Here is a 72,089-nt window from a genome sequence, read left to right on the forward strand (position 1 = left end):
TCATAGCCTCACTGAAATAAAAGTGCAAAAATAAATACATCTGAAAGGAGTTTTGTCAAACGGGGTTGCCAAGAATAAAACCTAACAGACCGGGCAAACCACGTAGGCAAGCCCATTATTGACGAAATGTTATTTCTGACTGACATATTTGCTATCGGCTCGGGTCATGTCAACCCATCAAGAGCCATCAATCCAGGACTTGTCTATGACCTTAAACCTAATGATTACATACCTTACTTGTGTGGCTTGAACTACACCGACCAAGACATCTATTTCATAACATAACATACAATGAAGTGTTCAAAAGTATCCAAAATACCAGAAGCACAGCTAAATTATCCTTCATTTTCTATCACTCTTGGTTCTGGTCATCAGACTTATACGAGGACTGTGACAAACGTTGGAGAGGCTAATTCAACTTATGACTCTATCATTGTTGCACCACTAGGTGTTAATGTGACTCTCAATGCTACTAGGCTTGAGTTCTCGGAGGTGAACCAGAAAATAACATATCAAGTAACGTTTAGTCGAGTAGCCACAGGCGGAGATGCCTCTTTCGTCCATGGAATTCTATCCTGGACATCTAGTAACAGCATACAATTTGTTAGAAGTCCGGTATCTGTTAAGTTGGTGCGAGGAAAATGAGGCAAAAGCTCAAGCAACTGAGTTGGAAAATCTTGGGACTTCAATTGCACAACAGAAATTTACTTCTATATCATATTCTTATCAAACACTGCATCATAAAAAAATCATGTAAAAAATATAAGAGGTGATGTCACTCAAAATATGTTAAAAGCTAACTTTTGACTTTTTTTGCTCTTTTCAAACAGCTCCGATTCAGACCACTAAACCCAGCTCTAATTATGTGGCATCAAATAAGGAAGGAAAAATCAGACTTTCATATTACAGTGCGTGTGTTTCACGTACTGTGAAAAAAAAAAAAAAAATTCCTGCCTAAAAATCTGATAACAGAGGGAGAACAAATCGTGTCTATTCTGAAACTTTATTCTAGGGAAAAGAAATCGTGTCTCCGTCCCCATTTTCGTCTCGCTCAAGCGTCTTCCCTCTCTCGTCTGAATCGGGGCTGTTCTAGGGAGAAGAAATTGTGTCTGCATCCCCGTTTTCATCTCACTCAAGAGTCTTCCCCCTCTTCCTCAAACGTCCTCCGCCGTCCCTCTCCTCCACCGTCCGACGTATTCAAGTTAGTGCACCATCTCCGGCGTCTTCGTCTGGCGTCTCCCTATCCGATTGTTGTCCCTCGTCCAGGTAAGTTTATCTGTGGCTTTTGTCCATCTCTCCCTCTATACTTACACATATACATACATACATACATACATACATACATACATATATATATATATATATATATAAAATAGGATTTTGAGAATGCCAAATATGTAATGAAATATACATTGAAGCTTATAATTTCCATAGCAGATTAGTAGAAATTGTATAGCTTAACAGATTGAGAATGCCAAATATGCTAATTAACAGATTAAAACTCAAGTTGTAATGGCAATTAACATGGTAAAACTCAAATTAACAGATTAGCATATTTAACAAGACCTTCTCAACATATTAACAGATTAGAAATTGTTTAGGAATGCTAATTAACATATTAAAACTCAAATTAATAGAAGTTGTATAGCTGTCAAATTGTAAGAGCTTGCATTGTTAGAAATTGTTAATATCTGTTAATTTGTTAATTGTTACAATTTGAAGCTCTGTTAATTTTTTAAAGGGTAATATGTTATAGTCTGTTGAAAGGGTAATATGTTATGATTTGTTCAAGAGCTTGCATTGTTAGAAACAGATTATTTATTTGTTAGGAAAATATAAATAAAGAAATTGACAGATTAATAACAGAAATGGAGATTGGTTCATCTATTAATCTGTTAATGGAGATTTGAATAATTTGTTCATCTGTTAATCTGTGTGTATATGTGTAAGTATAACAGATTAATAATAGAATAGCTTGGTTCTATTATTCTATTAAATCATTTGATTTCATATGGTATTTTTGAATTAGCAAAAATAGAGATTGGTTCGAATAGTGGTGAGAATACTTTATTAAATGAGAGTGAAGCAGTTGAGGAACCGAAGAGGGGTATATGTTTTAGCTCAAAGCAAGAAGTGTGTTCATTTTATGCCAAATATGCTAAACATGTTGGATTTTCCATAGCTTATAAAACTCAAGTTTGTGGCGATCATGGGGAATTAAGATATTTTGGGATTGAATGTTCTTGATCGGGAAAGAGAATCGAAAAATCAGAAGTAAACCCTCTAAAGCCATCTTTGTCTACAAAAATTGATTGCGAAGCAAGTGTACGGGCAACCTTATAAAAGGATAGGAGATTTATGTTAACCACAGTTAACCTTGACCATAACCATGACTTAATTCCCACCGACTTACGTCATTTTGCAATGAATAAGAAAATTCTTACTCCTGTGAAGAGAAGATTAGAAATTAATGATCAAGCAGGGATTGGGGTGTCTACAAATTATCACTCAATGGTTGTTGAAGCTAGGGGTTATGAGTCATTAACATTTGATGAGCGAGATACACGAAATTACATTGATAGAGCTAGAAAATTGAGGCTTGGAGAAGGAGATTCCGATGCACTTCAAAAATATTTTTTGAGGATGCATGCACAAAATTCGAGTTTCTATTATATGATTGATGTTGATACTGACTTTCGCATATGAAACTTGTTTTGGGCGGACACAATGAGTCAGGCGGCATACAAAGAATTTGGAGATGTTGTTTCATTTGACACAACTTACCTTACTAATAAATATGATATGCCATTTGCTTCATTTGTAGGAGTTAACCACCATGGACAGTCGATTTTGCTTGGTTGTGGGCTATTATCTAGTGAAGACACTGATACATTTGTTTGGCTATTCAAATCATGGTTAAATTGCATGTCAGATCATCCCTCAAAAGCTATAATAACTGATCAGTGCAAAGCTATACAAAATGTGATAGAAATTGTCTTCCCCAATACTCGACATCGATGGTGTTTATGGCATATCATGAAGAAAATTCCCGAGAAATTGAAAGGGTATTCCCAATATGAATCCATGAAGATGGATTTGCAAAATGCAGTGTATGACACATTCACAAAAGATGAATTCGAGATGAAATGGAAAGAGATGTTTGCAAAATTCAATCTTTATGAGAATCAATGGTTGGGGGTGTTATATGATGAGCGACATCGATGGGTTCCTGTCTATGTCAAAGATATTTTTTGGGCTGGCATGTCAACGACACAACGAAGTGAGACTATGAATGCCTTTTTTGATGGATATGTCAACCCAAAGACTACATTAAAACAATTTGTTGAACAATATGACAATGCCTTGAGAAGTAAGGTAGAGAAAGAGAAGAAAGCTGACTTCAAGTCTCAGCACAAAGTCTTTGATTGCCTAACTGTGTATGGTTTTGAGAAGCAATTTCAAGATGCCTACACCAATGCAAAATTCAAAGAAGTTCAAGCAGAGATGAAGAGACTAGTTTATTGTCAGCCATTTCTTGTCAAATAAGAGGGTTCAATTTGTACATATTTTGTAAAGGAAGCTGTGGTAGTTTTTTGGGAAGATGAAGTATGTGGACTTTGTTGTCTATTATAATTCGACCGAATTTGATGTGCAATGTGTGTGCCGGTTGTTTGAATTTAGGGGCATCATGTGTGCTCACTCACTCGTTGTGCTCATTGCAAGATGCATAAATGAGGTTCCAAATAAATACATTCTACCACGATGGCGAAAAGATTTGGATAGAGGGTACACATGCATAAAAACCACATACACTGGTTTTGGGGATGATTTCAATGCAAAGGTGTATGAGAAGATGAACAGAAAATTGGTTGGCATTGTACAATTTGCTGGGAACTGTGAAGGGAAAATAAAACTTATCGACCGTGGGTTGGATGAAATCAAGGCAAAAGTGATGAAAGATGATGAAGGTGGTGGGAGTAATGTAGCACCTTTGACTAGTAATGTACCACCTATTACTAGTAATGTACCATCTTCCCCAATTGGCAGCATTAATAGAAAGGCAATCAGTCATACCAAGTTGCTTAGTCCTTTGGTTGCTCGGCGAAAAGGTCGTCCAGTTACTAAAAGAAAGGTCACCAAAGTAGATCAAATAGTGAATCAGTTGAAGGCAAGCAAAAGAAAACATAACAAATCAAAGGTAAATTGGTATTCATTACTCTCTATTCAACTCATATTTTATTGTAATCATGTCATACATTTGAGGCATTCATTAACTTTTATGAATATAGGGTACTAAGGTGCTTGGAGGTGAAGGTGAAGGTCATTGTCAATCTCAACCTGAACATAGTGTACGTAGAGAGCTTTATCCTTATGTGGTTGGCATGGAAAATAGTTTGTGTGTGCCGGTACGTGTACATCATATGAATTTACATTGAGCAATTTATGTTATTTTTCAATTTATTTTAACATTTCATTTTAATTGAATAGGGACACATGGTCAATGCTATTGGAGGCACATCTCTCACCCCGGCAAGTGTGGACATTATGAGAAGACAAAGTTTCATAAATGCCCCAACTCAGATATATGGAGTTGGCACATCGCTTACCCCGTCGGACTGTATTGGAGGCACACCAGGATTTATGAGAACTCAACAATCCATGACTGCTACGCATCAAATTTATGGAGTCGTACCATTTTCATTTGTTGACTTCAATGTACAAATGAACCACAATGACCGTAGCGATAGTTTTCGTTAGTTGGAAACTTGTAATTGTAATGCCTTTTATGTGACTAAACTTGGATTTTATTTTGTTTTGGATAATTTATTTAATATATTTTTGGATTGTTCAGTTTCTTCATTTTTTGGTTGAGAACAAATTGATGTTGTTCCCTACTTTGTTGTTATAGTTAATGTTCCCAATTGATGTTGTTATATTTGTGCTCTGTCTGCTACAAATCTGTTACAGATTTAATGTGTTCCAAAATATGTGTTCCAAAAAATCTGTGTCCAAAATGTGTTCCAAATCTATTACAAATCTGTGTGAAAAATCGGTTACAAATCTGTTCAAAAATTATGTCTGCAAATTTGTCTGCACCCAAATGTGTGGAAAAATCTGTCTTCAAAACTGTGTGAGAAAAACCTGTCTTCGAATCTGTCTTAAAAACCAGTGTGAAAAAAATATGTTTTCAAAACTGTGTGAAAAACCAGTGTTCAAAAAATCTGTCTTCAAAGACCTATGTACAAAAATCTGTCTTCGAATCTGTCTTGGAAAACCTGTGTGAAAAAAAATTCTTCAAAACTGTGTGAAAAACTAGTGTTGAAAAAATCTGTCTTCAAAAACCTGTGTGGAAAAATCTGTCTTCAAAACTATGTGAAACAAAACCTGTATTTGAATCTGTCTTGAAAAACTTGTGTGAAAAAATATGTCTTCAAAGCTGTTTGAAAAACCAATGTTCAAACAATCTGTCTTCAAAACTGTGTTAAAAAATCTGTGTGCAAAAATGTCTTAAAATCTGTCTTTAACAACCTGTCAATCTGTCAATCTGTCCAAATCTGTGTTGAAAATGTGTTGAATCTGTGCCCAAATGTGTTCAAATCTGTCAATTATCTGTGTTAACAATGAAGACAAATCTGTGTAGCACCTGTGTTCAAATACATAAGAATGTATGTTCAAATACACAAGAATGTATGCAACAATCTGTGAAGCACCTGTGTTCAAATACACAAATCTATGAAGCACCAGACAAACAGAATCTATGTTCCAAATCAGTCCAAAATCAGCCCAAAACCAGTCCAAAATCAATCTAAAATCTATTCATAATATGTGTTCAAACAGACCAACAAATAACTTTCAAAGTTCCAATCAGATAACAAACAATCCACATGATTACATATTCATACTTCTCAATCCATAATTGTAATATATCATAAATTTTCATACATATCATCTTCATAATTAATACAACACCAATTACATGTTCTAACTTGTATAAAAATTATTACATCTTCATAATTAATATAACACCAATTACAAACAAGATGAAGATCCCATTAATATAACACGAATTTCTATTTATGTCTCTCTGCAATTTTTGCATCTGCACGTTCTGAAATTGAAGTTGTTCGCTTTGAAATCGAAGATGTTCGCCCATACTTTGAAGTTGTTCGATGACAGTTGGTGTATTGTCCATTCGCACTTGCCCTTCCTCCCTACGTTCTGAATTTGTAGGCAAGCACCATCCAATAAACCCACTGCAATCAGGACAACAATAAAATAGCTTATTCTTGTTTCGTTCCGTCTCCGAAATTCGAATGATTGCCTTTTTCTGACATTGAGGACAATATCTGTTGCAATATGTCAATTGATTTGATGTACTGCCATTAACACTTGAAGTTGACATCTGTAAAAATATGAAGCGAAATCTAAAGTTTTACCTACCGAAATGGTAATTAAATTAAATATGAAAACAAAATGACTTGGAGGAGGATTAAGATTATTGCCCAAAATCAGTTAACCCAAAAAGTCAAATTCCTATGTGCTGGCATTTGGTACTAGGTTAGGATTATAGTTGGATAATGATGGATTACAAAGGCTAGAGAATCATATTCCACATCAATGCAGGTACTTATTGTGGCTGTGCTCTGAAATTATTCATCAAATTTACTAATTAGTTAGTAAAGTAAAGATTTCAATAAACTTGGTAAATGCATTGGATTTCGTTGGTTTGCATCCAGCAACAGGAATGTCTTGATTGTTGATGAGTCTTTAGGCATTTACTTCTGATAAATGTTGTGAACAATGATTCTTCAGGAAATTTTCTGTGCAACTTATTGACAGAATAGTGACCCTAAGTTCTATTAAATCCATCAAATTTAATTGAAAAAAATAAATAAATCACAACACATTTCAATTGAAGTCACTTTGTTTGGAGGAAATAGAACAGTCTAAAGTTTGTTTGTAATGGGTTACCTCAGTTTTTTGGATTGATGATGTATTTGATATACTTATGCAAAAATAGTCATTTGAAATCATGCAAACAATTCTTCTTTTACCAACAAAGATGCTACTAGAATAACAAACTCTAATATTTTCATAAAATCCAACCACAAATTGATTTGAAATGCATATCTATCCAGGTGGAGCCTAAGGCCATCCTGCCAAATTGATCTTTGAAATATATTGATTTCGTTTTTTGATTAATAAGATACATTGATTTCAAATCTTATATAACATACCATAGAAGGCTATATCATTAAACTTGAAAACCTTGAATCACCATGCATCATTAAAAATGTACATTTCAAAACCAAAACCCAACCTAGTACCTAATATAGGCAGCATAGCCCAAGTTCCCCTAAAGCAATCCTACATTGATGTAACACCAAGCTTGAACTTGCAAAAAAATATAGCAAGTCGAACTTGGATATGGTTAGGTTAAACCAAACATGCTTGGTTTGAAGCTAAGCCTAAACAATATTCCACCTTTGACAAGCAAGTGAAGCCTTAACGGCCAAGTAAATGGGTTGGCTCGATTCAGTTGCATCTCTACCTGCTAGAACTTTCTAAATTTGGCCTTGTTTATAATCAACTAGTATTGTCAATTATAGTTTTTTATTTGTATCTATATAATAAATAGCGAGGAACTGCTCACTTTATTAAAATAAGTATATGATATATACTCCAAAATATGGAAAAGAATGGTTCTCCAGGAAAGCATATCCCTTTGCCCCAGGGCATTAAAACAAAGCTTTAAACACTTTTTTGTTCCTTGGGCTTTGTATCAAACATTTTTGAAGTAGTACCACTTTGGGTTGCTTCAAAGGAAATTAAAATCAACAAAGACAACAGAAACTATTACCGTGATTGTGAACTAAAATTCAATAGTGAGGAACCTTAATTCAATAGTGAGGAATTAAAATCAATAGTGAGGAACTAAAATTCTACTCATTACTTGATACAAATCTACATTTCAAAATTATTGAAGATAGATTGTATGCAAATATATATATATATATATATGCCCTGCTTGTGAACACAATTTGTCATTGTCGCAAATTTGGAGAAACTACTCATTAATTTCAAAGAGATATGTCTGTGAAATAATTTCAAAGTGTTGAAACTAAAAACAGATATTGTTCCCAAATTTGTGGTTGAAATAATTTCAAAGAGATATGTCTCTTTGAAATAATTTTGTCATTGTCGCAAATTTTATATCAATTTGTGGTTAATCTATGTCTATGTTAATGTGTATGCAAATAATATGGTTACAATCTGTCTTCAACAAATCAGGGTATATATATATATATATATACACATGAAATCAAAGTGAAATCAAAGTCAAAGTCACAATCTGTCTTCAACAAATCAGGGCATATATATATATAGATGAAATCAAAGTGAAATCAAAGTCAAAGTCACAATCTGTCTTCAACAAATTAGGGCATATATATATATATATATAGAGAGAGAGAGAGAGAGAAATTATTTCACTGACTTGTGCACACAGATCTGTCGAGAAAACACGAAGAGTCGAGAGAAGCGAGTCTGGTGGGAAGATGGAGAAAGACTCGGTCGTCGTTGGTCGTCAGAAGCTGCGCTCGTCGGGTCACCAGGGTTGTAGAAGTTGCGTTCAACCTCGATCGTGGTCGAGGTTGGAGAGCCGCACTCGTCTAGTCGGGTCGCCGGTGTTGTAAAGCTACGCTCGTCGAGGAGGTCGCCAAGGAGAGGCACAACAGAGAAGAGAAGGAAGAATAGAGAGAGTCTTCAAATGTATTGTGTGTTGAAAATGAATTTGAAATTTGAAATGAATAAGAAAGAGGGAGAAATGGGCGAGTTTGCATCCGTTTTCCATATAGGCAGCCACGTCATTAGTGCTAATTTAGTGGTGAACGTTTAGAGGTCGGGAGCATTTTTCCTTTTCAAAATACCCCTAAAGAAGATATGAGAGATAGATTTGTTTTAAATATTTTAATATATTACCACATCATTGAATTTAAAAAATAGCCTTAAATAGCGATCACTTTACTTGGTTTGGGTTTTCTAAAAATACTTTTCAAAAAATTCTACTTTCTTATTTTTCATATATTTTTTGTTTTTATTGAATTTTTAATATTTTAGGCAATTTTTTAAAATTTTTAGACACACCTAACATAAATACACTTAAAAAGTATAATTTTTGTGAAAAAAAATCTTTAAAAAATTCACTAAATACCAAAAATACAAAAAAATAAAAATAAAAATTCAATATATTTTTCGTATTTTTTTGTATTTATTAATTTTTACAAATATTTTACTTTTTAGATATATCTAAGTAAAATACATCTAAAAAAGTAAAAAAAAAATGCTGAAAATTTTAAAAATATTTACTAAAAACAAAAAAACACGAAAAACCAAAAACTTAATTTTCAAAAAATTTAATTCAGAAAACTCAAACCAAACACACTGAATACTCTTTTCAATTTATTTATTTTCTTTCAACAATTGTAAATAGGTTCATTGTAGTAAGCAAAAATAACAGAGATGATCAATGTACCGATTCGATCATGTCCACTGTGAATCTCGGGGCTCTGAATCTCATTAAATTTCTTTCCATTCAATCTTTGTTCTCTAATTAATCTATGAACTGGCTTATATATATATATATATATATATATAGTTCTTTTACAATCATCGATAACATTAAGTGTTGTGAATTACTTATGACAAGCATGGCTTTCATGTTGATTCTGAGTCTCATATGCATTTTCAATTCACACCCCACCATGGCTCAAACATCAGAAACTCCATTGATAGACCCAACCATTTTAGAGACCTACATTGTCCACGTTGATAAAGGAACTGTTGCTGCACCTACTGATAAGGCTACTGCTACACCTGCTATGGTTGATGCAAGTCAAGAAAGCAAAGATAGAGTAGCTACACTTACAGCTACACTCACAGCTACACTCACAGCTATCAACAAATCAGTTAGAGCCAAGTCTGCAAAGCTTGCAAGTATAGGAAATTGTAAGCAAAGCATTAGAGCTAAGGGTTCATCACAAGGTCGTATGACCACTGAATGCAATTAATTCTCTTTGTAACAAATTAACAAATTCAGTTTTGGTTAGTTAGATTGTTAGACACTTCACTCTATATATATTCGAACACTTGTAAAGGAATAGATAGATTTGAAGATTCAGTTTTACTTTTGAATAATATCAGTAGATATTTTCTCTCTCTAAAGTTCATCATGATATCAGAACTTCTCTAAGCTCTGACGAGCAACAATGGTGATCCTATCTGAAAAATCAACAATGGAGACTCAATCTAAAAAGTCTTCTTTGCCTTCTAATGTGCTATTGCTTGTCTCAAATCTCAACTCTCTGATTACAGTGAAACTTGAAACTACAAATTACTCCATTTGGAAAAATCTGATTCAGAATTTCTTTGAGGCTACCAAATTGTTTGGATTTCTTGATGGTTCTACATCATGTCCATCTCCAACAATTTCTAATGAGAATGATCAGTCTATGTCTAATCCAGAATTTCTGAAATGGAAGCTAATTGACTCTTGTCTTCTCAATTGTATTATTGCAACTCTTACGCCTTTCATCTTTGCTTCAACACTTCAAATCAACGTTGCAAGGATTTGTGGTCTGCATTGGAGAAAAGATTCACCTCCTTGTCTCGATCTCATATACATCAACTCAAGAACAAGTTGAGCACAGTTTCAAAGAAAACAAAATCTATGGAGGTCTATCTTTAAGAAATCAGAGATTTGGTTGAACAACTTGCTCTAGCCTCCTCACCAGTCTGTGATGAAGATTTAATTCTTCTTGTTCTTAATGGCCTACCCGATGAGTACAATGCTTTTAAAACAACAATAAGAGCAAAAACAGAGTCTATCTCCATGGATGACTTGTGTGCCTTACTTTGTTCAGAAGCCATTCATGTTGAACACAATCATAAGCAAGGATCTTCTTCTGAGCTTAATGTGGCTCTTTTTGCTGCTGCTGGTTCCTATTCTTCTTCTAGCGGATCTACTTTGCCTCCAAACTCGTCTGGCACTTCTTCTAATCGAGGATATTCTTTCAATAACAGAGGAGGAAGATCTCAGGTAGAAGAGGAGGAAGACCTCAGAGTTATGGTTTGATATGTCAGACATGTGGGAAAAATAATCATTCTGCTTTGGAATGTAGACGTCGCATGAATGCTTCCTTCCAACTTGCTTTTCCATCTTATACCTTAAGTCCTTCTGTAAATTCTGCAAGTTCTTCTGCCAATCCATAGGCTTTCTCTGCTCATACTTCATTTCCTTCTCCCATGCATTCATCATCTACATCTGTTATTGCACTTTGGTATGTGGATTCGACTACTACTTCTCATTTTACTCCTAATTTGGCCAATTTGCAGTACTATCAGCCTTATCACGATCAAGATTAGGTTATGATTGGAGATGGAAATACGCTTCCAATTCATAACACTAGCACTGGTATACTAGCTATTCCATCTTTTCAATTTAAACTCAACAATACATATCATGTTCCTCAAATTTCTTCTAAATTGTTGCATGTTCATCAACTTACTTCTGGCAATAATTGTTCAATAACTTTTGATGATGCATCATTTGTTGTTCAGGACAAACATACTCACAAGGTTCTCTGTAGAGGTCATCATGTCAATGGTCTCTATTAATTTCCTTCCTCTTTTTTGCCATTCCTAAAGCTTTTTCCGGTACTAGTTCTCTTGCCACACTTTGGCATAGAAGACTAAGGCATCCTTCTTCTGCTAGCATGAATAAAATGATTTCACAGCGTAATGTTTCTTTGTCTCACAAAGATTGTACTTCACTTTGTCATTAATGTTGTGTATCCAAGAGCCATAAGCTCCCATTTGTGCTATCTGCTAATAAATCTACTGCACCTATTTCTTTAATTCACTCAGATGTATGGGGTCCTTTTACTCAATCTGTTTCAGTTATAAGTATTATGTTATCTGTTAGGTTTTTATTCTTGGCAATCCCGTTTGACAAAACTCCTTTCAGTTGTACTTGTTTTCGTACATTTATTTCAGTGAGGCTATGAGTTTCTTAGATGCGAATCCAACCTGAATTGTGCCTTTGCAGAGAAGTTGTAATGTTAATTCTTTTAAGTTTGCCACTTCACTGACTAGGACGAGGATCGAGCTGCCTGGTCAGCTCGCGAGGGTTCAAGGGGAAGTGCCCCTTGGCAGGGTCAAGGGGCAGCGCCCCTGAAGCAAAATGTAAAAATGCATTCAAAGTTACCTGTCCGCTCGAGCAGAGAATGCTGAGTTTCAGAAGTTTGGTGAGTCTGCAAATATACTGTGATCCGTGTTTTCACGCTCAAGCGTCCATTTCCCCGCTCAAGCGTACATCCTGGTTTGGAACACGTCATATAGTGTCCCCGCTCGAGCGTCCATTCCCACGCTCAAGCGGACCACGCAATTTCAGATTCTATAAATTCGTATGTTGCTCCAAATCTAGGGTTACGCCTCCAGATCTTCTTCTTGGGTTCTAGGGTTTATATCTGGGGTTATTTTGCTAGTTTTCTTTGATGTTTCATTGAGTATTCAACTCATGGTTTAAGGAGGATACATCAAAGGATTGTTTGTTCATTTTATACAAAAGAGAGAGTTGTTCTTCGGTGGATTCTGAAGAATTCGAGCCTGAAGCTTTGGTGGATTCTGGAATGGCTCATCGTCAAGACAATTCCGAGGTGAAGACGGGCTGGAAGAGGCACATAAGGGTTGGTTCACTTCGAGCGTGGATTCGCTAGGTAATTTAGAGTATACCTGTGTAATTTCTTTATATCTTCTTAGTGGATTGTTTTGTGGCTGTTGCCCGTGATTTGTTTATCACAATTGGAGGTGCTCCAATTGTGATTTTTCCACGTTAAAATCGTTGTGTCGATTTGTCTTGATTGTTTGATTGGGATTGTTTTATTGCTTAAAATTGATACATAATCACATATCAATATCTAGCGGATTTCTAGATTTTTCAATTCTTTGTTGATGATTTTAGCAATTTTACTTGGTTGTATCCTTTGTCGTACAAGAGTGAGGTTTACTCTAAGTTTCTAAAGTTTAAAGTCTATGCTGAGCTTCAATTCTCTACCTCTCTTAAGATTTTGAGAACTGATGGTGGTGGACAGTATACTAGTGGTCAATTTCAGAAATTTTTCACCACTTCAGGTGTTGTTCATCAAATGAGTTGTCCTCATACTCCATCTTAGAATGGAGTGGCCGAAAGAAAACATTGCCACTTGATTAAGACAGCTATAACACCTCTTGATCAATCTTCCATACCTCTTGAGTTTTGGTTTGAAGCTCTTGCCACTGCTACCTATTTGATTAATAGAATGCCTAGTCCTAAGCTAGGTAATCTTAGTCCTTTTGAACTCTTGTTTCATAAGTCTCCTGACTATGCATTTCTTAGAGTCTTTGGCTATAAGTGCTATCCTTGGCTTTTCCCTTATACTACCTACAAGTTACAACCTCGGTCTCATGAGTGTGTTTTCATTGGTTATCGTTCAAGCTATAAAGGATACAGGTGTCTCAATTTAGCTATTGGTGTTGTTCATATTTCAAGGCATGTTGCTTTTGATGAAACCTCATTTCCTTTTGCTACATCTAGTTCCTTCTTACCTCTCATTATTTCTACTAAACAAGCTGTAAAATTTTTCTTTTGGGGCTCTTCATTTGTGTCTCTTTCTTCTCATGTCAACAGCACTTCTTCTTTGTCTTCTCCTCATTCTTTATCTTCTCCTGCTGCACCTGTTTCAGTCTCTTCGCCAGTTGTCTCTGGTTCAGTTTTTTCACCAGCTGCTCCAACAGCTACTTCACCAGCTGCTCCTACAGCTACTCCACCAGCTGCTCCTACTATAACTATTTCCTTTGTCCCAGCTGTTGCTGCTTCTGCAACTCGTATTTCAGTGTCTTCACCTCCAGCTATAAGTCTTTCCATTTCTATTCTTCCTCCTCCTTTGTCTCTTAACTCTTATCATATGATCACTAGAGCTAAAGCTACTCACACTGGATTTTCTGCTTCTCTCCTCACTTCTGAACCAAAGTCTTACAAAGAAGCTCTTCAAAGTTCTCATTGGTTTAAGTCCATGATTGAAGAATTTTAGGCCCTTCAAGCACTTGTTCCTTCTCCTCATCAAAATGTTGTGGGTTGTAAATGGATTTTTCGTATCAAAAAGAATTCTGATGGATCTATTGCTAGATACAAATCTCGCCTTGTTGCCAAAGGCTATCTTCAGGAGGCAGATGTGGATTTTCTTAATACTTTTAGTCCTGTTGCTAAGCAGCCAACCATATGGGTGTTTCAGTGTATTGCTCTTCATTACAATTGGAAAATTCAACAATTGGATGTCTCCAATGCCTTTTTGCATGGCACACTTGAAGAAGATGTTTATATGTCTCAACCTCCTGGCTTTGAGAGTTTTGCATTTCCTGCTTATGTTTGCAAATTAAACAAAGCTCTCTAAGGGTTGAAACAAGCTCCCCGAGCATGGTTTTCTATCTTCTCTAATTTCTTGTTGAAGCTTGGTTTTGTCAATTGTCATTGTGATAACTCTTTGTATGTTCAAGCCACTTCTTTCTCTCTTACCTATCTTTTGGTCTATGTCGATGATATTCTTGTGACTGGAAATTCTTCTTCTCATATTCAAACTCTGATTTCCCATATGCATTCAATTTTTTCCCTTAAAGAGCTTGGTAATCTTTCCTATTTTTTGGGTACCTCCGTTTCTTCTACCGCCTCTGGTTATTTCTTGTCTCAATCTCGCTATGCTTCCTGTTTGCTTCACAAAGCTGGGATGAGTGATTGCAAGCCTGCTTCTTCTCCTATGTCAGTTAAACCCTTTTCTCCTTCTTCTTCCTTTGAGGTTTTTGCTAATCCTTCTCTTTATCGCAGTTTGGTTGGAGGTCTTTAGTATTTGACCATTACTAGGCTAGATCTGGCCTTTGCTATCAATCATATGTGTCAGCATATGCAGTGCCCTTCTTAGAATGATTTTGCTTTGGTTAAACGCCTGCTTCGGTTTGTCAAAGGCACCTTGCATCATGGTCTGTCTTTTTCATCTAGCACTTTTGATGTTCATGCTTTTTCAGATACTAATTGGGCTGGTGATCCTTGTGATAGAAAGTCTACTTCTGATTTTTGCCTTTTTCTGGGTTCTAATTTGGTTTCTTAGATAGCCAAGAAGCAACCCACTGTGGCTCGATCCTCCACTGAAGCTGAGTACAGGTCTATGGCTCAAGCTAGTGCTGATGTTGTTTGGCTTCAGATGCTTCTTTCTGACTTGTACATTTCCTCTTCCTCTATTCCCCGTCTTATGGACTAATAACTTGTCTGCTTTATCTCTAGCCTGTAATCTTATCTTCCATGCTAGAACCAAGTATATTGAAATTGATTATCACTTTGTTCGAGAGAAAGTTTCTGCCAAACAACTGTTTCTTCGTCATGTTTCTTCTTCCGATCAAGTGGCTGATATCTTCACCAAGTCTTTACCAGTTTCTCGGTTTCTTTTTCTTCAATCCAAGCTTCTCGCTGGTCTCCCTCCTTTCAGCTTGCGGGGGCTGATAAAGGAACTGTTATTGCACCTACTGATAAGGCTACTACTACACCTGCTATGGTTGATACAAATCAAGAAAGCAAAGATAGAGCAGCTACACTCACAGCTATCAATAGAGCAGTTGGAGCCAAGTCTGCAAAGCTTGCAAGTATAGGAAATTGTAAGCAGAGCATTAGAGCTAAGGGTTCATCACAAGGTCGTATGACCCTGTATACAATTAAGTCTCTTTGTAACAAATTAACAAATTCAGTTTTGGTTAGTTAGATTGTTAGACACTTCACTCTGTATATATTCGAACACTTGTAAAGGAATAGATAGATTTGAAGATTCAGTTTTACTTTTGAATAATATCAGTAGATATTTTCTCTCTCTCTAAAGTTCATCACACGTAAACTCACCCAAGACCCGAGTTTTCTCCTCCGACCCTTAAAATATCGAAAACTGGCACTAGTCATTTTTACCATCGTTGTCTCGCCCAATTTATTCTTATCGAAACGTTTTTAGTGGTTTTGCGGTGAGACTGTCAGCAGAGGAAGCTAAATCTATAGAAAAGATTGATGGGTTTATGTCAACTCGGCGCCAAAGAGTGTTATCTTTGCACACAACTCACTGTCCACGTTTCATGGGGTTGAACTTGCACCAGAATTCAGGGGCTTGGGTGGGCTCAAACTACGGCAAGGGCATGATCATTGGAGTTCTCGACAGCAGATTTAATCCATATCATCCCTCGTTTAACCATGAGGGAGTCCCGCCTCCGTTGGTGAAATGGAAAGGGAAGTGCAAGTTTAAGGAGACAATAGCGGCGTGCAATAACAAACTTATCAGAGCAAGGAATTTCCCACTCAACGATGTAGGCTATGGAACCCACACGGCGAGCACAGTTACCTGGAATTTTGTGAGCAATGCAAGTGTGTTTGGGGAAGCCAATGGCACGGCAGCTGGGATGGCCCCACATGCTCACTTGGTAATTTACAAAGTTTGTACGCTGTTTGGATGTTTTGAATCTGATGTTTTGGCAGGAATGGATACTGCCGTGGAGAACGGTGTCAATATCCTGTCCATATCACTCGGCGGAGACTCGCTCCCTTTCTCTGAGGATATTATTGCAAAGGGCACATTTGGAGCAATGCAAAAAGGCGTTTTTGTAAGCTGTTCGATGAGTAATTCTGGTCCTAAAAACACTTCATTAACAAACGAGGCTCCATGGATTCTAACCGTCGACACGAGCACCGTAGATAGAAGCATAAGAGCCACGACAATGCTCGGAAACAAAGAGGAGTATGACGGCGAGTCGCTTTTCCAGCCTAGTGATTTCTCCTATACTTTGTTGCCTCACTACTAGAAAAATGACCTTTTGCTATTATATAATTTGCGACCACCTGATTAGCCGTCGCAAATAACTAATTTATCCCTCATTTTCTTTTATTTATTTTTCCATTTTCTTTATATTTGCCCTAGCCCCTAATCGTTCTCTCTCTCTCTCTCTCTCTTGGTCCCTGAATCTCGCTCTCTCTCTATCTCTGAATCTCGTGCTCTTTCTCCTTAATGATCTTCTCTGATCAACACCTCTACTACACATGTATATGTGCCTCTATATATTATATATATGTTGTGAATATCAATGTTTGAAATTGAATTTATTCTGTTGAGGTCCGAGAAAGAATCGAAGTAGTCGTCCTTAACTTCCTAAAGATCTTGAACTCTTCGACTCTGACAATCTCATATTTCTCTAGTTTGCAATTTTGCTTCAAATCTCTACTCTCAAAATGTGTATATATATATATGTGTGTGTGTATGTGTTTGTTTTAAGTATTGAGTCAGTGTTGATTTTAATTTGATAAATTTGGGGATTTGTGAGTGTTACAGATTAATAGAAGATGGAATAATAGTAGAGGGTTTGTTGACTGATGTTTCGTGGATTTTTCTCTCTCGCTCGTTTTGCACGAGGTCTTTGATGAGACTACTAAATCTTTCATTAGAGGTAATAATAGGATCATCATCTTTTCTTTCTCATTTGCTTTCTTAATCAATCTCTTGAAAAGTACACATTGCCTCAGCATATGTATCCTTCAATTTAGGCTATTAGTGTATCAATTTAGGTTTTTGGAAATTCCATTAATGTTTATTTTCTTCAATTTAGGATAAATTAGGCTTGTGTGTGGTTGGTTATGATGAATGGTTTATTGTTTTTGTTGAATTAGTGCTTTGCTCTGTGAAAAATCTAATAATCCCCTAGATATTGATTTGTGATTATGTATCAATTTTAACTGGTAAATAGCAATCACAATCAAAGACAAATCAACACAATGATTTTACGTGAAAAAACCACAATTTGAGCGCCTCCACTTGTGATAAAAACCCACGGGCAAAAGTCACAAAGCAATCCACTAAGAAGATATAAATGAATTACATAAGTGTACTCTCAATTACCTAGTGAATCCATGCTCGAATTGAACCGACCCCTATGTGCCTCTTCCAGCCCCATCTTCACCTCGGAATTGTCTTGCCCAACGTTGAATCCACAACGCCGATGTCGAATCAACGATGATGAGCCACTCCAGAATCCACCAAAGCTTCAGGCCCAAATTCCATAGAATCCACCGAAGAACAACTCTCTCTTTTGTAAATAAAACAAAACAAACAAACCCTTTGATATAATCCACTCAATTCATGATGAAACTCTCACAAATATCAAAGGAAACAAGTAAAGAAGCTCTAGATGAAAATCCTAATACCCAAGAAGAAGATCTGGAAGCCGTAACGCTAAAATCTGATAGAACCACATATTTATAAAAAAAAACAAATCTATGATCTTCGCTCGAGCGTAAGAATGGCCGCTCGAGCGGACTGACGCTCGCGTGCAGGAAAGGCCGCTCGAGCGAAAAAACAGCTCGATCCCTGACATAGTCAGCGAAATGGCAAACTTGAAAGAATTAACATCACAAACTTCTCTGTAAGGCACAATTCAGGTTCAATTCGCTTCTAAAAATTCATAACCTTACTGAAATAAAAGATAGAATAAAATTACAACTGAAAGGAATTTTGTCAAATGGGATTGCCAAAAATAAAAACCTAACAATCTCCCAGTTTGGCAATGCCGTGACAAAACACACCTAACAAATAAAATTCTAATCACACCAACCCATTACAGCCAACAAAAACAAACTTCTTTCTCAAGGTCATGATCTGCAAAACAGCTATAAGTGCCACAAGAGTATATGAAAAAGCAATAGACATATGACAAGATTATCTTGATGCATGAGATGGAAAACATATGGGAAACACATATGACAAGATTATCTTGAAGCACGAGATGAAAAACATATGGGAAACATGCAAAATACTCAAATTTGAGATTTTAAGAACCATGCAAAAACACACAATTCTCCCCCTCAAAATTCTCCCCCTTTTGTCATGAATTGTCAAAGGAAGCTCAAACAATGAAAACAAGAGCATAAACCACACAAGCAGGGACAAAATGATGTAAAAATTAATAACCTGTGAGAAGTAAGCAATAAATAAGCAGTGGATAGCAACATACAAACCAACTAATGCTAATCTCCCTTACCAAACCAAACAATATAAGTTCATGCAAAAAAAACCCTTGCAATGATAGACTAAACTCCCACTTACTAAAAGCAACCACAAACACTACACTTAAAACAATGAACAAGCGGAAAAAAATAATATGGTGGAGCAAGTAAGAAATTTCATATTTGTACCTTAAAAACACACAGGATTATCCAAGAAACACAATTACTTGAAAACACAATGTGCACAGTGTAGACTCGACTTTCTTCGCGCGCCCCCTTTCGAAGAGGCGCGAATTGGTCCTACAGTTCGGACTCCCATCACGGTTCTGAATATAATCTCACAAAGTGCAATGTGAGACTGATAAACACCAAAGAGTCCAATCCGGCAAGTCATTTTGGAAAATCAAATTTTAAATCAAATAATGCCAAAACTGGACTGCTTTGCAAGATTACAGAGTCGCCACCTAAATATTTTATTTTGGGAATTTTAGGAAACATTGACTCGTGCCAAATGTCACGTGTTCGTCATCACCAAAGTTGCCTCAGCTTAGGAACTTGGGTACGAGAGGGGAAGGTCCTGAAATGAGCACCTCCGCTCGCCCGATCAAAGATCGGCCTTTACTAAGCATGATATGTTGTTTTATAAACACATGTGTTCTTATTCCGGTTATTAGTTAACTTTACTATGTGACTCACACATACAAGTATAGACTAAATCGTAAGACTTGGAACGAATTCAACTCATGTTTGTTTTCGAAAATGGTTTGAAAATGCCACCCTCAAGTGGGCTAAAGCACGGATTTGCCACCCTCAAGTGGGCTTAAAACATGATGATTTGCCACTTCGCAAAGTGGGCTTAAAACTCACATTTATCGAATTGTTCCAATTCAAGCAACAAAGCCTTCAACCACAGGCATTCATATAGTTTATCAAATAAGCACATAGCCTTATGGCAAGCATGCTATCATAGCAACACTCACACTCATGCAAGTATGCTAAAGCTTAAAACTTACAGTATACTCCAAGCCAAAACAAAAACTAGTTAGAAATATACATGATCATAACTATGCTATATGCCTAATGCAACACATGCAATAATGCAACTAATAGGCTCGGCTATCTAAGATGGCATATGAATGCAACAATTTGATACACGTATTCAAATAGGTATTGAATGATGCACCGAGCCCGGTGCATGCAAGACAAATGAATGAATGCAAACATGCAAGCATAAGGTATGCTAATCAAAACGTGTCCTAATCTAACCATTGAAAGCAGTTAAATAAAAGGGAGAAAGACATGGGGTTAGAAGACATGCACGCACGCACACACACACACACTTATTACAACATTGCGCACTCGTGAAGGGGGGTCCGAATAAATAAGCTAAGCTACACTAAGCTAAGCTAATTATTACAAAACGAAACTAATTAACTAACTTAGCTAATTAATTATTACGAATAACTGGCTATGCTAAGCTAATTAAGATATTACAAAACAAATTAAACTAATTAATAAAGCAATTAAGATGGCCATGCGGGCGAGGGAGACATTCATGCTTGGTTACGTCCTCCTGAAAATCCATCGCCTTGCCACCGGTTGCCTCTGTTTGCACCTTTTTTGTTTTCTGAATATCGAACCAACTTCCAGACTACTTCTGCCCCAAAACAGGAACATTTTTGCACCAAAAATGGACTGATGACCGGTCGGCCACAAACACTGGCCGATCGGCTAGCTTAATGGCCGGTCGGCTACCTCAAGTGGCCGGTCGGCCACCCATTTTTCCAAAATTCTATTTTTACTACAACAGGAGCAACAAAGGCAAAACAATGTATTTGCAAGGAAATGTGTATACTGCCACCCTCCTCATCATTTCTCAAGCTCAAAGGAGTGTAGCACTTGGCTCTCAAGCCATCAACCAAGCATTTTCATGCATGATGGCCAAAGAACCAAGCTTGTACAAGCTTAATGAATGCACACATAAGACTCAAATGGCCACCACCCTATCATGCATGATCAAGGATGACGGCAACCAAGAAACGTGACACGTTTCACCACTTTGAGTATAAAACGTCCCACATTTCTTATGTTTGGATTAACGTCCGATCCAAACACATGCAATGCAACACAAATGCTTATCTTGTTCATGTTTTACTTGGTTCATTTTGTTTACACATTTTAACATTACCAAGCCATTCTTTAGTCAATTTGTCCAAAGTGAGAGTCCTCTAACGAGAGAGGTGTCAACCAAAGGATGGTTTAAGACATGAGAGAGATCATGCCTTTGGCTAGGAGGAATCCTCAAAAGAGAGTTAAAGCCATTGAGTATAAGCTCTCTCTCAAGCTTAAACACAATCATAAGGTTAACCACCCCTCAAAACAAATGGAAAAATGAAGAAGTAAGGGAGGTTGCAGACTTTTTAGTGCTGAAATGGCATACTAAAGACACTAAATCATGCGAGATCATGCAAGCAACACATACACAACATGTTGAAAGCCAAAAGCATCAAAACTAGTGGGGAGCATTACACTAGAAGCATGCAATATCAAGCTTAAAGGACCAAACCAGCTCTGAACAGAGCTTAAACATGCCAAAATAGCGGCTAAAATATGTTGAGATAGAAGCATAAAAGGCAAGAAAATCATGTGCACATGTTGGCTCGCAAGCAAGGCTCAAAACACAACTCTCAAAAGTAATGAAAGAGTGAAATAAGTGAGAGTGTGACAGAGGTATATGCACTAAAATCACATGCTAAATGATGCTATATCATGCAATCATCTTAAGCAAAGCATGTTAAAGGCCTTAAAACACTAAGCTAGTGAAGGCAGTTGCACTATAACTATACAAAACATGGCTCATATGACCAAGACCACTCAAAACAAAGTTAAAGCATGTTAAAACACTAGCAAAAATATGCTGGAGTTAAGCTAACACAAGCTAGAATGATAGGCTAACTCATTAGGCATGCTAAGTTAGTAAGCATAATTACACTACAAGTGCAAGAAGCAAGCAACAAGTGCTCCAACCAACCAAAAATAGAGTTGAAATATGTCAAAATAGAGCCTAAAACATGCTTGAATTAAGCTACAAAAATGTAGAAATACATGCTCACATGTTAGGTTATCTACACTTGCAAACAAGACACAAGGAGGGGAGGCCACCCCCTCCTATTTTGGACCTCAAAACCAAGTTTTTACCACTGAAATTCTCCTGGTTCAGTGGTTAAAAGGCCAAAAAAGAGTTGTTTTAAAAGCTTTAAAAGATGGCACAACACATAGCAAACAAGCTACAAAAGAGGGTGGACCACCCCTAACTTCAAAAAGGCCTTAAACCACCATTTTTAAACCTTAAAAATAGAGGTTTTTGTAGTTGAAAACCAGGCCAAAAACAATTTGTAGAGGTGGCAAAACAAGTGTACAAAATAAGCTTAAATGGGGTAAGTTCTATACCTTTGAAACAAAGCACACAACAGGCACAAATCTGAGCTTAAACCACCATTTTAGAACTCAAAGGAGGCCCTAAGAGAGCTTCAAGTAACCTCAGCCCAAGGATGAACCACTTTGGTTAAGGGTAGATAGGTTAAAGTTGGAAGTATACAAGCTTGTAAACACAAAAGCTCAAAAGAGAGAGAAATTCTAGAGAGAGAGAGATTTTAGAGAGAGAGGCTCCCACACTTTATAACCTTGCAATATGAGAGATATGGCTTCCATATATAGCAAAAATACAAGCCTTGGTCAAAAATATCAAGATAGAAATATCTAGAGTAGTGTAGGACAACTGGAGGAGAAATATCTACAAATTCTGAGCTTTCTGGACATTTGTGGCCGACCGGCCACATTGTTGGCCGACCGGCTACTAATGGTGGCCGAAAAGGGTCACTTTTGGGCGACCTATGGCCGGCAAACTCCATTTGTGGCCGGCACACTCCCCCAGTGGCCGACAGCAAAAACTGGTGCATGTCCCCAACTTCAAACAAGCATAACTCCTTCATCTGGACTCCTTTTCAGGTCATTCTTGAACCTAAACTGAAGCCCCGGAAGTCTTCTTTCCAATGGTAGAAGCCTCACATCAAAATTACAAGTGCAATAAGAGATATCCCTATTTTAGTGTAGACTGCTCAGTTTCGGTCCAACCAGGTTGATGCCCAACTTCAACCAGCCATATCTCCCTCATCTGGCCTCGGCTTGAGGAGATTCTTGAATTTAAAATGAAGCCCCGGAAGTCCACTTTCCAACGGTGGTGGCCTCATAGCTGAAATCCAAGTGTAAAAATGGATAGGTCTGATTTAGCGAAGGCTGCTCGACTCTCTCTCTTAACGATTCATGCTCATCTTCTCCCCCAACTTGGTTTCTTCCCTCTCCTCGAATTTTATTCAACTCCAAACCCATAAACAAGATGTTTTAGAGATTTTTCAAGGAATTCACCTCTCTTTCATTCATTCCACTTTGTCCTTGCTCGGTTTACCGAAAAGCGCACCATTTAACGAAATACGAGCCTCGAAACATCGTAGGAACTTTGTTTCAAAAATATTTTGAAAGAGAGGGTTTTAAGGTCTAAAAATCTTTGGTCCAAAATATTTTTAGTCCAAAAATGGGGTGTAAGGTTGCGATTTGACTCTCTCCTTGCCGAAGAAATCAAACTTTTGCATAACATAGCCTGCACTATCGAATAATCAATCAATAGCGCCCAAGTCGTAAGGGCTGTCAAAAATGGGGTGTCTACACACAGTCTCTAGAAGATTCCTCACAAAAGAAAGTGATGCAATATGTGAAAAGCATAGATCTCATGATAAAAGTGTGCGTGTGTGACTCTTAGAGTTCGACAAACACTAGATTCAAATCCTAGTAGTGATCTGATAGCTGGACCTCCAGCAAAAGAATCTAAGCACAACTAAGGAAAGTCAAACCACTAGGAATCAAGGCGTATTTGTTAAGTAAAAGCATAGGCTCCCTCTCAATCAATGATTCCTTCTTCTTTTTTCTTTCTTTCTTTTGCACATTTTTTTTCTTTCTTTTACACATTTTTTTCTTCTCTTTTGCACACTCATCGGCCGCTTTCACGCTCAAGAGTATGGAAATCGAACCAGAGAAGCATGGATTCAATAAGGATAGCCTAGTTGGTGACTCTGAGGTAGCCTTTTCCTCATGCCTTGACTGCAAAGAATTGAGGGGAAAGTCATGGAGATGCAAAAAGATGGAAGGTGATTAAGAGACTCAACATCACCCATGTTGTGCTAATATAGGTCAATTCCTCTAGAAAAGCAAAAGACACACTACTAGAAGTCCATAGAGATAATTGATCACAAAGGCGGAAGATTCCGATATTTGCTAATCCAAGAGTGTGTACAAAATGAGGCATACTAATCAAAGTACACACACTCCAAAATGAGTAATGACCACAGAAAGCACACACATATTAACATGTAATGGATATTCTTATCAATTCCAATATGCACCAAGGACTTTTCAAAAATTTCAAGCTTGCAAAACCATACTAAGAAAATCTTTTTGGATTTTTTTTTAATAAAACAAAGCAAGACAGAAAACAAACAGGCACACATTAAATGACTCAAAAAAAATAAAATAACACACACACAGAGAAACCCAAAAACTTAAAATAAAAAATAAAAAAAATGAATAATTAAATTAACACAAGTCAAGTTTTCTCACCCAAGCCGCTTTTGTATGAACAAAGTTGTGAGAATTACGATTCTTCGATGGTGTCTTGACGTTGTGGTTTCCTTCCCCTTCAATGGGAACCCGTCTCGACTTGGTTTCCTACTTTCTATACCTAAGTCTAGACAAATGCAAACTCACTCCATGTTTGGTCTCAAGCAAATCAAAATGGCAAGGTCTATTATAACCCTTAACCTCATTACGACCAAAGAAGTGTTTCTTATCTCACGAGATGTTGGAATTTCTTTCATCTCTATGAGACACTCTCCCATACAACCAAGGTTTTAAAAAGTGATCGGAACCGTTACGTAACGGTTTTGGTGGTTACCACCACCCATTACGGCCGCTTTTGCAATGTGATTGAGATTCACAGGTGTGTCGGTTGTAGTGGCTGTATTAGCGGTCGTAACGGTGCCATAACGACCTGTTACACACCATTATGTAACGGTTCTGAACTGCTTCTTTCGAGAAAAAAAAAAGACTGAAAATGAGGGAAGACGGATAAAGAGAGAAGATGGAAGATGAAAAGGGAAGATGGAGGAGTAAGAGATAGAGAGAGAAGAGAGAAAAAAAAAAAAAAAAAAAAAGAACATTTTATTGATTTGTTAAAGCTGTAAGACCTATGTTATTCTATTCAGCTGCTACCATTCAACCATTTTGTTTGCGTGCGTCTATCTATATATTGTTTGAAAATAATAATAATAATAAGTGTGGTTATTATCTATTTATATATATATATTTAGGCTATTATTTATTCTTTTATTTTTGTCATTATTTAGTGATTGATTTTTTTGTAAAATATCTAGAAAACATAACACCTAAATTATATATCAATATATTTTTTATACATGTCAATTTTTTTTGATTAGTTTATTTTATTTTTATTATCCAAAAAGAGAATGAATATTCAAGTGATCCAAACCCAAACAAAAAAAAATTCTTTATAATTTATTTTTTAATTTTTATATGATTACATTAGCATGTATAATTTATTTTTTAAAACTATTCAAATTAAAAGTTCCATATGCTTCCACAAGTATAATAATTAAAAATAATAATTTTATACATCTAAGTCCAATAATTTTTTTTTTTTTTGTTGCCATAAGCATAATATGGATTTATAGCATATAAAGTCACTAATTATTAAAATAAAATGTAAAAAACTCAGTTTATAATGATTTAAAAATATGAAATATATTGGATTATATTTAAAAATTTATAAAAATTAATAAATATTTATTTTAAAACCCAATAAATATAATTATGAAAAAAAAAATGCATATCAGTAAGTTTTTTTTTAAATTGTGCGAAAAATAAAAAAATTTACGGTTCCGGTTACTGCAACCGTTACGCTATGGCCTTTACACCTCGCAACCGCAACCATGCCACCGCCACCGTTACGGCGACCGCAACCGCTTTTCAGAACCTTGCATACAACTCATAATAATAAGGGCGAATATGACCATACATACCACAATGATGACAAACAAAAGTAGGATGTGCCTTCTTTTCTTTGACCTTACCAACTCTACGAAGATTGAGAAGTATTTTCTCTCGTTAAATCTTGTGCTCCCCCTGCCCTTGAGTTCTTGTATCATGTGATGTAGATGCACTCGATTTTTGCTCTTTGTTATCACCAAAGCCAATGACATTCTTGTCATAACACATTGTTGAGACCCAATGATATTGTCCAAAGTCTTTGATCCTTTGTTCCAAAGACCAATGGTGGCCATAGCACGCTCTTCCCCTTTCTTGATCATTAATTCTTCCAAGGCAACTTGAGACACCTCAAGAGTTTTAATCTTTTCTTCATACATTGCATAGATTTACTGTAACTCATTTCTCTCTGTCTCACAAGTCAAGAGTTTTGCACAAAGAGCTTGTCGATCATTAGATATCTTGATGGCATTTTTCCTAGCCTCGGAAATCTCCTCCTTTAGTTTGGGATTCTCACTTTCACATGCTTTGAGTTTCATAGTGAGTTTGTCATTCAATTTGGATAAGTTAAGAGATTCCTTATACAACTTTTCATAAGCTTGTTTAAGCTCTTCATCATCACTCCCCAACGATTCATCATCAGTGGCATTCTCAACCGAACTCTTCGGATACTCTATTCGTCCTTCAGTTTTGGAAGTCGCCATGAAAATAAGGAATTGTTCATACCCCTCTTCGCCTTGTGCTTCGTTGTCATTTTCATCTTTATCAGACTTGGATTCATCATCCCAAATAATAGTGAATGCTTTCTTCTTCCTCAAACGATTAGGGCATTCTTGAGCAAAGTGGCCAAATCTTTAGCATTCATAGCATTGGACTCTTTCAGAGTTCCCTTGTATCTTTCTTTTCTCCTTCTTGGTTATAGAATTAATTTTGAGTGTATCTTTGCCTTTGGATTTATGAGTTGATTTCAAAAGATTAGAATTCTTTTTCGGAAAAGACTTTTTAAATTGTTTTACAAAAGCATCTGTAATCTTAGAATCCATCTCACAATCCTCATCAAAATCCTTTCCAACTCTATAAGCACTACTAAAGGCAATATCATTTTTTTTTGTTTCTTTTTGAAATTCCTATGTGCCTCATAAGTTTGGAGATTTCCAACCAAATGATCCAACTTGAGGTTGTCAACATCTTGAGCCTCCTTAATAGCCGTAACCTTTGGTTGGAACTGATCGGACAAGGACCTTAAAATTTTTCCCAAAATCTTGGATTCAGTATTCTTTCACCTAAATTGAAGCTGGAATTTACAATATCACTCAACTTCGCATAAAATTCATCAAATGTCTCACTATCTTTCATTGAAAGGTTTTCGAAACTAAACGTGAGCCTTTGAAGTTTTGAGCGTTTAACAGAAGGAGTACCCTCGTGAATAGCTTGTAAGATATCCCAAGCCTTTTTTGCGACTTTGCAATTGCAAATATAACTAAACTCTTCTGGTGTGATGGAGCAAAAGAGAGAATTGATAACTTTACTATTCCAGCTACTATTTTGGTAATCATTTGTGTCCCACTTATCAATTGGTTTGGGGAAAGTTACTCCATCAATGGTACTCGTAGGTTCGGTCCATCCATACATAACAGATTGCCAAACTTTTTCATCAATAGATTTTAAAAATGATCTCATCCGAGCTTTCCAAAAAGAATAATTAGATCCGTCAAGTAAGGGTGGTCGAACCATAGAATTTTCCTCATGAATTGAATCCATTATCACAAATCAAACAAGATCTCGCTCTAATAATTTTTTTAAAAAAAATAGAGCGACCCTCTCTGATACCAATTGAAAAATCTAATAATCGCCTAGATATTGATTTGTGATTATGTGTCAATTTTAACCAGTAAATAGCAATTCTAATCAAACAATCAAAGACAAATCGACACAACAATTTTAATAGGAAAAATCACAATTGAAGCGCCTCCAATTGCGATAAAAAATCACGAGCAAAAGCTACAAAACAATCCACGAAGAAGACATAAAGGAATTATACAAGCGTACTCTCAATTACCCAGCGAATCCAAGCCCCGAATTGAACCGACCCCTATGTGGCTCTTCCAACCCCATCTTCACCTCGGAATTGTCTGGCCTAACGTTAAATCCACAATGCCGATGTCGAATCAACAATGATGAGCCACTCTAGAATCCACCAAAGCTTCAGGCCCAAATTCCACGAAATCCACTGAAGAAAAATTTTCTCTTTTGTGAATAAAACAAAACAAACAAACCCTTTAATATAATCCACTCAATTCATGATGAAACTCTCACAGATATCAAAGGAAACAAGCAAAGAAGCTCCAGATGAAAACCCTAATACCCAAGAAAAAGATCTAGAAGTTGTAACCTTAAAATCTAATAAAACCACGTATTTATAAAAAACAGATCTGCGATCTTCGCTCGAGTGCAAGAATGGCCGCTCGAGCGGACTGGCGCTCAAGCGCAGGAAAGGCCACTCGAGTGGAAAAATACAACTCCCAGTACTTTGACAGGTGAGTGAAACTTCTAAAAGGTCGCAATCTCTACTCAAGCTTAGGAATGGCCGCTGAAAAACAGCTTGATCCCCGACATAGTCAGCGATGTGGCAAACTTGAAAGAATTAACATCACAAACTTCTCTGCAAGGCACAATTCAAGTTGGATTCGTATCTAAAAACTCATAGCCTCACTGAAATAAAAGATCGAATAAAATTACAACTGAAAGGGGTTCTGTCAAACAGGATTGCCAAGAATAAAAACCTAACACTCTGTGTTTTGGATACCTAATTAGGCTCTTTTTTTCTTTTTCTTTTCCTTTTTTTGTGTTTTTGAATATCCAAAAAGGATGTCAATTTTAGGATTCTGTTTTTAGTGTGATTTGATTGGCAGAAGAGAATGGGATCTCTTATAAACCTAATCAAATTGTAGGAGTATGTTGTTTGATTTCCATGTTTTGTGTTATTAAATGAATATTTAACTTTTTGTGAAGTCAATGGATAAGTGATAATGGCTTCAAAATCCTTTTAAAGAAAAAAATATGTAAAGTTGTTGACATCAAAAAATCAATTTTTGCGTTAGTTATAAATTACAAATGAATCTATTAGGAACATTCAAGAGGATATCATATTATTTGTAGACTATATAGCTTTAGTTGATGACGTAAGAGGGGTAAACTTTAATCTAGAATTGTGAAGAAAGAATTTAGAATCTAAAGAATTTAAGTTAAGCTGGATTAAGACAATAGTTTGCACATTGCTTCAGGATTGAAGTCCTATTCCTCCACCTGATAAATCTTATTTTGTTTGAGCACTCTATTTCAGGGGAAAGTGAACCCTACTCCATGTGAGTCATTTACTATGGTTGGCACTCAGGTAAGGTTTACTGTCTTATTCTGGTTTACTTCGATGATAAACATTAATTGGAGAACTCAATAGTGAGAAACCATGTTGTCACTACAGTGGGTGGATGAAATTTCCATTTTGAGCTTAATGTATTGAAGCCTATGATTGCAAATGCTCTTCTATATGTAAGTCTAGTTAGCATTTTTTAGATATAATTTGGAAAAGGGATATGATATATCAGACATGTAATTTAAGAACCTAGGTTCCATCCTAAATTCATTTTCTTTATTTTTGGGTTTTTCTCACTTTCCTCTCTCTATAGTTGTTCTAGTGCTTTTAGGCTTTTCGGTTCAAGTTTATTAAATTAAAGCAAAGAAAGCTTGAATCAAGTTTAAAATAGAGGAAAGCAGAAAGCTTAAAGCTTAAAGCTTTCAGATACTCCTTTCTCTTGGTATATAGTTTAAGGCCCCCTTGTTTTTTGTCAAAATCTGTTTAGTAATTTTTCTTAGATAAAAATTGCTACTGAAATGGAAATTGAACCAGCATACAAAATTTAGACCCTATTCTCAATACATGGAACTGTATCATTAAAAATAGTATTAAACTTTTAACCACACACACACACACACACACACACACATATATTCATGAAGAAAACGGGCAATAGTACCTTACCCCAGTTAGAACTTTTACTAAAAGGTACTTGTTTGATTTTTCAGGTTTCTAATGCATCTATATTGGAAGGTTGAACCAATGTTGTCTGGAGAGACTTATAGAAAGTTTACTTGGTTTGAGTATTATTACTATGATAACATTCATATTAATTAGCTACTCTTCTTTCTTTCTTTTTAAACAGTTTATATCTTAAGTGAGAAGCTGATTGCATGTTTATCAATGATAGCTTTGCAGAAACAATTGACTTGAAAGTGCCTGATTTTGTTGTCCATAAACACACACCATATATTGTCATTCTTTTGAAGGTAGTAGATGAGTGGGGCCAAAACTCATGGTGTAAGCCTTCCATGAACCAAAGAAGAGAAAAAAGAGTTTAAGGTTTGTACATCGAATGTTCATTTAAACCTACTCTGAATTGGAAAATTGAATTGCTCTGTATGTATATTGTTCTTCTTGTTTGTTAAATCATCTAGTTCCTATTGTCACCATTCAGTCTTCAATTATTGCTACATTTGGTGAATTTTGTTGTTTTGTGAGTTCAATATATAGCATCTGTGGGTTAGTACTAGTTTCGATTGAATGAAAGTTTTGATTCCTAGATTTGTTTCAAATTTGTTGTTTCATTGATTATCAGGGAGTTTGAATTTGTTGAGGCAAGAACTGGTAAATTTGAAATTGGAAGATAAAATGTCCTAGTGTTGAAATAAAATAAGACAAATATGAGAAAAATATGAGAAAAATACCTGTGTGTATAGATTTTGGAGTGATTTGGTACGTATTATATGTGATTGAGTGGAAGTTTGCAATAATACGTTGGATTAATCTCTATATGTGTTGGTTCTTTTTTGATATTTGGTTGTTTCAATCTCTCTATTAATTTGTTTTCTTGCTCAGAAATTGAAGGAAAAAAAATGGAAAATGTGATTTTGAATATTTGTAATTGGTTGCTTCAATCTCTCTTAGTTTGTTTCTCTCTATCTCTCGGTCTCTTAATCTACCTATAAATACTTATCTAGCTTTCTCATATTCTATCTTGGATTTTGGATCATTTATGATCTCTTTGTGCATCCTTAGGTTTGCAGACTTTGAGTTCAAGTTCTAAGTTTTGCGGTAAACATTCAATCGAAATTCAAGCTGAAACCCTAGCATCTTTAGCACACTCAGCAGGCCAAACTACTGTTGCCACCATTTCTTCTGCAAGGTAAACGTTACTGATTCAATGTTCATAATCGTATATAGATGATGCAATATTAAATTCTAGGTTAGTTGTTTAGTGCTTTGGATTAGTATTTACTGCCTATACCAAATCAGAATGTGATGTACGTGTATCTATATATATTTGGAATTTTTTTCTGTTATGTTTTTGGTTGTGGGTGTGACTTTTTGGTCCCATCACCAAATAATGAGTTTATAATATATTAACATTTGGCTGCATCATATTCATAGGTCAAAGTTAGGTTGAGTTGAGATTGGTACATTATTAGAAAAGAGTTGTTAAAATCTAGATATAGGTGAGGCAATAGTCATTTGCAGCTATATTGTGGTTTTGATGGCCCACAAATGCTGCCTACAGTTAAAGGGATCTTGCTTACCCTTCTTTAGCAGTACTTAGGTAACAAATTATGCAAACTTATAGCTTTATAATGTCTTACTTATCTGTTAAAGGGATCTTTCCTTTTTCCTCAAACTTGATCCTTATGGGAACATTTGTTCATAAGGGTTTTTTTTTTTTTTTTTTTTGTGCATCTGTTGGTATAGAATTTGTTAATTTTTATACATAATGTATTATTGATAGCTATATTTTCTCTTAGGCCCATTGAGTCTTCTTCTAACGCAGGTGACACCGAGCAAAAATCTTTCTATAATAGTTATGATGCCCAAACTCATCAAAGGCCTTCTGCAATCACTTCATTTCTTGTTTCTCAAAATTCTGGAGCTTACTTCCCTACCAAAATTACGTCACTTCAAGACCTGAAAAGAACCAGACCACCTCAGTTACTGTCTCTAATGAAGATTGTGTAAGAAACACTAGGAAGGGCAACAATACGAGGTAAGTTATTTTATCATGTGCGAAGTATTATTTATCAATAGCATTAAATTTGCTTCTTGTTTCACATAACATGGTGAAACCTATACCTCTATGTTCCCGGTATAGCTATTTCGTGTTATTAGTTTTATGCAGTGTGTAGACCGCCCGAACTCCGCTCCTCGCGCGAGGGCACGAATTGTAGTTCTAGCTACTACAGTTCGGACTCCTGTCACGGTTCTAAATCTAATCTCACAAAGTGCAATGTAAGACTGATAAATCACCAAAGAGTCCAAATCCGGAAAATTGATTTTAATCAAAAGCGCCAAACATGGACTGCTTTGCCAGATTTCAGAGTCACCACCTAAATATTTTATTTTGGAAAATTTAGGAAAGCCTGACTCGTGCCTAAGGCCACGTGTCCGTCATCACCAAAGTTGCCTCGGCTCGGGAACTTGGGTACGAGAGGGGAAGGTCCTGAAATGAGCACCCCCGCTCCCGATCAAAGGATCGGCCTCTACTAACATGATATGTTGTTTTTGAAAACACATGTGTTCTTATTCCGGTTTATTAGCTAGCTTACTATGTGATGTGCACAGCATACAAGTATAGACTAAATCACTCGATTTGGAACAAAACATCTCATGTTTGTTTTTCAAAAATGGTTTGAAGTTGCTACTCGCAAGTAGGCTAAAACGTGGATTTGCCACCAAACAAGGTGGGCTTAAAACATGATGATTTGTCACTCCAAGTGGGCTTAAAACTCACATTTTGATGAATTGTTCCAATTCAAGTAATGAAGCCTTCATCCACAGGCATTCATGCAGTTATAGAAATTAAGCAAATAGCCTCATGGCAAGCATGCTATCATGGCAGTCACTTACACACATGCAAGGATGCTAAAGCATAAACACTCACAGTGTACTCCAAGCCAAAAAAGAAGCTAGTTAGTAATCAATGCATGATCCTAGCTATGTGAACAATGCCTAATGCAACACATGCAAAAATGCAGCTAAAATAGGCTCGGCTATCTAGAATGGCATATGAATGCAACACTTGATAACATGCTTTGAAACACGTATTCAAGAAAGTGTATTGAAATTCATTGCAGTTTGAATGATGCACCGAGCCCGGTGCATGCAATACGAATGAATAATGCACGCATGCAAAGCATAAGTATGCTATTTGAAACATGCCCTAAAACTAACCATCAAAAGCTGGTAAATAAAAGGGAGAAAGACGTGGGGTTGGAAGACATGCATCACACACACACACGCTTATTACAACATTTGCCCTCTCAACGGAGGGTCTGAATAAATCAACTAACTAGCTACGCTAAGCTAACTAATTATTACAAACCAAAACTAATTAACTATTCCTAGTTAACTAATTTGTTATTACAACACAAATCAATTAGTTAAGCACGTTAACCAATTAAGTACAAAACCAACGAATTAGCTAACTAAGTAAAGCAGCTATGTAAAGTAGTTAAAAGAGGTCCTCGGGGTGAGGGGTGCATGCATGCTCGATTGCCTCGCTCGGAAATCCATTGCTATGCCCAGGATTGCCTCTGTTTACATTTGATTTGATCTCTGAAAGATGCACTAACTTCCAGATTGCTTCTGCTCCAACATGGGGACCTCCTGGTGGGCTGCCGACCAGAAAAGGAGGCTGTAGACCAGAAAAACTAGTTGTAGACCAGAAAAACTGGTCGGTCGACCACCCCTACTGGTCGGTCAACCAGTTGATTTGCCAAGCTCCAGTTTTGCTGCAACAGAGAACAACAAGGGGCATAGCAGTGTATTTGCAAGATATGTGTGCACAACCACCCTCCCTATCATTTCTCAAGCTCAAGGGAGTGTGGCGCTCGGCTCTCAAGCCACCAACCAAGCATCACAATGCATGATGGTCGGGAACCAAGCTTGTACACGTCAATGAATGCACAAATAGACTCAATGAGCCTACACCCTATCATGCATGATCAAAGGCGTCGGCGACCAAGAAATGAGGCTCGTTTCATCACTTCAAGTATGAAACGTCTCTCATTTCTTGTTTTTGGATTATCGTCCGATCCAAACACATGCAATGCAACACAAAAATGTTATCTTGACGTGTTTTACTTTGATTCATTTTGTTTACACATTTTAGATTACCGATAAGTTCTTTAACCGGTTAAGTCCAAAAGTGAGAAGTCCTCTAATCGGAAAGGTGGACCAAGCCATAAGCATCTTGAGCATGAAAGAAGTTTCACACCGTTGGTTAGTAGAAACCCTCAAGAGAAGGCTAAAACCATTAGGCATGAACGCCTCAATTTCGTGCTCAAACCAACAAAGGGCTTAAGACCACTTTCAAAGCGATATAACAAATGAAAGATGGCATGCAATGGCATACATTTCAGCATTGAAAAAAAAAAGGATGCTAAAGACCATAGAGCATGCAAACAATGCAAGCATAACATGTTAAAGGCCAAAAACATCAAAGCTAGTAAAAAGGATCTCACAAGAGGCATGCAATACCAAGCCTAAATGACTAAACTGACTATGGACAGACCTAAACCATGCCAAAACAGAGGCCAAAACATGCAATACCAAGCCTAAATGACTAAACTGACTATGGACAGACCTAAACCATGCCAAAACAGAGGCCAAAACATCCTGAAACTCAGGCACAAGAAGCTAGAAATGCATGCTCATATGATGGCTCATAAATAAGGCATAAAGGCATAACTCTTAAACACAATTAAAGAGTGATAAACATGAGAGTATGGCAAACATATAAGCTCTAAAAAACCATGCCAAATGATGCTAAGGCATGCAAACATCACAAGTATAGCATGGTCAGGGCCTTAAAACTCAAGACTAGTGAAGCCATTTACATTATAGCTATACAAAGCAAGCCCCATAAGGCCAAGGACACCCAAAATAGTCCCAAAGCATGTCAAAACAATGCCAAAAACATGCATGGAGTATAGCTAACACATGCTAGAATGGAATGCCAAAACACCAAGTACACTAGGCTAATGAGCATGATTGCACTACAAGTGCAAAAACCAAGCAAGAGGTGATCCCACCAACCAAAAAAAGAGTTATGGCATGTCAAAATAACACCAAAAATATGCTGAGACAGAGCTAACATAAGCTAGAATGAGAGGCATAAAGCATGATGCATGTTAGGCCAACAAGTAAGATTGCACTACAAGTACAAAAACCAATTCAAATGTGACTCCACCAACCAAAATCAGAGTTGAGGCATGCCAAAACAACACCAAAAATGGGCTGATACTAAGCCAACACATGCTAAAATAACAAGATAACTCATTAGGCATGCAAGGCTAGCAAAGAGGATTTACACTACAAGTGTAAGAAGCATACAACAAGTGATCAAACCAACTAAAAATAGAGTTATAATATGTTAAAAAAGTCACAAAAACATGCTCAAACTAAGCCTCAAGAAGGGAGGAATACATGCTCATTTGATAGGCCAACAACACATGCAAACAAGAGAAGAGGAGGGGGGACTACCCCCTCCTATTTTGGACCTCAAAATCAACTTTCCACCACTGAAATTCCTCTAGAATTCAGTGGTTTAAAGGCCAAGAAGAGATGGTCTCAAAAGCTTAGGAAGTTGGCTCAAAAGGCTTTACAAGACAAAGAGCAAAGGGAGAGACAACCCCCTAACACAAAAGGGGCTTAAACTACCATTTTTAGGAATGAAAAATAGAGCTTTTTTAGTTCAACACCACCCCAAAAAAACAGCTCCAAAGTAGTTGAAAACTATGGCAAAGCTAGTATGCAAAACAAGCTAAAAGGGAGAGAGTTCTTACACTTGAAGCACAGCTGCAAAAACAGGTCCAATTCTGAGCTAGAACCACCTTTTGGAGCTCAAACAAGGCTCAAAGGAATCTCAACCCAATGGTGATCAAGTTTGATCAGGGATGCTTAGGCAAAGGAGAGGTATATCTCTAAGTATATCTCTTGCATGCACACAAGGGCAAGAGGGAGAGCAAACTAGAGAGAAAAGCTGAAATTTAGCTCTAAAATTTGTAGAGAGAGAGAGAGATTTTAGTGTGAGAAGCTCCCACAATTGTTCAAAATGTTCTAACCCTTGCCAAATGGGAGAAATGCCTCGTATATAGCAATATACAAGAGTTTGGTCGAAATATCTGATATTATAGGACAGCTGGAGGTTGTGGAAGACAGTTGGAGGGAAAATATCTTCAAAAAATCTGAGTTTGGGACCTTAGTGGTCGGTCAGCCACTTTTTCTGGTCGGTCGGTCACCCCTAGTGGTCGACTGGCTACTTTTCTGGTCGACAGCTCATTTTTCTGGTCGACAGGCAAAATTCTGTTTTCCAGTCCAACTTCAAATAGCCATAACTCCTTTGTATGGACTCTTTTTCACGTCAATCTTGTGTCCAAATTGAAGCCCCAGAAGTAAGCTTTCCAATGGTGGCATCCTTGCATCAAAATTCAAACTGTACAAAAAGTTATTCCTGTTTTGGTGAAGCCGCTCAGTTTTGATCCTTCCCGAATTCATGCCGAACTTCTCCCAAACTAGTTTTCTTCTCTCCTTTCCTCTTTTCTTCAAATCCAAACCCCTACACAAGGTGTTTTGAAAGATTTTTCAAAGATTTAATCGGAACATCGTAGGAACTTTATTTAACAAGGGTTCAAAGATTTTTCAAAGATTTAATCGGAACATCGTAGGATCTTAAATAAAGTTCCTACAATATGAAAGATTTTTCAAAGATTTAATCGGAACATCGTAGGATCTTTCACTCATTTCCACTTTGTCCTTGATCGGTTTACCGAAAAGCGCAACATTTAACAAAATGCGAGCATCGGAACATCGTAGGAACTTTATTTCAAAAATATTTTGAAAGAGAGGGTTTTAAGGTCTAAAAACCATTCAAAATATCTTTGGTCCAAAATGAGGTGTAAGGTTGGGATTTGACTCCCCTCTTGCCGAAGGAATCTAACCTTTGCACTGCACAACTTTCACCACCAAGTAAACCATCAGTAGCACCCAAGTCTTAAGGGTGATCAAAAATGGGGTGTCTACACAGTGGTTGAAGTGTATTATGTTGAACATTTAGTTTTCCTTCTTTTTTTCTTGTCTGTGAAGTCACTGTCAAGCCATTAATTCTTATAAGGAATTGGCTACTTATATTGGAAAATGTTATATGCACATGTTAACATAGTAATGTCTTATTCATAGGTCTTCTGCCTTTATATGGAATAATGTTTGATGGTAAAAGGCAAATAGCCGTTCATCTCTAATAATGTTGTCCTTGGAGGCAATGTGATGAAGATCATGAAGGGGACACTAACTGAGAGCTTAGTTTCTAGGAGTTTTAATTTATTTAGGGTTTGTTATTAGAGTTATCGTAGGATTAGGTTTTCTTTGGTCGGCTCTATTTAAGTTTATGTTAGGGGTTCAGGAATTCCACTATGTGCTTTTCTGGTTGAGCTACATTGGACCTTATACTAAAGTATATAAAATTTTACACTGGACAATGTTATGAAGGATATACAATTTCTCATTAGCTTGAATTACTTTCTCTAAAAGTAGTATTATACATATTCATAGGCTTTTATATACTTAAGTTCCATCTTTATTTCAGGAAGTCCATATGTTTGGTGCCCAGTAATAAATTAAATGAGATTTCTTAACTCACCTTCACCCATCTATCAATTTTATTCTAATCATTCTATCACTTGTTCTACATGACAAATAGCATTTTTAAGACTTATTGTCTTCTATTACAGTTTATTTTGAGTATCTAACGACTTTTGCTTTGTTTATTTGGGTAAGCCTTTTGATTCACTCTTTAATGATCATAGGTAACCTGCTCTAAATATCCATACTGGATGGGGTTCAAAGCCCTTTTGACAGGTGTAGATGTGGGCTCATTTTGGGTTTAGGAGGCCTGTTTTGCCTCATCCCATGTCAATCATATAGTATCTTACTAAATACCTGTCTAAAAAATTGTCAAAATTGCAGTTCGCAGAGCTCTTTTGGTAATTTTTTGGTTGCTCATTGTTGTAAAATGATAGTAAAGAATATTACCATTGTTGGTTAAATGGTTAAAGTCATGTGCTTTTTATTAAGAGAATTTTCTGTTCATTTCGTACATGCTCTAGTTAGTAGCACATAGTTTATCCTAAGATATGTGTAATTTTCCCAATATTTATCTGATTATGCTATTGATTTGTCGTACAGAACTGTCGTATCTCCCCCTGTATAGGATAACCAGGCAAAGTTGCCAGGCAATTTTAGCAATTCATGAACTCGCCAAGACCAGCCTGTAGTCTTACTTTATGATTCTAGAAAAAATTTGCAACCAAGAATGTGGATGCTCAGGCCCCAAAAAGAAACAAGTCCCCACCTATACCATCTACAGATGAAGTTTCCCAGGAAAATTCTCATCTTAATCAAAATGACAAAATTCAAGCTATGCTTGAGGCAGGTGTCTGTCCACAGCTTATGGAGCTTCTATTGTATGTTCCTATTTGCTTCATACTTCTTCATTATCACATTGATTTTAAATTTGATATGTCTTCTAGTTTTCTAGAATTAGTTCTACAGAAAAAATTCTCCTTTTTTGCAAATTAGTGGAATATTTTTTTCTTTTCTCAGGGTTGAATTTCATTATGTGTTATTCTCTTTATAGTGGTCAAATTTGTAATAGTACTAACTAACTAAATTTTGTTTTTCACAAATCTTCCATCACCTACAGTTCTTATACTCGCACTTAGGACAGTAGGAAACATTGTTACTGGTGATGATGCCCAAACTCAGGCATTAATGATTTCTACTTCTGTACTGTTACTTCTTACCATAATATCAGTTTGATGCAATATTTTTAATTCTTCATATTCATTCACTGCATTTCTGTACTAATACCAACATCAAAGATGATATTCTTGTAATCAATACAATTACCATATTTGTTAATATATTAAAAATTATTGTAGTAGATTTGTTTTGGCATTCTAGTAGTGAAAAAAGATAGATGGAAAAGGACTTCCTAGAGAAGGCTTCTGATTCTTTTTTTTTTTCTTTTTTTTTTTTAATCAACAACAAAAAAAAAGTATTGATAAATCAAAAAAGGAACGAAGAGAAGGCTTCTGACCTGGATAAGAATAGAAAATTTTGTTTTATACTTTACATATACTTAACCCAGCCCTGTTTTTTTTATTTGACCTTCTAGTTAATCATTCTTATCAAAGTGAAAATAATGTAAGTTTTTTACTTTGCTCCTTGTACTAGAAAAGTTGAATGCTGAGATCATTTTTAAAAAATAAATTTAGCACGTAAAACTGCATTTTAGAGGAATGAGAGCGCTAAGAAAGATTGAAACTATCTCTCTCTCTCTCTCTCTCTCTCTCTCTCTCTCTCTCTCTCTCATTTGTTTGACATTGAAAAACTTTATATACTTCTCCTCACATGAGAAATTAATTCTTCTAATTTGTTTCAGTTTGTGATTGACAACCATGTCCTCCCTTGTCTCTATCAACTTCTCACACAAAATCACAAAAAAAACATCAAAAAGGAAACTTGCCGGACAATATCAAATATTACTGCTGGGAATAGAAGTTAAATTCGAGTATATGGATTCTCTCGTATATCCTCAAAAGATTCTTATGTGTCATCAACTATGATTATGTGACACAACGTGGCACAAACCTCTCTTTGGTTACATGTATTGTGTTCGTCAACCATCACTGACTGGGTTCATTGGTGGAAATGAGGGCTTTTATCCTCATTTTATTCACGACTGATAGGACATTTTTTTTAATCTTTTCCAACTAACATCTATCTAATCTGAAATCATTTGTTACTGAAGATATATATTTGAGTTAGAAATTTGGGCACAGTTGGTTTATTATCAGAAGAGAGGCACATGCACTCATCATAGTTGTTTCCCATGGAACCACTCTTGTTCTATTTTGTAAAAGGGCACTGGGTTTCGTTCTGGCTGTCTATTTTGATGTTCATAATTTCTTTGCAATTTTTGCTCTGCTTGAGGCTTTATATCTAAAGAAAGATCTAGAAATTGGGTACTCTGTGTTCTAATCTAGTCCCCCTCATAATGTGTATTGATTAGGTGCAAGCTTGGATTTGAGGAACATATATATCCATGGTAACAAATTGGAACTCAACCAATACCTTGTACAGTGGTGAACACTAGCATTGTAGATTTTGACTTTATTAGCATTCTATTTGGATTGTATTTTTTTCATAAAATAACTTTTTCCAAGTTTTTAGTTGTAATAACTTTCAGATATGGCTCCAATTTTGAGACTCAAATGGAATGCTTGATTAAACTACAATACTATATTGTCTGAATTCTTGTCATTGCTATTCCTAGAGTGCTTAACGTTACACACTTTTTTTCTTTGTTTTGCGGCAATAACAAGATGATCGCCAAAAATCATGTTAGCATTTTTCTTTGTTTTTTGCGACGGTAAAATAACGGTCGCTATAAGTAGTTTAGGCGGTCGTGAATAATTTGTGACTGTTGCTTTGCCGTTGCAAAAAGTATTTGCCACCCCACATTTGCCACCCCCATTTGCTGTCACATGGGCTGTCGCAAAAGGCCTTTTGCGACTGTTTTTTTATTATTTGTGACGGTTTATGGCGGTCGCGAAAAGTTTTTTTTTTAGTAGTGCCTCTTGTCTATGCCGACACCAGCAAACTAACCTTGGCATTGTGTGACCCATCTTTGTTGATCAACGTTGACCTCAAAGGAAAGGTAGTGTTGTGTGAGGTAGGTGGCAACATAGAAAGTGTCACGAAAGGGCAGGCAGTGCATGACGTTGGTGGGGTCACCATGATACTCATGAACGAAGAGAAAGACGGGTTTACTACATTGCCCAACCCTCATGTCCTGCTAACAACAGAAGTGAGTTATGCTGCTGAACAAAGATCAAAGAGTACATAAAATCAACAAAGACACCGACAGCTACAATTGTGTTTAAAGGAACCATTATAGGGGGGCAATTCTGCTCCCATGGTGAATTCCTTCTCATCAAGATGTTGGAAAAAAATAGTATCAAACTATAAGGAAAATATAATTTAAAAATATGTAAATGGTTTTTGGGCAAAACCAAAACTAAAATAAATTGACAAAACAACGGAACAAAACTTACAGTACATAAATAAATAAAACCTGATCGAGTCGAGTGTGTGACACTCTTTCCTTAAGACAGATTCGTCCTCCCACCGATGCTTAGGATTCAATGGACGTCTATCTCCCAGGATACAATGATCATTGTCTTGCACTAGCAGCACTACTATTGCAAGCCTAGCGAATTTTGCTGTGCATATACTCTGTTTATAGGAAACTTAGACCAAGAAAATATGAAAAATAAATGCAAAGTGAAAATGCAAATTGCAATTCTATATTCTAAAATGAAGTGAGGGGGATGGAATTTATAGATTCCTCCATGACTCTTTAGAAAGGTTGTGATCCTTCAAAAGGGCACACCGTTCCATCTCAAGAGACACATCCATTGGAGTAAATTTAAATTCAAATTTTCTAACAATCCCCCACATGAATGAAATTTACGGAAAGGACATGGAACAACATGTCGACAAAGAGAGAGTACATTAAGGAAATACCCTACATCGGGATAGGTAGCTTTTGGCTTTGAACCTTCCCTAGTGAAAGCCTATCGGACTTACTAGCTAATCAGTGGACATGATACCTTGAACTGTTCAGCCGTTTGTGTAAGCCAAGACAATAGAATTCACACAGAATATCTCTAGACACAGTTTAGTTCTCACGGTTATGCCTGTTTTGGCCTTGGGCAAGTCCTAGTATTTCATGAGTGCTTTAGAAAATTTAGCCTTATCAATTCTCATAGAAGCGGCCCTTTCACACTCATATAGGTGATCTTTATTTCAAGTTTCTTAAATACTCCTCTTGAAAGATACACCTCTAGGGTTTTCAAGATATAAGTGATCATTAAAAGCATAGCTTACCCTAGGTCCCCTACATACAACACATGTTGCAGATATCACTTTTATGATAGGAATGGATAGGAGATAGACTCCTTTAGTGATTTCTGGCGAGCCACACATAACTTAGTTGTCCCTTTGAACTTAGTTCTTGGGGTCTGCAGTCATCTAAGTAGGGTTACCATTATGATGACTCTGATGTAATAGGCTTTAATCACATTCCCCTCGATGAACTTTCCCTCATTTGCTCTCTGGTCAAACTTTTTGTTTAGCGGCCGCTATTTTTCCATTTCACCTTCTCAGTTATATATCATTGAGTAGTTCGTGGATCCACTATATTATCCTTAGACAATATGCACAACTGAAAGTGAATGTTTTACGGTATTAAGTCTTTGATTAGTTCGAGACTTACCGTTACTCTATGTCACTCATATTTTCAAATTTAAATAATAAACGTAGAGGTGTTCCTTAGGAGTTAATGAAACCATATTTGCTTCTACTCCAACTTTGTAGCAATCCCAGTTTTGCCACTTCGCTAAGTATGTCGGAGATCGAGCTACCCGGTCAGCTCGCAGGGGTCTAGGGGGCAGCGCTCCTTGGCAGGTCCTAGGGCAGCGCCCTGGTGGGGTTGAGGGGCAGCACCCCCGAAGCAAAAATGCAAAATGTATTAGAAGTTGCTTGTCCGCTCGAGCGGCCATTTATGCGCTCAAGCGGAGAATGTTTGGTTCCAGAAGTTTGACCTGTCTGCAAAAGTACTAGAAAAGTGTATTTGACGCTCGAGCGGGGCTTTCCACGCTCGAGTGGACCATGTTATATCAGTTCGTGAATCTGATATTTCAAATCACTTTTTCAGTCCTCTCTCTCTCTCTCTAAAACTCTCTAAAATTCCAGATCGGGAGCTTTTCTCTCTAAAAGTCATCTTCTCTCTTTGATTCCTCCAAATACATTGGGATTTAGACCTAAGTTCTTCACCAAAGTTGGTTATCATCTCGAGGACTTCGTTGTGTGCGGTGAAGATCGAGTTTTGACACTGTTGATTTTGGGGGTTTCATCTCATTTCTTCTTCAAAACTTGAGGTAGGGATTTTCTTAGAGTTATATATATATACATATATTTGCAAGATCTATATTATTTTTGAAATTATCTTTCAATAGCTTTGAAAATTGATTGTTGATTGAAGAAAAGATGATTTTGGAAAGTTTTCTTTCAAAAGATTTGAGTTGTATAGTTTTGGTGAGAAAACCTAAAATTTGGGAGTTTTTTTAAAAGATACTGAAAATCCATGAATGATATTGTTGTATTTATTTTGTGTGTCAAAATAAATGAATGTTTGGAAAAAATTTTATTTATATTTATATAAATGATGAATTTCAAATATGAGAATTGTTGTTCATTTTGAAAATTATTGTTCAAAACATTGAAATAGTCTTGAAATTACTAATTGTTGAGGATACTTGAGAAGAGGGAATTGTGTTATTCCTTGGATGATGAATTGGAATAAAAGTATTTATATTCATCTTGTGTTATTGGCATAACAATTCATTTGATTACATTAAACTTTGAAAGTTGATTTGAAAACTTGTATTGAGAAAAGAATGTTGAGAAACAAGTTTTCATGAAATGGTTTTGGGATAAATACGTTGGTAAGTCTTGATAGGTGGTGTAGATGATATTGAATAAGTTGGCCTGAGAGTCCGGGATGAAAGACCGAAAATCCGCGCGGATAGGTGTCGAGCCTTCCAATTAATACCGGTAAAAATAACAATTTGGTAGTACTTGTATAGTCTACTTGCAGACACCAACCTAGGGATTACCAGAGTCGTATTTACAGCCCTTGAAATAAATTATTAAGTTTTGAACAATTGAAATCGCATGACATCATTGAGCATAATGGTTTTCAAAAGATGAAAATGTGATTTATCTTCAAAAAGGTGCATAGCATGACATTTGCATTTCATCTCTTGAGACTTGTATAAAATGTATATATTTTGTTAAGGATTTCCTACTGCGCTTTATGCTCACCCTACGGGATTTTTGTGCAGGAAAAGATACGGTGATGCCGCCTAACTAAAGGCAAGGAAATGTGTGTTGAAAGTACGAGACTCTCATTTTACTGTGACTCTATGTGTAAGCCAAGGGTTGTATGTGTGTGGGTTTGAATAACCGTTTTGTGTAACCAAGCTCAAGTCTTGGAAACTTGTAAACCCTTAAGGGTATTTATTTGTTTATTTACTTGTTGTTGGATTAATGTATTGTTGCATGAAGAACTATTGTATCATGTAATGTAAGTTTGGAGATTTATATTCGATTTACCTTGAAAGAGTCATGATTGTTGTATTATCATTTGGGCTAGAAATTTGGGGCGTTACAATTTTGTCCTATAAAAAAAATTGAGATTCTTTGCGGACCTACAATCGGAACCATTACTTTGGTAAAATCCTCCAAGCACCCCCACATTTTAAGCATTCCAAGGAAACTTAATTTCTCTTGCTGGTGTATAATAAATACACCCCCACAATTCTGAAATAAATCAGAATATAACATTAATTGCCATGCTTGAACTAAATAACAAGATGTAAATTGCTTTGTAAATACAATCACAATACTAATTTGTCTAAAATATAATTAGACTTCATAACTTGCTTTTGCAGTACAAAGAAGAAATGACTAATACTGGTTGTGGCCACAACACTTTGTCAAAAAAACTTTTCTTTAGCTATGATTAATTTCTTTTTGTTTACTGCAACCCTTAATTCCAATCTCAACATGGAATATAAATATCCCTATATAAATACATTTACATCTTATTTGTTTTATCCAGTATTTGTGACTACGCCCACAATTACCAAAGTGTCTTTTACCCATGAAATATTTTAACTCATATAATTTTTCATTACGGATCAGTCACCACACCAATTTTAGTCATTATTCCAAACAATAGTTGGAATTCCTTTTATGTCAAAACACATAAGTTCACATTTTTATCAACACTTTGATAAATAATTGACATCCATTTATAATACACTACATACCAAATTGATATTAATGACATCATAAAAAAAATGATGTTATTAATTGTCAACGCTACAACATATCTAGACATGGACAAGATTAACCAGTCAAACATAATCATAATTTTTAGCATTTTGAATATCTCCACTTCTACCATAGCCATCAATTATAGCACTCCAAACGAGAGGCCCAAGTACAATCAAATTCTCTAACATAGAAACAAGAAACTCATTAGCCTTGATTACATGCCCCTGAATACAGAGGCCTTGAATAAACATTTTGTATGTGATATGATCAAGAGCCACCCCCATTCTTGACATAACACTGTAGATATAACAAGTCTCATCAATCTTTCCTTCCTTACAAAGCGCACTTATAAGTGTATTGTAAGTGAAAACATCGGGAATAAGGCCACTCTTGAACATTTCAAATAAGTATCTATATGAAACTGTCACGTTTCGGCTCGAACAAAATCCATGAATTATAACATTATAGGAAATAACATCCATTTGGGTACCCCTTTGGAGCATCTCATCCCAAAAAACAAGAGCCTGCATCGTATCTCCATTCTTGAAGTGACCATCCATGAGTATTGTAAAAGTGATTAAATTTGATCTTCCGTTGTCACAATTTTCATCTAATTTTTCTTTAAGAAGCTTCCTAGCATCCTCCAATAGTCCTTTCTTGCAAAACACCGAATACCCATCACTCTCAGCCTTCACAACCTCCCTCCTCTCCACTCCCACCACCAGCGTCGCCACACAACCACCACCAAAGCCCATTTCCGAATTCGGAATTGTCTAACCTTGCCGGCCTCTTCCTCTTCAACAGCGCTGGCGGAGAAGAAGACAAAGACGAAGTTGAAACCGCACACTCATTAGAAGCCCTATTAAGCCCGCTCGGAGGCTTCTGTAGCCGAAGCCCTAGATGGAGAAAACACAGGTGAGTTCGAGATTGCAACGGTAGAAGACTTTTATCTCTCTGCGGCGGCTCTGCAACATTCGAATTATGCAATTTTGGTTTTGTTTTGTGTTGTGTGGTGTGGTGTTTCAGTGGAGCAATAAATAGAGAGAAGAGAGGCATGTGTAACCGATTAAAATTAATCAAGGAAGAACTTCAGCCTTCTTATCATTCAATTTACTTCATTGTGGGTTATATCACTTTTTTGACCACCCACACTACAACTAAAAAGCCGTCATATGTAATAAATTCTCGATCATAAGCACCAATCAAGACCATAAAAACATTCAGATTTTTCAAATAATAAGAAACATTCCAAACTCAGATTTTTCTTTTCAAATTCCAATTATGAAAAGATCGGGCATATCAGTTATATTGTACCAAAAATCATAAACAGACACAGATTCTGTCTTAAGATTGTTGGACGGTACTATTACCAAACTATAAGGAAAATATAATTTAAAAATATGTAAATGATTTTTGGGCAAAACCAAAACTGAAATAAATTGACAAAACAACGAAACAAAACTTACAGTACAAAAATAAATAAAACCTGATCGAGTCGAGTGTGTGACACTCTTTCCTTAAGACATAGTCGTCCTCCCACCGATGCTTAGGATTCAATGGACATCTATCTCCCAAAATACAACGATCAATATCTTACACTAGCAGCACTAGTATTGCAAGCCTAGCGAACTTCGCTATGCATGTACTCTCTTTATAGGTAAATTAGGCTCAAAAAATATGAAGAATAAATGCAAAGTGAAGAAGAAAATTGCAATTCTATATTCTAAAATAAAGTGATGGGGATGGAATTTATAAATTCCTTCATGACTCTTTAGAAAGGTTGTAACCCTTCAAAAGGACACACCTTTCCATCTCAAGAAACACAACCATTGGAGTAAATTTAAATTCAAATTTGCCAACACAAGAGGCCCAAGCAAGGCTAGCCCGGGCATCTTAAAACCGGATGTCATTGGCCCCAGTGTGAGTATTCTAACCGCCTGGCCTGTCTCTGTCTAAAACAAGACCAATTCTACATTGACATTTAACGTAATTTTGGGTACCTCAATGTCTTGTTCTCACCTTAGTGGCATGACGGCCTTGCTCAAAAGCGCGCATCCTGATTGGTCGCCTGCTGCTATCAAATCTGCAATCATGACTACTGCTGACCTAGCAAACCTCGCCAGCAAGCCCATTGTCGACAAAAGGTTACTTCCGGCAAACAAATTTGCTACCGGTTCAGGTCATGTCAACCCATCAAGAGCCATCAATCCAGGACTCATGTCTATGACCTTAAACCTAATGATTACAAACCTTACTTGTGTGGACTGAACTACACTGACCAAGGCATCTATCTCATTACAAAACGTGCAGTGAAGTGCTCAAAAGTATCCAAAATACCAGAAGCACAACTAAATTATCCTTCATTTTCTATCACTCTTTGTTCTGGTGATGATCAGACTTAAATGAGAACTGTAACAAACGTTGGAGAGGCTAATTTGTCTTGTGACTCTGTCATTGTTGCACCACTGAATGTTAATGTGACTCTCAATACTACTAGACTACAATTCTCGAAAGTGAACCAGAAAATGACTTATCAAGTGACATTTAGCCGGGTAGCTACTAGAGACGCCTCTTTCGGCAGTGGATTTCTGACCTGGACATCTAGTAACATCTGGCAATTCGTTAGAAGCCGATATCTGTGAAGTTGATGCGAGGAAAATGAGGCAAAAGTTCAAGCAACCGAGTTAGAAAATCTTGGACTTCAATTACACAACAGAAATTTACTTCTATATCATATTGTTGTGCTCTGAAATGTTTCAATAGCATATATTGAATCAAAAAAATTAATAAATCAAAATGACATGCATTGTTTTGAAAAACAGGTTTGCTCTAATGAGTAAAATTGATTATCAAAACAATTTACAATGTTAGGCTTATCATATTTGGATACCATAATCAAGTATGAAAATATTTCTGATTTTAATTTAACTTCAAGAAATTTAAATAACTAGATGATTATAGTTTGAAAAATATTGACTTAATTTCGAATGTGTTCTAAACCATGATCCATTTTTTTTAACATCGATGTTCTAAATTTATTTTTCAAAAGTTTTGAAACTTTGCAAACAAAACAAAACAAATCAAAAAAAAATTTTTTAAAGACTGTAAACAGGCTTTGTAAGTAAAAGTAATAGAGATGGTGATTAATAAGATCTCTAATCCTTCATCTTTTGTTTCATCGAATTTGAATTTAAAAAAAATTGGTTAAAAGTTTGATTTGATATGAAGTGCTCTAACCTTTCATCAAATTTAACTAAAAGCTTGATTTGGTAAAAATTTTAAATGCTCCAACCCTTACTCACTTAAAAATTTCATCACATCCTTTTTAAAAATTCTGAATTTATCCCCAAAAAATTCTTTTATCAACTTTGTTGAAAAGTTTGTTTTTATATTGATTTGGTGAAAAATTTAGTAAAAACCTAATTTGAAACAAGTTAGATGAATGATTGGAGGTCATTTTTGTCAAAATTTGAAAAAAGATTTGGTGAAAGCTGGAAGATGCTCTAAGATGTGTACCCCTTTGATCATGTGCTTTGTGAATTTAAGTGTTCTTAACCACATTTAAATTTAAATTTCTGTTAATTAACCCCTGTTACCCATTCAATCTAGGTTCACTGATTAATCTATCAACTATTATATATATATATATATATATTACTTTTATATGGTTAGTATATAGCATACACTAATGGTTGTACCTCTAAGTTGTTTTCAAACAGTCAAATATTTTCATCAACTATAGTAAAGTTCCGAGTTATGTTTTGTTAACTACAGTTAGATTTATGGAGGACTGCTTGTCTGGGTAATCTCTAGGTATGTGGCTGTAAGAGAAGCCCAAAAGATGGATTCATAGTTGAAGAAAAATCTTGGTAGGGAAGGGTAATCTACGTAATTATGTGGCTATAAAGAGAAGCTCAAAAGATAGATTAATGATTGAAGAAAAAACTCAAAACATACCTTAATGACTGAAGAAAAACCTTGGTAGTTGCTCCCCTGTTTTCTGCTCTCTCTCTCTCTCTCTCTCCCCCTATATGTGTGTGTAGTTCTTTTACAATCATGAGGTGTTATGAAGTGTCGCCAAGCATGGCTTTCATGTTGATTCTGAGTCTCATGTGCATGTTTAATTCATTCCCCACCATAGCTTAAACTCCATTGACAAGCAACAAGAAAGAGCCAAGCATTTTGGAAACCTACATAGTCCATGTAAAGTTGCTGAAAAGCTGAGTTTTCTCCAGACCTGAAGATATTGTAGAGCGGCTGGAGCGAAAAGTTTACACCCAGTCGGATGGTGTAAAGAGTTACCATCAGTCATTTCTGCCTGCTGGAACTACATTGGCCTCAGACAATCATCACCGCTTGATTTACTCATATCAGCACGCAATTAGCAGTTTTGCAGCGAGACTGATTGAGGAGGAGGTCGAAGCCATGAAAGAGAAAGACGGGTTTGTGTCAGCACGTCCAGAAAGGATGTTACGACTGCAGACAACTCACACACCCCACTTCCTAGGGTTGCACCAAGAACTTGGGTTCTGGAAAGAAACAAATTTTGGAGACGGTGTAATTATTGGAGTATTGGATACTGGAGTATTGCCTAGCCATCCTTCGTTTAGCGATGAAAAACACCTCCACCGGCTAAACGGAGAGGGAAGTATGAATTCAATTCGACACGATGTAACGACAAAGTTATCGGAGCAAGGTCATTTAATCTTGCAGCCAAGGTGAAGGGCCTGTGAGCCGAGCCACCTGTTGATGATAGAGGCCACGGGACCCACACAGCAAGCACAGCTGCCGGCAGATTTGTGAAGAACGCTGATGCACTTGGCAATGTGTCACACACTGGTAATGCGGAAGCCTTGATAAAGATATGCGAGTGTGTATGGTACTAGTTAACTCTCTCCACTAGCCTACTAATAAAGCTCAAAAGGTTTGCAAAGACAAACAAACACAATATTAGTTTAGTTGATGAGCCACAAGATTAGAGACAAGCCACAAAATAACAATCAACAAGCTAAAATTAAAGTAAGTAACAATTGAAAGGCTTTGCACAATTTAAAGGCGAAAAGAACTTTTCATTACTTAAAAAAAGGCATTACAATAGTTGAACAATACACTAAAAGTGCTACAAAAGTTACCTTACCATAAGTTAAGTTGGGGTATATTAAGGCACAAGTGGTCTGGTTCTTAGTAGCAGGAATCGTTCAACTTGCTCACAATTCTTCCTCAAAAGCACGATTCTGCACTTCTGACTCAGATTCGCAGAAGAATCGCGAGTTTGATGATAGAGAAACGCGAATCTGATCGCGGATATGTCGTCTTCTCTTTCTCTCGATCGGTCTATCCCTCCCTCTTCTCTCGATCTCGATCTCATGACTCGTCTCCTCTCTCCCTCGATCTCGTCTCGTCCTCCTCTCGATCGATCGATCGATCGCCTCCTCCCCTTCATTCTCTGTCTCGCCTCTGTCTGAGCCTCTCTTCTCTCTTCTCTCTTGTTTTTGTTTATTTTATTTTATTTAATATTTTATATTTTATTCAAATATTAAATGTATTTATAATTATTCTAATATATTTTCTATTTATTTATTTTACATTTATAAATATAAATAAATGTAATGGGTTATATACATATATATATTAAGTTAATATTAATTTTTATATCCACAAAATAAATAGATTTTAATTCTAAGTAAAAACACAAAATAAAATATAATTTATAACAGTTTATGATAGTTATAATATATTTCAAATATTAATTGGAGAAAAAAAATTATATCTCACAATATTTTTATATATATTATTTAAAAATTATATATAAATTAAAAGTATTATCAATAAAAATAATATATAAGATAAAAAAATAAAAAGTATATTTAAATAAAACATAAATGTTGTTTATTAAATAAAATATAATAAATTTTATTCAAAAATAATGACAAGAGTTCTAAAAAATATCACTCCACTACTTTTATTTGTTATTCATTTTTAAAAAATATTTTTTATGTTGTATTTAATTAATTAAATATTAAATAAAAATAAAAAATTTCTAACATATATATGTTAATTATTTTTTTTTTTTTAAATGTTTATATAGATAAATTAAAAATATTTCAATAAAAATAATATATAAACGCTCCCAAATTACGACTCCTTTACATGGCCACGCTTCCCCGCTCCAGCTCCCGCTCCCGCTTCGTGCAACTAAGGTCTGGTTCAACACTTGGGTACCCCCTCCTTATATATAGCTTGTTAAGCCTTTTCCTAACTGGCAGGAGGAAACATCTTTAATATTACAACTCTTGGTCCCAAAACACCTTTAATATTAAGGTATTTACATAAAAATTTACAAGGCAAAAAGATTACATTTGACCCTCTAAAAGTTGGCCTAAAGTTGCCACTTGGTGGCTAGGTTGCTTCATGGCATGTCTTGAACTATCTTGCACCATGCCTTGCGCCTTTACTTGCACTTGCACCAACAACTTTTTAGGCATGTCTTTGGCTCTCCAAAGGGCACAAATGTGTGTGGCATCAAGGTATTGACCCTTGGATGGGCCCACCTTAACACAATGCCAGGGGCACAGCAGTTGGGATGGCGCCTCTAGCTCACTTGGCGATTTACAAAGTGTGCTTTCAACAGTATTGTCTAGACAGCGATATATTAGCTAGGCTCAATGCTGCTGTGGGAGGACGGTGTTGATGTGATATCAATCTCTATAATTGATTATTCACAGCCGCTCTTTGAGGACAACATCTGCGAGGCTCATTTGCAGCGATTCAACGAGGTATATTTGTAAGCTGCTCGACAGGGAACTCTGGCCCGGCCAAAAGTACTGTCAAACGAGGCACCATGGATTCTAACTGTTGGAGCGAGCACCATTGACAGAAGCATTTGAGTGACAGCAAAGCTCGGAAATGGGGAAGAATTTGACGGTGAATCCTTGTTCCAGCCTGATGACTTCCCTCCAAAGTTATTCCCTCTTATTGATGCTAGCTCGAACAGTACACAAGACTGTTGTGCGCTGAAAGATCATTGAACGGTACTGATGTCAATGGAAAGGTAGTATTATGTGAGCGCAGAGGAGTGATAGCCAAAATTGCTAAAGGACAAGAAGTTTAAAATGCCGGTGGAGTGGCTATGATTCTCGTGAACGCTCAAGCAGATGGCTTCAGTACTACAGCTGATGCTCATGTTCTTCATGCAACACATGTGAGCCATCAAGCCAGACTCAAGATCAAAGCCTACATTAATTCAACAAACACGCCTGTGGCAGCAATTTTATTCGAAGGAACTGTCATTGGAGACTCTTCTGCTCTTGTCGTTGCTTCCTTCTCCTCGAGAGGCCCTAACTTGGCAAGCCCCAGGATTCTAAAACCTGACATCATTGGACCAGGAGTGAGCATTCTAGCAGCATGGCCATTCTCGTTCAACGACAATACAAATTCAAAATCCAATTTCAATGTAATCAGTGGCGCATCAATGTCGTGTCCTCATCTCAGTGGTGTTGCAGTTTTGCTCAAAAGCTCTCATCCTTCTTGGTCACCAGCTGCCATTAAATCTGCTATAATGACTTCAGTTGATTTGTTAAACCTCCAAGGCAAACCAATTCTTGATCAAACGCTTGATGCTGTAGACATCTTATTGACTGGTGCTGGGCATGTAAACCCATCAAAATCAAACGATCCTGGGTTAGTTTACGATATCCAACCTGATGATTATCTACCTAATTTATGCGGGAAAGGCTACACAGATAAAGAAGTCAGGATCATTGCACATGGAACAATCAAGTGTTCAGAAGAATCAAGCATACCTGAAGGACACTAAACTACCCTTCATTTTCTATTGTACTGGGACCATCTCCAACGTTTACTAGGACTGTGACAAACGTTGGTGAGGTATATTCAGATTATTCTGTCAAAACTGTAGCACCACGCGGAGTTGATGCAAGTGTCAAGCCTGATGAGTTTTCTTCTCGAAGGTGAAACAGAAGATGACATATTCGGTGTCATTCAGCAGCAACAGTGAGAGGACCAGTGAATTTGCCCAAGGGTATATCTCATGGGTATCTGCTAGACAACTTGTTAGGAATGTAATTGCTGTTAGGCTCAAGTGAGGAATCAGAAAATCCAAGCAACAAGTGCGATCGACTATCTGTCCATCTAATTCATATTTCCTGCTATTCAATGGAGATGAGTTTTGGCAATCTAAGATGCGTTTAAAGCTTTGAATGACTATGAGATGTAACCCTAACCTGACCGCTTGTGACTCCAAAGAATTCTGGATGAGATTCTCTCCAAAGAATTCTGAATGAGATTCTTAAGAGATTCTTCTCCTTATCTGCCTGATCATTTCATTGATGTACAGACAAATGTTTAATCTCTATATCTTTTCATTAAAAGCACTTCTAAAATCCTAACACTTGCTTTTATCTTTTATACATTTAAAACAGTCTTGACCAAGGTCCCCCTTGGAAATCTTCCATTCCATCCTGTTCATCCTTTCTTTTCTGTCATTGAATTTAGGCCTCGTTTGTCAACTATACATTTTAGAAAAAAAATCAAAAAGACACTATAAGTTGTTACATCACTCCCTTTAATTTTATGCACATCTTTTTGTAAAAAGTCAAAAAAATACTAAAATAGCTTATTCCCAAATGAGGCCTTAATTCACGTTTTACCCACTATTTTCCAATTAAGTTTTCCTCCATTGCTTTAGTTGCTGTCCAAAACTTCCTGCAATTAATCACCTCCAAATCTAAGATATTTCAACTCCTCACAATCCACAAAATAGCCATGCTTTTCTTTAACAGTTCATATCCTTAACCTACTACATAACCAACCACAAGCCAGAATATCTTTCACTTTTGGAAAGTAATTTCCTAACACCAACCTAACAATCTGACGAAACTGAACTTTTTCACTCGAAACGATCGGGGAACACACATGCAGATAAGTTCTATCAATAAATTAGGTATGAATCAAAGATTGATTGAACAGCACCAATATTTCAGATGTCTAATGACATTTCAGATTCCAAATGAGATGGTAAAGGAACATCTTTCAGGTTATCAAGATGACGAGTTTTTCACTTGGAATGCTAAGTGAACACCTGATGGAGCTAATAATTTTGCTGTTAAAGCCTTGAGCCTTTTTCTGTTCTGCTGTAGTCCTCTGTTAGCTGCCCTGTTGTTGGTTGGGCTCTGAACTATCCCTGTTAGGTGCTGCTGCTGCCTCTTGCTGCAGTTTGGCAACGCTGCTACTGATAGTTGCTGCTACTCTCTGGTGCTGCAGAGCTGTTTTCTGGTGTTTTTGCTTGGGTGCTGAGTTTGGTGCTGTTTTTTGGTGTCTTTTGGTGCTGGTTTTGCTGCTGTTTGTTTTGTTTATTGCTGTTTTTTCTTGGTTTCAGTTGATTGCTCACCAACTCTTGATGTAATGATTTCTTTGTTCATCAATAAAGGTTTATTTTGCCGATCAAAAAAAAAAACTCTCTGAAAGGAGAAACATCCCAGAACAACTTGAAGAGATAGGTGGGAAAATAGAGGAAACACTATCTCAATTTAAGTACACTGATTACAAGACAGAATTCTTCAACATCCTTATAATGGTCCTAACCTACACAGTACCAACAACAATAATAAAAATTGTTCCTAACATCATGAACCATAAAACAGAAAAATAAAATAAATCCTAGTACTTCCCTACCAGGTTCGGCCATTATGAACCATGGGGAATATTGTCCAAAAATCAAACATCAGCAACTCACTAGCCATAATTGACAACTAGAAACTAGAAATTTCAAAAACCTTCATTGAGGTGGTGTGGTTAGAGGGAAGCTCTATGAACTTTTTTTCTCCTTCCAGTAAGCATAGGTGTCCATAGAAAGACACCAAAGTCAAGGGTCTACACATTTCACAACAGCGATAAGGAGTCCATTATAACATTCAGTTAATAAAGATAATTTCGAATGGAACATACTACGGCATTTAATGGATCAAGTTATTGAAAGCTCTGCAATTCGTGTAGAACTCTGATAAAACTCAGATACCAAGATTGCCATTGAATAGAAAATGAATCCTTATCAATATTTCTTAAAGCTTCTGAACTTAAACCATTTTAAATATAGAGATTCGAATTCCTCACCTATTGCCAAGATTATAAACAACCTTGAAAGAAACAATCTGCAAGTACTCACAGTGAAACCTCTTCTGTATGGTCTACCGAGTCTGATGGCTGTCTACGGTATGTATACACCAGCGACAAAACAAATTTTACAATTACTCATCAACCAAAACCTGGAGGCACATCAGGATCATCATCACTACCACCGCATGGTTGCTTGGACTCCCCTCCGGGACAAAAGCCAGGTGGGCCACTATCCTCATCCATCTCATCATCTGTGTGGTTGGACTCTTTGCCTTGCTCTTGAACAGGTCTCCTATGATGAGGCATAGGCAGCTGTAGCTCCTCCTTTGGTTGCTCCACGTGGTTGTTCTTATTCAACAAAGAGAAACCTGGCGGTTCCTCTGGCTCATTATCGGACATGCCAACCACTTCATCAGGAGAAGCTGTCTGAGATATAATATTATCAGCTTGCTTCTGAACTGGCATCAAGCTATTTAGCGAGGATGATCCTCTCTCTTCATTCCCTCTAGGGTTTAACAATTTATTGTAAACAGACTGGACTGTTTCAGTAATTTCACTTTTCATGCTATCACTGGATCTGATTATTTCCCACAGACTATCCGAAACTTGGCTCATCACTTTGTCCCTAGAGTTCAGAAATACAACAGAATAAGAATTCAAATTCAACTGTTTATGTTATTCATGATTCTTTGTTAAAAAAATTACTGTCACCAGGTGTGATGCTGCAACCATACATTCCTACTGGTCTTCCCTAACTGGCCTAAAAGTCCTAATTACCAGATTGTGTCCACGAAACATTAAGTGGCAAAATACTAAAAACGGTTCCACTGTAACATACAAATATTTCTTTATAGGTATTTACAAACGTTATATGCACTGATATTCACACACAGGCGCACACACACACACACACAAAATTGAGAACTTACCCAACTTCTTGATGTATGGCATCAGAAAGTTGCCGGGGTTTCATACTTTCAACTCCTGGACAATTAAGGGCAGCTGATTGCTTCACCATGGAGATAATGCTATTACGCAGATCTTCCTGCCATAAATTGCCAAAGAAAGGAAAATTTTTATTTCCAAAATTAGTAGCAAGAAAACAAAGGTTTACCCCCACGGGAGCAACAAAACAATAACAGACCTAAACAATCAGACTCTAATTAATTCATATGAATCTGATTATCTGCCTATTCTGCCAAAACCATAACCATAATTAACAATTCTCTACTACCAGCACCAAACAAAACCAGCAAACTACTACAGAAAATTCTAGTAGACAGATCATTCTATTTCTATAAAGCAAATTAAGTAACCAGAAAAATCCTATATGTTGAATTATATCTAGGAGGGAACAAAATGTGTTACAAATTGAAAACAAAGCTCTAATTATTTCATTCATAGCAAAAACATCGTAATAAGTTATACTAAAGAAAACACTTTTATAAGCCTAAAATTTGTAAAAATAAATATCATTAAATTTGCAAATAAAAGAGGATTATTTATCCCACAAAAAAAACTACAGAAGGTATAATGCACCATGAACAATCAATCCAAGTTCAACATGATCAAATTACTATAGTTTTTGAATTCATTGTCGAGTAAACTGGGCGGCTAAATTCTTTTCACTGTTAATGCTATAATGGAGCAACAACCAAAGGGTTTGTTTGGTTGTGTTCTAAGAAGTACGAACACTTCTAAGAAGGTGACGTATTCGTGTCATGTCCGTGTCAGACACCAACACTCTTTGGACACTCATAGAACACGTGTCCGACACTCTTCAAAATGTATCCTATTTTTAAAATTTTTTTAAAGACCCAAGCACTTGTTGGACACTTAGAGGACACACGTATCAATCGCTTAAACACACGTGTCAATCGCTTAGACACATGTGAAACTAATTATAAGTTTAAACAAAATAACTTAAGATATAATAATAAAACAAAACAACTTAAGATACAATAATAAAACAAAACCCACATAAATTTATAAGAATTAGAGTCATATTGTATTTTTTATTATCTTTGAATGATATATTTATATATATAACATATAATAAATATATAAAATTATATATTTCATGCGTGTCCCCCACTTGTCGTATCTTATATTTTTTGAAAATTAACATATCGGCGTGTCCGTATCGTGTCACGTGTCCGTGTCAATACTTCTTAGGTTGTGTTCTTGTTTTGTTTTCATTATCCAAAAACAAAAACAAAAACAAAAACAAAAAAAACCGCATACAAAAGAATAATTTGAAAATAACTTTGAGAAAATTTATGAAACATCTCTCTCTAACTTTGGTAGTAGGAAAGGTTCAATATGTTTGTTTGTTTTTTTTATCAGTTAAGGTCCCTCAATGAAATTTCTCTATGATCATATCAGAAAATTTTCAAAATTTCTCTATGAAATCATAAAATTCTCTGTGAAAACTAAATTTTCTCTATGTCGGAACGAAATTTCTGTGTCAAATTTTCTCTGTGAAAATATTGAAACACCCCAACTACTATGAAAATAGTGCATGCCATTTATCTTATAAAATCTTCATAAGAAGGACTTTAAAAAAAATTCCTCAATAACTTTTTTGTGTTTCTTAGGGCATCTTCAACGGTTCACCAAATATTTCATCAAATCTAAATAAAAAAAGTACGAATTCCTCTATCTGATATCAGTCACTCCAACGGTGAATTTATAGCTGTCATCAAAACAAAGGTTGTCCAGGGGGTCGACCGGCCGGTCGTCCGACCGGTCAACCATCAAGAGTAAATGGGGAAAAAAAAAATTCTAGTTTGTGTTCCATATTCAAAACTAGAAAAACGATGGTTTGCTCAATCCATAACCCATCTCATGGTTTGTTCAATCTAAGTATCAAGAAAAACGATGTTGTACTCATTTTCGCCCCAAATTCAATCCAATTCCCTATTTGTTTCTTCGGAATCATCGCAACCGGCGCTATCGCAGCTACTGTAAATCCTATGTACATAGTCTTTGAGCTTTCGAAACTAATCAAAGATTGCAAACCAAAGCTTATCATCACTGTTTCTCAATTATGGGAAAAAGTTAAAGGCTTTGGTTTACTATCTATTTTTCTGGGTTCTAAAAAATCTGCTTCGATTGTTATGAACTCAAATTCAAAAGTTACATCTTTTATTGATTTGATTAGGAGTGTTGGGTCTGTTTCAAATTTGCCTGAGGATTCAATTAGATCAAATAATACAGATGCTCTGTTGTATTCATCAATGACACAGTTGCAAAGAAGCAATGAAATAGCTTTATTTGGTTAAAGAGGTGGTCGACCTGGGGGTTGACCGGGGAGTCAACCTCCCAGTGTAAAATTTTCACAAAATTTTACTAGAGGTGGTCATCCGGGAGAATGTCTAGCCGGACGTACGGCCGGTCGTCTGGTGGATCCACACTCAATGACTATACACAGTAAATTGTTAAAAGGTGCAAGACATCTTCAGTTTGATAAAAATTTTGGAGCGTTCTCAATTTGATATCGTTTTGATAAATAAAACTGTTGGAGCCAAAAAAGGTCTACTTTTTCACCAAATTCAAATTTGGTGATGTATCTGGTGAACCGTTAGAGATAGCTTTAGGAAGTGGCATAATATTTTTCCAAAAACAGTTTTTGGAAACAATTTTACCGAAAAGTTGTTTTCAAATTTTAAAAAACTGCTTTTGCGAAAAAATTAAAAGGTTCTTTTTGAACTTCACATTGTTTTGTTTCCGAAAATGCAAAAAACAAAAACCAAACCAAACATGCTTTAGTTTCCAGTCACATTAGGATGTTAGGAACCTTGATTTTGTGCAAGCATTGTGAATTAAGCGAGACTCAATCAGAATATCAAAAAAGATAAATCTTTGACCACCACATATGCAATAAGCCCTTTGCACTCTGCTAAATTTGATTAAAAGGGCATCTAAATCGTTTTTTCCTGGAAAATTCCCTTTTCTTTCCCTTTCAATTCGATAGTTAGGTATCACATAAGCTCACAAACTCGTAGTAGACTCATCTGTTACTACAATTACTTTTACAAAAAAAAAAAAAAAAAAAAACTAAATCTGAAGATTCAACGCCTCAAAAACAAATTACATTCGAAAAATCATAATCTCCCAACCCTAGAATGAAAGAGAGAGAAAAATCATAATCTCCTAACCCTAGAATGAAAGAGAGAGAGAGAGAGAGAGAGAGAGAGAGAGAGAGACTCACGTTTTCCTTGAGCTTGCGAATGATCTTGAGACGGAGCTTATCGAAATCGCCATCGTCCTTTAGCTTCGATATAACTTCCTCTGCATCGATCTTGCGATGAACACTCCCCCTGTTTTCCATTTAAAAATTTAGACGACAGATAGATAAACTGGAAGTACATATATGTATTTATGTATGTGTGTATGTATATGTATATCTATAGGTTTCTGATTTTGCCGCTGCCTCTTCTCTCTCTCTCCCTCTCTCTCTCTCTCTCTCTCTCTGTGTGTCCGAGAGCCAGTAATCTGATGATGCACGGAATGTATCGACGAAGTGAAAAATTTATCAGGTGTTTCTGGAGATTCCACGTGTCTGTGTGAACGCCAGTAGAACACGGCCGTGTGGGCACATGAAATTCCCAAAAAAAGCCAATAACGGCCTTGTTCGGAAGGTTAACTATTTTAAGTAGCTATTTGTTTTTAGAAATTTAGTTGACTTTTTTTTTAATTATTTGATAATTATGACCAAAAAAATAATTATAAATTAAATATAATATTTTATTTTATTAATTATTTAAATTTATTTTATCTTTTGAATGAAGTATTTTAACATATTCCTCCTCCAAACATGGCCAAACACAGAACTATCGATGAAACTTAACCTTCGTTTGATAATGACTTTTTTAGTTGACTTTTTAGCTTTTTTAATTTTTTAGCTTGAGACGTTTTTAGTCGTTTGGTATTCTTATTTAACTTTTTGGGTTTGAAATGATATATTTTTTTTATCTTTTTACTTATTTTGTCCTTTTGTAATTTTCTTAATTTTTTTTTGTCCTTATATGATTATTTAGCCCACAAAGAAAACCAAACACCACCTTAAGTTGCCACGACCCATGACCAGCGCAGCCCATAAAGAGCCTTGTCAAATTCAGATTTTTAACATTTTGGATAAATTATAAATATAATCCTAAGATTTGTTTAGAATATAAATTATCATTTATAACTCTAAAAATTATAACTCCTCTCTTAACATTTTGGATTTCATAATAATTTGTCATTTTATTAATAAATTATTAATTTAATTAATAATTTTTTATGATATCAAGATTTTATTTCAATTAATAATTCAAATAATTTTATTATTTTATAGAAAAGTAATTAAAAATTTATTTTTCAATTAATTCTTTTAAATAAAAAATTCTAAAAATGAGCTATTTGTAATTTTTCAAAACATAAAGAGACGCATATTTTAAGTAAACTTCGTATTTGTAATTTATCTAAATTTTTATTTATATTTTTTTGAAAAATACTAATGAATGTCTCTGGCATTGTCTAATAATTGAATTAGAGTAAAAAATATTTTTAAAATATGTGAAAAAAATTTAAAAAATGTTTTGATTTTGTGTTCTTTGTTTATTTTATTATTTTCTAATATTCTAAGACATTTATTGGGAAAAAATATTATTATTATTATTATTATTATTATTATTATTATTATTATTATTATTATTATTATTATTATTATTTTGAATTGAAATGAGAAATTCTAATATGCTCGGCTCAGCTTATCATTATGAAATAAAATAAAAAAAGTCATTCAGTATATTTGATTTCAGTTCTTTGAATTCAATTTCTTGAAAATTGAGTTTTTTTTTCATATTTTTTGGTTTCTAGTGAATATTTTTAAAATTTTAAACAATTTTTTTACTTTTTTATATGTATCTTATTTAGATATATCTAAATAGTAAATTATTTATGAAAAATATATTTAAAAAATTAATAAATATACAAAAATATTTAGTGCACCTCAAAATTAAGACTCATATAATATTTTGAAAATATTCCATATTTTTTACTCTTCAGATTTTGTAAATTTTCCTCAAAGAATCCGCCTTGAAGATTCACTCCACAGGCCATCATTAATAATTGGTACTCCAGCAAAAGAAGACAAAATCTATAGAAGATAATGATTCTCTTCAATTATCAGAAAAATGCACGCCGAAAGATTCTGTAAATATTTGTGTATGAGTCTGTCAGTGATAAGGATTTTTCTTCACTCACTACTTTAATAAAGCAGATAACCTCTACCTTGCTTTATTAAAGAAAAGCTGTGAAAATCTTTACACGTGTCCTGTAATAAATTATAGTATCAAAATTTTGTCAAAAAATGAAGGATTAAATGATGTGCGATGGGGCCCAAAGCAGTACCCGGCATCATTATCCTAAACCTTTATTTGTCTTTATTAAGAAAATATGCATATAATTGCCCATTGTCAAAAAGCTTAAAGCCTAGGCTTGAATACGCATTGAATTTAGAAAAAGCTTAGACGTGAAATGTTGGGCAAATCTTTTAAGTTTTGTTTTATTTTCTTTTAGTGTTGTATAAATTGGCATGCTTGCCAACGAAAGAAGCAGAATGAAAAATACCCTTCACTCTGCGTTGTAAAAATTTCCAACCCCTCTCAAAAACCTCTAAGTGTACTAAGTTTTTCAGAGTTCCAAAGTCTGTAATATAAATCTTTGTAAGTATATTTCTTATTAATATGAAGTGTGAGTAGTTTCTCTTTTTCCTTAAATATTTCAAAAGGGCAACTTTTCTATTCTAAAAAATTATTTTCTTTTTGGAAAAACTAAGTTTATGGAATGCTTGTTTGCTCATTAATATTACATGCTTTGAACCTTCGTAGTATCTGTTGTTTTCTATTTTGTTACTGAGTAACCTTAGCTGAAGAGCCCGTGTGAGCCGTGGTTAGGCGTTGGAGGGCAAATTGTAGGCAGAAAGGGAAAGGTAAAAAATGAAAAATAAAAATATACTATGTTGAACAAAACTTAGCTTCAAGGTGGGAATACATGTAATGAAAACAAACATTGCCTAAAAATAGTTTTGCCATAGAAAAGAATTTTAGAATACAAGAAGAGCAACCCAAGTAGAAATATTAAGGAAATATTGTTCATAAAAGAATTTAAAAAATCAAAATTGTATGCCTTTAGATGAAGAACTTAGGATTAAAATCAAAATCAGTACTGAGCTTATACAAGAATTAAAAGATCAAAAATTAAGGTATCAATTTCTTTTATCATTAGCGTCTGGCAGATCCCTAGAAAATTATAGTTTAAAAATTTCTCAAATAAATAGACAACTAACCGTAAAACAAGAAGCCTTAAAGCTAGCCATACAACAGCTTGAGGACCTATTAGCATAACTGTAGAATTAATTAGATAATTCTCAGCCCAATTTCAAAATAGTGGTAGACCACTAACTCACCCCCCCAAAAAAGGGTATCAGAGCAGTGTTCGGTTTTAGGACAGTTTAAGTTAGTTTATGCATTTTGCTTATGGTAACATAGTAGTTTTTATTTTTGGACATTTTAGTTATAAATTTCATGTTATAATAGCTTGTAATAATTTTAAAGTATGAGTTAATTTTGTGTATGAAAAAAGTAGAATATTTAGATTTAGAGCTCATCAATTATAATCATCGTCTTAGCATAGATAAAAATAAATTTCGTTGTAATTTTGAAGGTACTTTTACACATCAGCTTCATAGTGAACATAATCCTCAGTTAAATAGTATCATAGATTATCAGATTAATTTTGCAGAAAATATCAAAAAGGACATAGATAAAATTAGTAATCTTTTTATTTCATCCATAGATCATCTTTGAAATAATCGTAGCATAATCAAAGATCAAGATAAAAAAATTAGATTATATCCAAGACCAGTGTAGTTCAATATTACAAAAACGAACAAATTTAAATTTAGAAAAATTTTCCACTAAATTAGAAATAGAAACTCTAATTTCAGCCATAAATAATAGCAGCTCAAAACAAATAGAGTTAGAATTTAAACAATTAATTGAAAAAATTCATAGTCAGATAAATCAAATAGCTAAACAATTAGAACAAATCAACCAAATTCAAGATAATCTAAAACAGAAATTAAAAATTTTAGAACAACTTGTAAGATCTTAGTTTATGAGTAGTGATAAAAAAAAAAAAAACTAATAGAGATTACCAGATTATTTTAAAACAAGCAGAAGATTTTCATAATAACCCAGAAGGAATCAGTAGCTATCAAGGAATAAATCAGTCAGATAAAATATCAGTAAGACAAAATAATATAGAAATTTTATTTCTTATTAGATTGTGTGAAAAATTTGAATATTTATCAGAACAACTACATAGCTTAGAAAATCGTTTAACTTCTTTAGAAAAATTAATACTTCAAAAAGGAAAAGGAGTAGAAGGACAAACTAATAAACCCCAATCTCAGGTAAACGAAGAAGATATAGCCAGATATTTTGAAAAGCTTAAATTACCAAGAAAATCCACCTGTAGAATTTACAGAAAATAAAAATGTTTAAACAGCTAATAAAAGGAAGTAGTAGTAAAAAGCGTAATGAAGATGATGATGTTAAAATGGAAGAATTTATAGATGTAGAATAACAAATAGAAAAATTTAAGAAAGAGAAATTAGAATTAATTCCAGCTAAATATATATATAAGCTAGGTAAGATTCATAAAAAACAATATCTATTTAAACATTATGCTGAGCAGATGATTAGTGTAACCCAGGAAGATGAAAAAATAGAGCTAAATTTGATAGATAGAGAAAGCTATAAATATGCAGTAAAAGAACACCTTAAAATGACTCATTTAGGATTAGTTGTGGTAGGAATTAAAGCTTTAACCAGAGAAAATTTAGGAACTAAAGTCTTTGTATGTCTTTATGATGATAGATTTAATGATGTAGGACAAAGTATTTTAGGCAGCTATGAATTAGATATGAATTCAAAAGAAGGAATAGTTTATTTTACACCAGATTTCTTACTACCAACCTCGACCTTTCATAAAAAGATAAAAATAGGAATAAAGAGTAGAGGATACAATATGAAAAAGGGAGAAAAGAATTTATTAGTTTGCACAGGATTTTTAGGCTTAGCAGTTTCAGGAAGTAATACCCACTATAGACTTACAAATGATCAGATAGTTAAGTTATTAGGCGCAAAAGGAATAAAGGCATTACCAGCTAAAAAATTTAATTTTGAAGATAATGCAGCATTAGATTAGATATTAGGAGACTTTTTAGGACAAAAGAGATTAGCCCCACAAGATAATTTATTATATTAGACAGCAGATAGAAATTATGTGGTAAGATTTACTCAGTATACCTATGTAGCACCAGAAAAGTCTGAAGATGATGAATTTAGCAGTATAGATAGGAAGGAAAATCAAGATAATCGTAGTGAAATAAACCAGCTTTATGTAATGACAAAGGAAAAAACTATGTCACAAAATAAGATATATAATATTTATGAAATAGATTTAGAAAAATTTACCCTAAAAGACATGAACAAGATATTAGATGCTAGATATTATGAATACTTAGCTAGAGGAGATACCCATGACGAAGCAGTGTCATTTTTGGATCAGGAATTTCATACAGAATATGTAGATGATATCATAGAAGATAATATACATCCTAGCAAAATATTTAGAATACCAAAACAATCTAACCTAGAAGATACTTTTTATATGAATACAGAAAGCACAGGAACTAATAACCCCCAACCAACTGTAGAAGATCCCATAAAACCAATGCATTATGCAGTAGGAGGAAGAAGACCATTAGCCAGTTCAGGACGTAGTCACGCAGATCCAAATAAAAGCTATAAGTTTCATGGAAAGCGTAGACAACTAGATATGAGTATACAATTACAACCAGTCAATAATCAAGGAATCCTTTTAGATTTAGCCAGATTCGACCCTCAGATATGGCATGAAGTAATAGAAAGATGGGAAAAAGATGCACTAAAAGCATGGATGACCAGTCCCTATGAATCAACTGATATGTGGGAATATATGGAGACACTTCTAGGAGATTCAGCTTATAATATTTATTTAACTTTTAAAGGAAAATATGAAGAAACAATTAAATAGCTCAAAGAGTTAGGAAATAACCCGTGGAATTTTACCAATTTTATTAAAAAAATACTTATAGGATATGATCCTTCTAAAGGAAATGATTCCGCTCAAAGCGTAGCATTAACTGAGCTAGACCAAATAACGTTAGGAAGTTGGAAATATATTGTACCTTTTAGTAAAGAATACTTAGCCATAGCAGCAAGAACTGGAAAAAGTTTTGATGAAGAAATGGGAAATAAATATTTTAGAAAATTACTAGGAGAACTAGGAAGAGAGAGAGAAAATAAATGGTCAATTTATTATGCAAGTTTACCAGCAAAAATAGCCACAGGAGAAATAAGAATAAGAGGAACTTTAGGAATAGGACCTAGAATAGTTTTTTACATTTTATAAACTCAGAGAAAAATGTATAGAAGTTAAAATACAGAAAGATTTGAAAAAACAAAGTTACGGCTTTTGTAGCAGTGTAATAAATACTCCTCAGCAATATGAAGATAAATATAATAGGAAAAAATACAAAAAAATATGGAAAATATAGAAAAGAAAAATATTGGAAGAAAAAATATAGAAAACCATGGAAAAAACAAAGATTCATTAGAAAAAGTAGAACTTTTAATAGGACAAATTATAAGAGATTACCCAAGGAAGAAAAAGATAAAAGAAAACAAAAATATGTTAGAAAGCCCAACAGTAAAAAGTGCAATTGTTTTATATGTGGAGAACCCAATCATTTTGCAAAAAACTGGCCAAAACGACAAAGGCCTAATACTAATAAACAAATAGAAAGACTTCATATTATAGAAGATTTAGAAGAAGATATAGTTAGCATAAATAGCGATGATTCAGAAGTCTATAGCATAGTCAGTGACTATGAATATCAAATAGAAGCCATAAGTTCAGATAGTAATTAGAAAGTGATACAGATATAGATAATCTTTTAGGACAACTCAACCAGGAAATAGGACTAACTCCTTCCCAAGATACTTTCTTTATGATGGAATGTAATGCAGATACTGAATGTCAGCATAATTTTCAAATAGGACTAGGATTTGATACCACTAGATACAGCTATTATAATTGGTTTCCAGCCAAAGATAAGATAGCACAATGTTTATTATGCAGTATAACCTATTGTATAATCTGTCTTGAAAAATTAAACATGACATATAAGATAACATTAGGAAATACTAGAGAAGATCATAGTTTAGAAAACAGAGAATTACATTTAACAATTAGAGATTTAGAAATACATGTAAGAGAACTTAAGCTACAAATGTACGAGATAGAAACTAAAACTAGTTTTGACATAAAATGTTTAGAACTAGAAAATAGACAGCTTAAACAGCAGCTAGAACAATTTCACAATAAGTACCCTTTAAAAGATAAACTGATTAAAGAACATATGAATTCTTTAGAATTAGTCAGCCTAGTTGATTCTCAACCCTTTAGTCAATATTCTCAAACACAACCAGATAATACATATTTACCATTTAATTACCCGGTTATACCCAAACCAAATTTAGTTGAGATCTCTTATGTAATCAAATTTGCAGAAATGACCCTTAGTATAGATGTCATGATAGATATAGGAGCCAGTAAATCATATATTGAACAACAAGTAGTTCCACCAGGATGGAGCACAGCTTTAACAACCCTGGCTTTAGTTATTATAGCTGATGGCACTAAACAGACATACACACATTGCATCAATGGAGCATAGATTAGTTTTCATCATCTAGGTTCTCAAGATCAGCATATAGAATGGTTTCCTTTACCTCAAGTTTGGATTAGAAATACCCGACAGAATCATCCTTTCATCTTAGGACTTAATTTCATACTCAGTTTACAGGGCGACATGTTTCTCAGCCAAAACAACATTAGTTTCTTCAAGCAAACTGTACATACACCCACAGCATATGCCCTTAGCACCATCGCTCATTCATCAGAGTTGCGTGCGAAGCGTGGTGGTACCATAGGAGTAAATTCAGTCCCAGCTAGTTTTTTATTTCCCAGTAGAAATATTTTTCCCGAGCTAGCCCAAAAGTATATACCTGATGAGATAGCAAATACTTCTTTAGAAAATTTAGACATAGAAAATTATGAAGATCTAGAAGATTTTGAAGAAAATGAGACTATTGGAATTTAGAAGATTTTCAACAAACAGTTAACCTAGAATTAATTTTTGCAAAAATAGGAAAATTAAAGAAAAAACCAGTGTACAGAAGAACAGAAAATGATTTAGATGAGATAATAAGATTAGCTGAAACAACAGAAATTTTAGGAGAACAGCCCATGAAATATTGGGAAAGAAATAAAATTTTAGCCAACTTAGATATAAAAAATAAAGATTACAGATTACCTCAGCACAAATAGATCATACGCCAGCAGATATAGAAGAATTTAGAACACAGATTAAGGAGTTACTAGATTTAGGAGTAATTAGACCTAGTAATAGTCCGCATAGGAGCGCTGCATTTATGGTTAAAAATCATGCAGAGATAAAAAGAGGAAAAGCTAGAATGGTTATAAATTATAAAAAGTTAAATGACAATACAGAAGATGATAAATACAATATACCAGATAAGGATCAGCTCATAAACAGAATACAGACAACTAAGATATTTAGCAAATTTGATTGTAAGTCAGGATTTTGGCAGATAAAAATGGAAAAGGAAAGCATACCTTGGACAACCTTTTGTTGCCCACAGGGACATTATGAGTGGCTAGTCATGCCATTTAGACTAAAAAATGCACCTTCCATATTTCAGCGCAAAATGGATAGTATATTTAATAAATATGGTTTTATATTGGTATACATAGATGACATATTAATATTCAGCCCAAATAAAAATAGTCACATAGATCATTTATATTTAGCATGTAACGCCCTCATAAAATATACCCATTATATATATCATTGACATGCATTATTTAAGGAAAACACTTTAATAATTCATTATAATATCCATCAGAGTCTTACTAAACAAAAGCATTACATGTAACATCAAAGTAAATGCCCTACCGGCTTACATCTTTCCAAGCCAACACTTGGACACAAAGTAAGAGTTCGAACTCAAATATAAATAAAGCCCTAGGCTTGAGTGTTTACATGTATTAACAATGAAAAACAAATAACTAAAAATAGTCTTCCAAAATCCAAGTCCTTCCAAGCTAAGTCCTTGGAGGTAGCTTATCACCTGAACCTGAAAATGATGTTCCCATAAAGGGTGAGCCACAGCCCAGTAGAAATATACTAAACCACATATAAGCAATGAATAAAGCAATAGCATTCAACAGATGGTTAACCAAGATAATCAATTACTTCATTTTACAGTCTCATGACACTATTGTCTAAGACACGTTTTACTTTCCAATTTTATCAACATGGCTCAGAACCTGGCCAAACTTACAACAGTGAATTACATATATCATATTCACATCCTTCCAATATCAACAAACAAATGAGACTCAAGCTCAAATCAAAACACTTCATACTTCCAGATTGATACACATTTTAGTGTTGTATCAATAAAACACTTCTATATAAATAAGCACACATAAAAGTGATGCTAATGGAGTCCATCCCCTATCTCCTCCCAAACAAAATCCGGTTTAGAGGTCCATCCCCTATCTTCCCCTAAACCGTGGAGTACATCCCCTATCTCCTCCCACACAAAACAATGTATGCAAATGCAATGCTCAATCAATACACGTATTTTCTATATCAATGCAATAATCAAAATTAATGACTTAACCAATGTGATTAGTTTCAGTTATCCCTAATCCACATGCAGTGTCTACAACAAGCACGACTATCCTCCACCGATAACCCAAAACAGTTATTTCTAAACTGAAAATAACTATGTTAACAATTCAATAGACAAATGATTCAAAATATCCAACTACGCCATTTAATCAATGAATTTAACCATCTTTTTCCAATTCCATGAATTAATTATACAAATTAATTTAATAATACAACTAGGGTTTTTTCCAAAATTTACCAAAGTATCCCCAACATATCAAAATACCAAAACTTAGAACAAAACCTATAAAATGGAGTAGGAAATCCCTACCTCGAAGAAAACAACCCAAAATGGTAAAGACAGAGATGAGTGCCCAACTACCAATGTGCTCCAAATCGCCAAATATTCAGATTAAATGAAAGCCCTCGACTCCCTCTATATTTTTAACAAAGCAACTAGGGTAGAAACACCCTCTAAATAGATCAAATCTAAGAAAGAAGGTGAGTAGGGATAGAGAGAAGTCGGACCTAGGGTTTGGAATCAAAAGAAGATGAAAAAGACTGATCAAAACCCGCTGCTGTGTATATAAACTGGACAGGCTCGCTCGAGCGAAGAATTGGTCGCTCGAGCGACCAGACACAGAAAATCTACGCTCGAGCCAAGGAAGCCTTGCTCGAGCCAACAACCCAAAAGCTCGCTCGAGCGAAAGAAAACTCGATCGAGCGAAGAACTCAAACCCTCAGGTCTGTAACCAGACACACGCTCGAGCGAAGGAACTATCGCTCGAGCGAAGAACGAACTAACTCGCTCGAGCGAAGAAAATCTCGCTCGAGCCAAGAATGCACAGATACAGGTCCAAATCAGACGCAACCTCTCACTCGAGCTACCAAACCCCGGCTCGAGCGAAGAACCAAAAATAACAGCTCGCTCGAGCGATAAACTCCTCGCTCGAGCGAAGATCCAAAATTCTGGACAGCAACACTTGGTTTCTAAACCCAACCAACCTGAAATAAACCTGCCCAACACATCCTATAGGTCCAAATGAGAAAATAAGGGACAACAACAACAATTATACAATGACAGAATCTGCGGAACCTAAGTCCAGATACAATAATCAAATGGGAGAAGACCGGGGTCGCTATATAGCATTAGAAGAATTCATAAATAATGGAATAATAATTAGCAAGAAAAAAATGGTATTAAATAAGCCACATATAGAATTTTTAGGAATGGAGTTAGGAGATGGAAAAATTAGGTTACAACCTCATATAGTCAAGAAAATTCTAGAATATCCAAATAAATTAGAAGATACAAAACAACTTCAATCTTTTTTAGGAATCTTAAATTATGCACGAATGTATATTCCTAACCTTAGTAAAATAATAGGACCTATATACAGCAAGACCACACCCACAGGACAAAAATATTTGAATCAACAAGATATAGCTCTAGTTAGAAAAATTAAAGACATTTGTAGAAATTTACCAGACCTACAACTTCCCTTAGAATCAGAATATATAGTCGTAGAAACAAACGCAAGTCAATTAGGATGGGGAACAATATTATTAGCTAAACCTAGTAAGTATGATAGTAAAAATAAAGAACGCATTTGTAGATATAGTTCTGGAAAATTTAAAGAAAAATACACGATAATGACCAGCCTAGATTTTGAAATACTAGGAGTAGTATATGCAATAAATAAATTTAAATTATTTTTGCACAAACCTTTTACTATTAGAATAGATTGTGAAGCTATAGTTAGATTTCATAATAAACTTAACGAGCGTAAATTGAGTATTAGAAGATGGGCAAAATTTTTAGACTGTATAGTAGGACAAGGATATAAAGTAGAGTTTGAACATATTAAAGGGAGTGATAATAGGTTAACAGATTGGTTAAGTAGGAAAATTTATTTATAAAAAGAAAATAACCAGTTTAATTTTTGTGCAGATAATGGAGAACAGCAAAACCATGAACTTTGGGAGATTCGCTCTTCCCATTCATGAAGGCAGAAACAAGTTCAGACCATTAATAGGAATAGACCGAGACCCAGTCCAACAGTGGCTTTTAGATAACCTTTGGAATAGCCATAGTAGAATAATAAATTTGACCTAATTTTTGTGTGTAATGATGTGATTGTGTGTAATGGAATAAATCCCTCATATTCGTCCCTCATATCTCTCTCTCACAATAAGTCCCTCATATCTCTCTCTCTCTCTCTCTCTCTCTCTCTCTCTCTTTCACTCACTATTAGATTTTAATGGAATAAATAAATTTGTCCTAATTTTTTTCTTCCTTCTTTCTTTATCAGATTTTAGTAGAATAATAAATTTGACCTAATTTTTTTTTTTTGTCTTCTTTATTTATCAGATTTTAGTGGAATAAATAATTTTTCCCTAATTTTGTTTCATTAAATTATTTTTTATATTTTCTTTACTAGATACAAAATAATCAGTTGATTATGATTTGTGGATTAAATTGTGATTATAGTCATGTTTCCTAGTAAGTATAGTTCTGAAAATGAAAAGAGAAAGAAGAAGCTGTGCACTTGATAAATATTTTGGTAACAAGAAACAAGTAGATTTGTTTGCTTCACACTGCTAGAACATTTCATTAATTAAATTTGTTGATTAATTAATTTGTTTTGTTGATTTGAACTATACCTTATGGTAATTTTTTATTTTTTATTTTTTGGTACTCTAGAATGAATACATTTTGATATCTATTTTAGTATCAATCACCGGTATTTTATTTATTTATTTATTTATTGGTACTCTAAAATGAATATATTTTGATATGT

General features: G+C 35.2%; 1 protein-coding gene and 4 pseudogenes across 1 annotated transcript; 4 read left to right on the forward strand and 1 right to left on the reverse strand.

The window, feature by feature from the left end:
• The window catches only part of LOC114288019 (subtilisin-like protease), an 8,840-nt pseudogene extending 6,134 nt beyond the window's left edge, over positions 1–2,706 (forward strand).
• A 21-nt stretch (positions 2,707–2,727) lies between these two features.
• LOC145802852 (protein FAR-RED IMPAIRED RESPONSE 1 pseudogene) lies at positions 2,728–3,546 on the forward strand (annotated as a pseudogene).
• A 9,812-nt stretch (positions 3,547–13,358) lies between these two features.
• Positions 13,359–47,935, forward strand: LOC145802853 (subtilisin-like protease; annotated as a pseudogene).
• Positions 47,936–49,499: 1,564 nt separating this feature from the next.
• Positions 49,500–53,745, forward strand: LOC114288022 (subtilisin-like protease 4; annotated as a pseudogene).
• Positions 53,746–55,298: 1,553 nt separating this feature from the next.
• On the reverse strand, positions 55,299–60,066 carry LOC114288030 (uncharacterized). Its single transcript, XM_028231517.2, has 3 exons — positions 59,641–60,066; positions 56,357–56,472; positions 55,299–56,052 (listed from the first exon to the last, which is right to left on the reverse strand). Exons 1-3 carry the CDS (start codon positions 59,758–59,760, stop codon positions 55,566–55,568), a joined length of 723 nt encoding a protein of 240 aa, XP_028087318.1. The 5' UTR covers positions 59,761–60,066; the 3' UTR covers positions 55,299–55,565.
• Positions 60,067–72,089: the final 12,023 nt, after the last annotated feature.

This window comes from Camellia sinensis, chromosome 11 (genome assembly GCF_055761805.1).
Source record: "Camellia sinensis isolate YWXY chromosome 11, ASM5576180v1, whole genome shotgun sequence".
NCBI classification, from domain to species: Eukaryota; Viridiplantae; Streptophyta; class Magnoliopsida; order Ericales; family Theaceae; genus Camellia; species Camellia sinensis.

What these genes read in the sequence shown, in the direction of transcription:
- LOC114288030 (XM_028231517.2), bottom strand. Translation starts at nt 59,760, where the DNA reads ATGGAAAACAGGGGGAGTGTTCATCGCAAGATCGATGCAGAGGAAGTT. An exon ending in TTCGCAAGCTCAAGGAAAAC is followed by an intron (nt 56,473 to 59,640) that starts GTGAGTCTCTCT and finishes AATTTATGGCAG; the next exon opens with GAAGATCTGCGTAATAGCAT. An exon ending in GCCATACATCAAGAAGTTGG is followed by an intron (nt 56,053 to 56,356) that starts GTAAGTTCTCAA and finishes TCTGAACTCTAG; the next exon opens with GGACAAAGTGATGAGCCAAG.